This window comes from Pyrus communis, chromosome 14 (genome assembly GCF_041283825.1).
Source record: "Pyrus communis isolate YQ-2024b chromosome 14, ASM4128382v1, whole genome shotgun sequence".
Lineage (NCBI taxonomy): Eukaryota > Viridiplantae > Streptophyta > Magnoliopsida > Rosales > Rosaceae > Pyrus > Pyrus communis.
Window position 1 is genome coordinate 18,258,526 of NC_142578.1, and position 60,948 is coordinate 18,319,473.

The 60,948-nt window shown below is 35.6% G+C and overlaps 2 protein-coding genes and 1 non-coding gene across 4 annotated transcripts; 2 read left to right on the forward strand and 1 right to left on the reverse strand.

Moving 5' to 3' along the window:
• Window positions 1-25,082: 25,082 nt before the first annotated feature.
• On the forward strand, window positions 25,083-25,193 carry LOC148691320 (small nucleolar RNA R71). The gene has a single exon (XR_015956057.1). It is a non-coding gene; the product is annotated as a small nucleolar RNA R71 (small nucleolar RNA).
• Window positions 25,194-34,477: 9,284 nt separating this feature from the next.
• LOC137712050 (transcription factor ORG2-like) lies at window positions 34,478-38,766 on the reverse strand. The gene is made up of 3 exons (XM_068451200.2): window positions 38,304-38,766; window positions 35,001-35,369; window positions 34,478-34,890 (listed from the first exon to the last, which is right to left on the reverse strand). Exons 1-3 carry the CDS (start codon window positions 38,622-38,624, stop codon window positions 34,816-34,818), a joined length of 765 nt encoding a protein of 254 aa, XP_068307301.2. The 5' UTR covers window positions 38,625-38,766; the 3' UTR covers window positions 34,478-34,815.
• Window positions 38,767-45,660: 6,894 nt separating this feature from the next.
• Window positions 45,661-53,268, forward strand: LOC137713215 (binding protein). 2 transcript variants are annotated; one of them, XM_068452493.2, is made up of 16 exons: window positions 45,661-45,901; window positions 46,723-47,045; window positions 47,179-47,339; window positions 47,437-48,619; window positions 48,768-48,959; window positions 49,310-49,948; window positions 50,088-50,264; window positions 50,563-50,630; window positions 50,727-50,949; window positions 51,033-51,132; window positions 51,239-51,354; window positions 51,431-51,488; window positions 52,118-52,269; window positions 52,357-52,558; window positions 52,700-52,876; window positions 52,961-53,268. In XM_068452493.2, the coding sequence occupies exons 1-16, from the start codon at window positions 45,769-45,771 to the stop codon at window positions 53,062-53,064; spliced, it is 4,008 nt and encodes a 1,335-aa protein (XP_068308594.2). In that variant the 5' UTR covers window positions 45,661-45,768; the 3' UTR covers window positions 53,065-53,268. The 2 variants fall into 2 exon arrangements, with proteins under 2 accessions (XP_068308594.2, XP_088540302.1); XM_088684176.1 differs by having other exon boundaries at window positions 45,683-45,901; window positions 46,723-47,060.
• The last annotated feature ends 7,680 nt before the right edge of the window (window positions 53,269-60,948 follow it).

The following is a 60,948-nucleotide window of genomic DNA, read 5'->3' on the forward strand; positions in this document are numbered from 1 at the left end:
TCAACTATTCTCTCAATAATTCTCGGCATAATTCATTGCCATTCACAAAATGGTTTTACATTCTCCCACTTGAATGTCAATGAGAATAACTCAACGAGATAAATATATATAGTGATCACTTGAGTCCACTAAAGTATGCAATCATACCTTTCAAGTAACTTGTCGCTTTGAGACTAAGTGTAGAACCAAATAAAACAAGGCACACATTGGACAGTTCCTTGCACTCCATGATTACATGCACACTTAACTCAAAACACTATGTTACTAACAAAGTCATGATATCAAGAGCTAATAGTCAAAACATTAGCTCACAATAGTCGAACTAAAAATATGAAAATATATTTCGGTACAAAAGTAGTTACAAAAGAACTTAGCAAGGTTGGTAACAAAACCCAACTTTTCTGTCAATTTAGAATATAATAAGAGAACAAGTAAAATACGACATACTATTTACAAAACCAAGACCTCTTATTAAAAATTATGAACAAAATTTAAACAAAATTTACTCTTAAAGTATCAGTCACTAACACTAAAAAATTTTAACACAAAAGGTAATCGATTGCTCCCACTAATTAACATAGACAAAATTATATAGATAAATTGTTATTACTCCCACTGATTAAGAGAGTAAAAAAAAAACTTCGTAAATGTCTACAAAATGAAACATATACCTTTCAAATACTCCCATTAGCAAAACATTAGTCATGGGATCTTGAACATAAAATTTGTGAGCTCAACATCTTTATTCTAGATATCGTAGGGAAGTGACTCTCGTGACTGAAAAACTATACAAAATCATTTGATCAGTTTTGTTCATCTAACATTTGACAGAAATAGAAAACTTTAACTAAATGTTTTCTTATTGCATCAAAAGCATATAATTCCATAACCATCTTTGGATAGAAACTAATTACATTAAGTTTGCATGGGTAAAACATAAAATACAAGGGCAAACGTATATAGCTTCAACACTTTTGAGCAGATGAATATACAATCTTGTCAATTTCATGCTTCACTATACATTGATTTATAGTTGTACTGAATAAGAAAACACTTTTGAGCAGATTAACTATCCATCAATAACATATAAATCACAAGTCCAATTTCTTGAACAACAAACAAGAATTAATTAGCAAAACACTTTTAAGCAGAATATACTCATCAACCCTCCTTGAATTTCCTGCAAGATTAGTTGCATATATAACAAATAAAATATAAACAAGTATAATAATGTACATTTTATCTACCAAAACTATGACCATAAAAAGCATGCAAAATTGATGAGTGTGAAGCCCATAATACATTATTTCTTCCACTTGGGCAAACACTCAAAATTGCAAGTTTAAACACTAGAGAAATAGGTTTTCATATAACAAAATATAGGCTTGTGTTGATGTCAAATTAACAACCAAATGTAAGTTGAATCAATAGATCAAATACATAAACTTTACCTAAAAGTAGGTTAGAATTAAAAAGTTCCATAAAAAATAAAAATAAAAACTTATGCAATGACTACAATTTTTATTTTATTTTAGTTCAATAACATCAAATTATTTTTTTTAACAATAATTTTAATCTAATTTAGAACTCAAAGCAAATTAAGGCAAAAGATTGACAAATTTACCTACTCATTCTCGATTATGTAAGATTCATCATGGAAGTAGTCAAGGTGTGGAGGATCGAACCAACTGCAAATTGCATGATTGTTACACCTTTGGGTAGAAACAAATCATGCAAAGGAAATACCTGCATAACTAGCCAAAGCATAAAATACGAAAAATACATATAGCTTCAATAGTTTTGGCCAGATGAAAATATGTTAGAAGTACTTTATGATTTGCTATAATACTAATTTATAGTTGGCAAATGATTTCTTGAAATTCCCTTTAGGACAAAAGTATTCACCATATAAATTAGAATTCTGATTTTTCAAAATAATCATTTAGAACAATATTAAGAATCTGTTTTGTTGGATATTCAATTATTCTCAAAAGATTAAATCAGACATAAGAGTATGTCGTTATTGACATTGAACAATAAAGTTCTCGAAAGAGGAAACATAGTTATTCAGTTATTCGATAAGGACCAAAATGATCAATTAGTAAATTGATGCCACTTTCCCATTTTTGGCTCAAAAGACAATGATCATCATAATCAAAATTGATGACCAAACAAAACATTGGCTTGAGCAAAATAAACCGATACATCTTTAAATCAAAACTTAATCATTGTTGCCTAATAAAAGTCATTAGTATTGAGAATTTGTATAAAATAAGGACATATTGGAACTATAAACTTGTCTAATAATCGGTACCAATAGATGCTCACAAATCAGTAAAATAATATCCCAGAACACGACCAGTTGTTTGAAGTCCCAAAATTCAGCAGTACTAAATTATTTTGTAAATTCACCAAACACTCAATTCTTGTTAGGTTGTCATGAAAACTTTCAACTATGAACTAGACATATATGGCCACTATTTTGAAAATTTTCATGATTTTTAAAATTTTATAAGTGAGCCAAAAATGAATTCGAAAAGAGAGGTGCTGTAGAAACTGCAGAAAATGTTCAGTACAGACCTGAGATTACAAATTCTCCAAATATTCATTGTTCATCCAATATGCATTAAATATTTAGACATAAAGTAAACATACAATTCTGTTAATTCCCAAAATTTCATAATGTTTTAGACTTTACAAGTGTACTAAAAGAAAATTAGAAATGGGATGTGCTGCAGAAACGGCAAAAATTCTGCAGTACATACCGGAGACTAAATAATTCACAAAAAATTCAATTTTTCTCCAATATGCATGAAAATTTTCAGAAATGAAATAGACATATAAATTTACTGTCACCCAAAGTTCCATAAATTTTTATATCTTAAAAGTGGACTAAAAATAAAATCGAAATGGAATGTGCTGCAGAAGCTGCGTAAATTCTGCAGTGTAGTCCTGAGGTTAAAAATTCACCAATAAGTCATTTTCAAACCAATGCGCGTGAAAATTTTCCAGACCTGAAATAAACATCTCAATGTATATCATACTAAAAGTTCATGAATTTATGAGTTACATAGATATATCAAAATATTGTCACAAATAGACTATGGTACAGAATTCCAGCAACATAGTGTAACACTTAAAATTTTACCATAAATCCATTTCTTGTCCGAAAGATGTGAAAATTTTTCCATTTGCAGAATATAACATGACATATTTCATTAAAATTGGAGTTAGGAAAATTTATCAAATTATTGTTCTGGAGTGGTGAGTGAAATTTACAAAACCTTCTAATCAGATCATAATAAAATGAGATAAATATGCATTGATGAGAATTTGGCTAAACAATGACCATTCACTATATATTTGCTAAACAAAATGCAAATAGGTAACCAAACAATTTCATTCTTTTGGTGATTACAACAAGGAAGGCATCCCTTTTCACCATAAAAGAAAAGGATTTAGTCATTTAGACAACTTCGCTTAAAGTCTACATAATCAAATACTAAAATTTATTCACAATATCAATTTTCAATACAAGGGTCACACTACTATCCTTTTAATCTATTATTCAAAATTATGGATGGAATTGGAATAAAATGAAATTAAAAGTAGTCGAAAGATCCCAACACCTTTATCGTGGAATTGACATTTGAAGACTCAGAAAACTTGACAAGCGGAAGCATGCATAAGACAATAGTGTCATGATGTTTACAAATGCATCTCAATTTTTGATAAAGCAAGTGTAAACTTGCAGATATTGTATTGTATTCAAAACTAAATATAAACCATGAGAACATGAAACCAAAACTTGCAGCTCCTTTTATTTTCCCTCAATTATAAAAGGTTATTTCATATAAGTTTTCTTAATCATGTGCATATGCTGATATAATCAGAAAATTGCAACATGCCTAATGCAATTCTTCCATTCAATAAAATATCATTAGAATTTTCATATTGAGAATAAGAGTGAGCGGAAGCATGAAATCTGATAAAATCCTATATGATGGCTCACCCACGAAAGCAGTATCCATAAGGTTAATTTGTTCCATCAACTCAAAATAATATGAATATAAACAAACTTACCAAATTTAAAATATTTAAAGGCTAGTTTATATCGCAATAAGCGGAAGCAAGAAAAATCCCAGAATCATATCACTAGAGCACGATTAGTCGAACCAAAATATTTATTTATTTATTTTTAATTTTAGGGTTTATAGGAGACAAAGAAACCTAAGAAAACTCACTTCTTTATGCCATATCCATGAAAGAGCCAAAAAAATAAATAATAATAATAAATTAAATTTCATGAATACTACTTATGGCTAGTTTGGTATTGCTGTGCTTTGAAAAAAAAGCTGCTTCTGCTGTGCTGTGAGACTAAGCAGCTATGAAATAAAGCAACAGAGTGTTTGGTAAACTTTTTTGTAAAAGTGCTTTTGAAAAAAAAAAATAAAAAAGCAGTATTATAATGTTTGATAAACTTTTATGTAAAACAGATATGAAAAAAAACTGGTTTTTCAAAGCTGGGTTTTGCAGCTTTGTATTTTTGGCTTTTTACTGTGAAAAAAAGCTGAAGCTGAATGTTTACCAAACATAGAAAAGCTCCCAGCTTTTTTTAATAGCCACTTTTTTCAGAATCACCTCAGTACCAAACTAGGGCTTAGCGGCAACAGTATCCATAGTCACCAGACTCACCACCCAAAGCAGTCTGTATATTATAGTCAATAGGAATCATACCAAATAGAATTATATCACGACTCTCTTTCATCCGAATCTTAAGCTTGTTGTGTGGCTCTGATACCACATGTAAGACATGTTCTGAAATCACAACACAAAATATTATGATCACTAATAAATCAAATCAATATAAAATAGAGATCAACTAATTATATTAAACTTATTTGTAGAATACAAAAGACATGGTTATGAAGATGAAGCCATTGATCCTTGTAAACAAAGTGAACAAAGTAGAAGTAGTCTTCTACTTCCAGTACCTCTCAATGAACTCTACTATCGAAATAGGTTTGTAGTTTTCGTGAGTTTCAATTGGTATGGAAACAAGGTCTACTACTTGGTTTTACAGCTAGGGTTTTCAACCAATTCCTTCCTATTATCAGAAAGGATATCAACCCAAATCATGTCAAATCAATTAGAGTCTAATCATGACTCTCATTCCTTGTATTTACTTAATAAATGCCCTTAATTGATTGCATGTAATTAAGACTCCAATATGTTTATTTCCTTAAGGCACAGAGAGTTCTAGAGATTTCATTAACTTGTATGCCAAGTCAACTATTCTCTCAATAATTCTCGGCATAATTCATGGCAATTCATAAAATGGTTTTACACAATCAGATCGAAAAACGCACTAAACCCTTGACAAGCCCATAGTTTATCAAGAAACATATATATAGATCATGCATATTAGGTCTTTGGGTTTCCATTCTCTCGTTTATAAGTTTTACTAACTATGCACGTTGCAAAAAATATGTGGTGATTTGGTGTATACGTAACCAACAAATTCTGACACTAAATGTGTTTTATCTTTTAACTATACTGTTTTGTCACTAAACTACCATATGGTATGCATAAGATTTTATTCTTATTTTAACTTAGGTTTGTGAATACATATTTTGTACATGGTGATGTGATATAAACTAACACACAAATTAAACCCTCTTTTTGATAGTTGTAGTATGTGAAAGTAGGGATCGTTCTAGGCCGGGGATTAGGAGGGTTGCTAATCTACACAAATTAAACTCTAAATCACTAACCTAGACTCAAAAACAGAAAACTAAACTTAAACAACTCAAAACAAGCTAAACTAACTCAAATAACACAAAACTGACTCAAATAACCCAAAACAAGCACTAAGGAGTGATTTGGACGAAAATCTAACTTTGACTCAAAACATGAACCAAAGAGAAGTTTGGATGAAAATTAAACTAAAAAAAACCTCAGAATACTAAATGGGGGTTGTTGTGACGAATTTAACTAAAACTAAGTAAATTGCAGAAACAAATTAAGTTTGGTACGAAATTGAGTGAATTAAAGGGTGAAGGGCTAGCCAGAGGGTCCTTCTCCACACATGACACATATGCATACAAATCGATTTCCAATTATTATTCCAATAAACCATGAATGACAATGCCCCAAGTTAACCGTGAACTGCACAAACTAACCATCAGATTTTCCTAAATTCATTGAATTGGACTCAGCGACGCAACCAAATTATTCTTATCAAGTTCCCTATATGAACTGCATAATAGAGATACATATCAAAGATCATTAAGTTCTATGAAAATTATAAGCATTGACATGACATTCGTAACTATGAACTGCATGATACTCCTGCCATGGATTTACTTAACACAATCATGACTAGTGATTTCCACTACTTATAAATATAAGTTCATAAATATTAGGTGAAATTACCTTATATTTTAGCATCAAATTCATGCATGCAAACTAAGTGTTCACCCTTAATTAACATACAAGAATAAGTTATCAATCAAACAGATAAGTAAATCGCATTCATGTTTTATGAAACAATAACTGGATGTAATCAATTCATATTACATATATGTTCATGGCTTTGAATTCACCTCTAGCTAAAACGAAATTAGTTCCATATGTTCATCATAATTCAAAACCAAATTAAAACAAACATTGAACTAAAACTAAGGATAGAATACACCTAGAAACACTCCAGCAATCCAAAGGTCTTGGATGGCAGGCACGGCTCCAAACTTTTCTTCTCCCTCCTTCCTTGCAAAGTTACAGCACACTATGTATTTTTCTAATTTTCTCTCTAAATCTCTCTCTAAGGCTCTCTCCCTAAACCTGCGGCAAGGATTATATATATATATATATATATATATATATATATATATATATAGGTAAGGCACGACATTGTTTGTGGAGGAAAAGGATTGGTTGTTTGCATAGTTTTAGGACTCCTTAAATCAGATAAGAGGTGATTTAATATGATAAGGAATCCTTAACAATCATACAATTAAAAACGAAATCCTCATCATTGTGTTGGAAATTACCCTAAGACACAAACAAACATAAAAACAAAAACAATTCTAAAAACGACTCTTTTTGGGTTCTTCAAACACTTTTTTTTATTTTTATTTTTTTCAAATTTTCGGATTTTCTGTTTAAGACACATAAAAACACCTCAAAACATACTAAAAACACTTAAAAGCAGTGAGTAACAACTTTAGAAGTGATAGGTGATAAAATCCCACGAAAATCATGCAAAAACAGCTTGTTTACCCCCCCCCCCCCACCTTAAACCAAACATTGTACTCAATGTTTTAAACAAAGACCCACACGAAAACAATCAAACAAAACAACTAACAAACATGACCATCATGGCAAAGTAAAAGCAATAAAGAGTAGGGTTTAGGAACGCAAATCTGGTTGTGGAGTGTTGGAGATTCCTAGGTCTTCTTTATTTGCGTGGGTTGCCTCCCAATAAGCGCTTGCTTTAACGTCTTCTAGCCGGATGATACCTCCTTTTAAGCTTCATTGGAGCCCACAGCTTGGAGGGGTATATCCTCCACGACATGCTTCTCAAAGTGCTCATAGTATAGTTTCAAACGATGTCCATTCACTTTGAAATCGTTTCCGGTCTTTAAACTTTGAATTTGGATTGCACCATAAGGAAAGACAATAGTAATAACAAAAGGACCAATCCATTTAGAATGTAACTTACCTGGAAACAATCGAAGGCGAGAATTGAAAAGTAACACTTTCTGCCCTATAGAGAACGTCTTGCTACGAATCATCTTGTCATGGAAAGCCTTTGTTTTCTCTTTGTAAATAAGAGCATCCTCATAAGCCTCATTCCTTATCTCCTCAAGCTCATTCAATTGAAGCTTCCTATGAATTCTAGCGGCATCTATGTCCATATTGAATATTTGGACTGCCCAATGTGCTTTGTGCTCCAATTCAACGGGAAGATGACATGGTTTCCCATAGGTGAGCCAAAATGGGGACATTCCAATTGGTGTTTTGTAGGCCGTACGATACGCCCACAATGCATCATTCAAACGCAAGCTCTAATCTTTTCGGTTTGGCCCAACGGTCTTCTCCAAAATCTGTTTGATTTCCCAATTAGAAACTTTGGCTTATGCATGACGTTATACTTCTTGAGCAGCACCTCAATGGTTCGATTGCAAAAATGGGAACCCCCATCACTTATAAGAACCCTTGGCATTCCAAATCTTGCAAATATGTTAGTTTTCACAAAATCTGCAACTACTTTGGAATCATTAGTACGGGTGGCTTTTGCTTCCATCCATTTTGAAACATAATCAACCACAAGTAAAATATAAACAAAACCATGAGATGAATGAAAAATGACCCATAAAATTAATACCCCAAACATCAAAAATTTCGACAACAAAGATGGGGGCATGCGGCATTTGGTCTTTTGAACCAATGTTTCCGGTTCTTTGACAACAATCACATGTTATGCAAAACATTCTAGCATCCTTAAAGATAGTAGGCCAATAAAAGCCACATTCAAGAACTTTACGTGCAGTCCTTTGAGTGCCAAAGTAACCTCCACATGCATAAGTGTGACAAAAAGTTAAAATCGAATGAAATTCAGAATCATGCACACACCTACGAATGATTTGATCATCGCAATATTTCCACAAATAAGGATCATCCCATACATAAAAATGAGCATCTTTCTTAAGTTTATCTCATTGGTGCTTATTTAGAGTGCTTAGAACTTGTTTAGACACCAAATAATTCACTAAATCAGCATACCATGGCGCACTTACCTCGATGGACAGCAATTGCTCATCTGGGAATGTCTCTGGGATAAGCACGGCATCCTCTTCATGCACCATATGGCTCAAGTGGTCAGCCACCATGTTTTCACTTCCTTTTTTGTCCCGGATTTCGATATCAAATTCTTAGAGAAGAAGCATCCAACGAATAAGTCTTGGTTTGGCCTCCTTCTTCGTAAGTAAGTACTTCAACGTTGCATGATCAGAGTAGATTATAACTTTAGTACCAAGTAAATAAGAACGAAACTTGTCTAAAGTAAAAACAACAGCAAGAAGTTCTTTTTCTGTTGTGGAGTAGTTCAATTAAGCATCATTTAAGGTCTGGGATGCATAATATATGACGTGTGGTTGCTTGTTCTTCCTTTGGCCTAAAACAGCTCCTAATGCATAATCTGAGGCATCACACATAAGCTCAAAAGGAAGACTCCAATCTGGTGGAACTATGATAGGGGCCGAAGTGAGCATCTCCTTGAGGTGTTTGAAGGCCTTCTCACATGCACCATCAAACACAAATGGCACATCCTTTTGGAGAAGTTGACATAGGGGTTGGGAAATTTTAGAAAAATCTTTGATGAATCGTCTATAGAATCCTGCATGTCCAAGAAAAGAACGAACCTCTCTCACCGAAATAAGAGAGGGTAAGTAGCGTACAAGATCTATTTTCAATTTATCAACCTCAATACCCTTGGCCGAAACAATGTGACCTAAAACTATGCCTTGTTTTACCATGAAATGACATTTTTCCCAATTTAAAACAAGGTTAGTTTCAATGCATCGTTTCAAGATTAAAGTGAGATTATGTAAACAATCATCAAACGAATCACCAAAAACACTAAAATCATCCATGAAAACTTCAATAATCTTCTCCACAAAATCTGAAAAGATATTTACCATGCATCTTTGAAAGATGGCTGGTGCATTACATAAGTCAAATGGCATTCGACGATAAGCAAAAGTACCAAATGGACAAGTAAAAGTAGTCTTTTCTTGATCATCTGGAGCTATAACAATTTGATTATATCCCGAATAACCATCAAGAAAACAATAAAAAGAATGACAGGCTAACCTTTCAAGCATTTGATCAATGAATGGTAAAGGAAAGTGATATTTCCTTGTGGTGGCGTTGAGCTTCCTATAATCAATGCAAACTCTCCAACCTGTTTGGATATGGGTTGGTACAAGCTCATTTTCAACATTCTTCACCATTGTAACTCCCGATTTCTTTGGAACAACTTGAACTGGCGAAACTCAATGGCTATCCGAGATGGGATAAATCGCTCCACAATCAAGAAGCTTGATAATTTCCTTCTTCATAACTTCCATCATTGGAAGGTTGAGTCGACGTTGAGCCTCTCGAGTTGGTTTAGCCCCCTCCTCAAGAAGTATGCGATGCATGCAAGTTGTAGGGCTAATACCCCTAATGTCGGCCAAGGTCCATCCTATGGCTGTTTTGTGCTCTTTCAACACCCGAATCAATTTTTCTTCCTCTAATGCCGTGAGTGTTGAAGAGACTATGACCGGCAACGTTTCTTTGTCTCCCAAATAAACGTACTTCAAATAACTTGGCAATGGTTTAAGTTCAAGAATTGGGGCCTGAATCACTGAAGGTAACAACTTATTAGTAGAAACGGGAATTGAAATTGGGATTGGAGACTTACTAGGATGTTGTGGCAATGCCCCTAGGGCAGCCACCATCTCGCCAAGTTCGTCACTAGGCACGGCCAAATTGGGTTCTAGGCCTAATCCCTCGGCAATTGTTGTTTCAAGGGGATCTTTGTCCAACGAATCTAGATAATCATGCACCAACGAATCAAACACATCAATAGAAAAATAAGAATTATCATCTTTAGGATATTTAATAGCTTCATAAATATTAAAATGAATAATCTCGCCATTAAATTTCATCGTTAAAGTCCCTTTGAACACATCTATCTTGGTGCGGGCTGTTTTCATGAAAAGTCTCCCAAGGATGATCAGCAATGGGGTAGAATGGGATGTATCTTCCATGTCAAGCACATAAAAGTTCACTGGAAAGATCAAATTATTAACCTGCACCAAAACATCTTCCAAAACTCCTTTCGGATATGCATTAGAACGATCGACTAATTAAATAATCACACCATCTTCTTTAAGCTCTCCTAAGTTCATAGATCCATAAATTGAGTAAGGCATGACATTAATTGAAGCTCCTAAGTCTAACATAGCATATTCAAACTTAGTATTGCCAATAACACAAAGAATTGTAAAACTACCCGGATCTTTGCATTTAAGTGGTTGATTCCTTTGTAACACCGTAGAAACATTCTCACTTACCTAGACCACTTCCTTGTTCGAAATCCTCTTCCTTGTTGTGCAAAGTTCTTTCAAGAACTTGGCATACTTAGGAACTTGCTTGATTGCATCAAGAAGCGGGATATTGACTTAAACTTTCCTAAAGGTTTCAAGAATGTCTTTCTCATTCTCTTCTTTCTTTGATTACCTAAACCTGCTAGGAAATGGCACATTTAGTTGAATAGAACTAGAAAAATTCGAATTTGGACTTACCTTGGTGGTTTGGGACGGTTTTAGGGCCTTAAGGGGCTGCGACAAGGATTGGTCTTCCCTTGTCGTGGCCCTTGTTTCCTGTTCTTCTTCTTACAGTAGTTTTCCTCCTCGTTAAGGCCTTGTTTGAATGGTTTTGGATGATTTCCAAGCTCCTTAACACTTCTCAACGTAATGGCCTTAGCGGTTTCAAAGCCTCTATTTGGATTCACAACGGTTAAACTAAGAAGTTTGCCTTGTTCTCAAAACTGCCCAAGGAACTCTGAATCTACCCCATTTGCTTATCTAATTCATCCACCTTTTTGGCTGATTTTGCATTGCTTGGGTTTGATTTTGGACTCTATGCTCCAAAATGGTTAATAATTGAACAATTTGATCATTATCCATGGACGAACCTGTTTTTGGTTGGGCAGATTGTGGTTGGTTTTGAATTGGTGCGTATCGGCTTGGAAACATCCCTGGGGGTGGTGGACGAAATCCTCCTTGTTGTTAAGTTTGTTGAGGCTCCCTCCACTTCGTATTTGGATGATCTCTCCATCCCGGATTGTAAGTGTTGCCATATGGATCATGCCTAGGTTGATTTTGGCCTTGATAACCCACGACATTAGCAGACTCCCATCCTCCATTCTCAATCAATTGAGGGCATTGCTCAAAGGGGTGTCCTTGCATGGTGCACACGCCACATACACTAGCTTTTTGCACTTTGGATCCATCAACAACCTGTGACACAAGAACAGTGAGATTAGATAATTGAGATTGTATTTACCTCATTCACTTGTTGTTGCCGTGCGGGGTCTCTTTGTCCAACTCCCTCGTATTGTTGTACATTTAAGGCTCAATTTGCAATTAAGATCTTAGCAGCCACCGGTGTTTTGTCAACCAAAGCACCCCCTACCGAGGCATCTAGCATTTTTCTCTCAATTGGAAAGAGTCTTTCGTAGAAATATTGAATTAAAAGCTCTTCCTTCATTTGATGTTAAGGGCATGATGCAACGACAGTCTTGAAACGCTCATAATACGCTGGAAAAGATTCTCCTTGGCTTTGTTGAGTGCCACTAATTCTCTTCCTCAAGAGAATGACTCTCGAAGTTGGGAAAAACTTCTCTAAGAATGCTCGCTTCATGCTTTCCCAAGAAATGATGATTCTGGGTGCCAATTCATAGAGCCAATCCTTAGCCTTTTCCAAAAGAAAGAATGGAAAGGCTTTCATCTTCAAAATGTTTCCATTGACATTGATGGGTGTCATGCTTGAACATACCACTTCAAACTCCTTAAGATGCTTGTTTGGATCTTCCATGGACAGCCCATAGTATTTGGGAATGTGATGTAACAAGCTAGACTTCAATTCGAACTCATCGGACTTACCTTGAGCTGCCCTAGCATATTGAATGCATAAAGGCACGGCATTGTCTAATCCCGAGGCTGAAAGTTCCTTGATTGTTTGATTATCCGCAGTTATGGCTTGTTCATCCTCTTCCACTTCTTCTTCTTCAGATTCAGCTTCAGAACTGGGTGGATTAAGTTCTGGATGCCTCATCTTTCTTCTCAACGTTGGTTCAAAATCATTGTTAAACTCCAATATATGCTCATGAACAGGTTGAGAACTACGAGTCATTAACTAGTACCTAAAACAAATCAAACAAAACAAAATAAAATCAGAAAACAAAACCAAAGCACACGGACAGAAACAAAGAGGGATTAGCAATTTTGCTAATCCCGGGCAACGGCGCCAAAATTTGATTTGAAAATTAACTTGACACACAAATTAAACCCTAATGTTGACAATTGTAGTATATATGTAAGTAAGCATCGTTCTAGACCGAGGATTAACTAGGGATGCTAATCAACACAAATAAGACTTAAAAACACTAAATTAGACTCTATAGACTCAAAACTGACTCAAAACACTCAAAACAACAACAGACAATCGAAAAGACTCAATTCTAGACCTAACAAGTGATTTTGACGAAAATAAGACTTAACTTGACTCAAAAGACTAAAAGAAAACAGATTTTGACTCAAATAACAAGACTCAATGAAAGGGGATTGTTTTGGACGAAATTAAAATTTAAAACAGAAACTTTGCATAAAACACTTTATAAAAACGAATTTGGTGAATTGAAAAGGGTGAAAGGCTAATTAGAGGGTCCTTCTCCACACATGACATATGCATCCAAACCAATTTCTAGCTATTATTCCTTTAGACTATGAATGACAATGCCCCAAATTAACCATGAAAAGCACAAATTAACTTTTAGATTTTCCTTAACTCATTGAATTGGATGGAATACGCGTCGTAACCAAATTATCCTTATCAAGTTCCCTAACTATGAAAAGCACGATAGAAAGACATATCAAAGGTCGTTAAGTTCTTTGAAAACCATAAGCATTGACGAGGCATTCGTAACTATGAAAAGCATGATACTCATACCAAGAATTTACTTAACACGATTGTGACTAGCAACCTCCACTACTTGTGAATATAAGTTCATAACGATTAGGTGAAACTCCCTTATACTCTAGCATCAAATTCGTGCATGCAAATTAAGTGTCGACCCTCAATCAACATACATAAACAAGTTTTGATAACTCAGATAAGCAAATCACATTCAAGACTCAAGAAACAATAACTGGATGTAATCAATTCATATAAAACATATAGTCATGGCTTCGAATTCATCTCTAACTAAAAAGAAATTAATTCCTCATGTTCATCATAATTGAAAACCAAATTAAAATAAACATTGAACTAAAACTAAGGATAGAAATAACCCAGAAGCACTTCACACTCTAATGGCAGGCACAGTACTACCTTGGATGGTGGCAAGCACGGCACAAGTCCTCTTAACCTTCCTTTCTTGTTGCGGCAGTAGGGTGATTTAGGTGTTTGTGGTGTGAATTATGGTGTTTGATGGCTGAATGAATGAATGAATGAGTGAATGGATGATGGTGATATATGCGGCAAAGACATGTATTTATAAGCTAGGGTTTTGCACAATTTCTGAAGGGAAAAAGATTACATAATCCTAAGGGAAAATGACTAGGGTTACACGGCAGAGACCAAGGAGGAAAGGGAAAAGGATTGCAGGTTTTAAAGCTTCTAGAAGAGGGAGAGTAATTGAGGTTTTCCTTCTTCGTGCTAGAATATGTTTAGTATAATGGCACAAGTAAGGGTGTCGAATCCACAGGGACTAATTGGACCTATATAATCACTTGTTTTGCAAGAACTTTTTACTAGAGAAATAAAACTAATCAATGTAGGCAGATTTGTTGTTGTAACTTGAAAGCATAAGGAAATGAAGTAAACACAAATAAATGAATCAACAACTAATAAAATGAGATAGTACCAATGGAGATGAAGCTAGGGATTCGATTTTACCATTGCTAACCCAAGGCCATGTTTGTTAAATCAGTTTATACTCAGTCATCTACCTATTTCTTGAGTTTGTTTCACTTAGATATGATCAACCATATGATGTGTGGATTTGATCAAATGTCTCTAATCATGAGCCTAATTGTGATGTGCAACTTTGGTTCCTAATCAAGAATATGTAGTGCACAAGAAACTTTCACAAAACCAAAGGGAACACTCAGCAGGATGTTTGCAAAACATTCCCTTCATTCATTCACATATCCACCAAGATTATGCATGATGTGTGCTTTAATCTTGGCTAAACAACCTGTGGTTAATTCAAATGATGATCAAGCATTAAAATCAACACACTAAGTCACAATTAAATCGGAGAATGAAACAAGAAATAGATAAATTAAATGAGAATTCTGAATTAACTACATGGCAATCTTGCAAGGCTACATCGAATCCCTAGAGAGAGATTAGTTACACTTCATGTTTACAAAAGGTTTGACATAAAAATATATAACATGAGTGAACATAGGATTAAGAAGAAAGAACCCTTGAAGCAAAACTGATGTTGAAATCCCTTAAGAGTTGCCTTCGGTGTTGGTTCTCCAAGTGTGTTGTAAATGAAGGTGGAGCGGCTAAGGTTGAATGGTTTCTGCAAATGGGAGAGTGTATGGAATGGAATGAAGCCGAGAAGAGATTGTGTAGAAATGGAATGGGAGCTTGCGGCAAAGGGGAAGATTGGATGTGTTTGTGGTGTCTTGTGTATGAAAATGAGATGTGATTTTTGTGTATGAATGCATGGGTTTTTATAGGGGGAATGGGAGAATATGTGGGTGATTGTTTAAGAGTGAATGTGGTTATTATGATTGAGAGTGCATTTGGATGAAATAATGATGGAAAAAGAGCTAGGTTGTTGGTGTGTGAATGCATGTGTTGAATTTGTGATGCAATGATGAAAGAGTAAGTGCATGTGTGTGTGAATGGTGGTGCATTGATGAAAGAGTAAGTGCATGTGTGTGTGAATGGTGGTGCAATGATGAAACGATGAAGTAGGAAGGTGGAAATGCATGTGTTGAATTGGTGGTGCAATGATGAAAGAGTAAGTGCATGTGTGTGTGAATGGTGGTGCAATGATGAAAGAGTAAGTGCATGTGTGTGTGAATGGTGATGCAATGATGAAATGATGAAGTAGGAAGGTGGAAATGCATGTGGCTAAGGGTTGTTGATTGGGCTAGAGGTTTTTCATGGCTCAAAGGATTGTTTGATTGGGCTAGGCCCTTTGTTTTATGTCCAAAGTGCATACAAGGCTTTCAAATTCGTCCAACACTTTGGCTCCAAGCATATGCTATCCATTCCAAGCCCAATTTTGCTCCAAAATGCTCCAAAATGCATCTTTTTGCTTCCTTAGCCATATGAACCTAAAAACACACGAAAATGGCTTAAACTACTAAAACAACTATGAATTAACAACATAGATGCACTAAAACAAGCTAAGTAAGTCGCCTAAATATGCTCCTATCAAATTCCCCCATACTTAGCTTTTGCTAGTCCTCGAGCAAAACAAAATAATAACAAATAAACAAAATGACACTAAACAAGTAAAACACAACCTAAACCTTCCAACAACCGTCTTAGGGATTTCCAATGCACATGACAAGTTAAAAATCATTATTCTCACAGATTTTAGCCATCTTTACACTTAAGTACATTCTTAATCATAGTCACCACATACTAGTTCACATTTAAGCAATTAAAACACATTTCAAATGTAGTAACATGCTTTAGAGAATTTACTCAATTCCTTACTAGAATGCACTCTATTTTCACACAGATTTTCTGACTACACACCCTACACTAGTTATATGTGAGAGATTGACGTAAACATGAAAGACTAGTATCTCACATATGTTATAACAAAGAAAGCATTTTCTGGATTTACAATAATGACATGAATATGATCTCATGAATGGAATGCTACTACTTAGAATGAGAACCAGTGATTCCATAAGCTCATATCAAATCCAAACTCCACATTATTGAACACATAACGATCAAGATAGAAGTCAAAGGGGTGTAACGGGGCTAGGGTATTGGTTAACAATGAAAGGTGAAGGATAAACAAACATTCTTAAAGCAATAGTGAGCAAAGTATTGAATTAGGCACTTAGAATTCCCTTTAGAGCGCGGAAAACAACTTTTAGACTAATAGGGGAAATTCAAACAACTCTTATTTTTCTTTTCTTTTTCATTTTTTTTTTTCAATTTTTTTTTTTTTTTTTTTTTTAAGCCGTGCCTATGGCACAACAACTCTCATCAATAATCCTTCCCCCACACTTATTTTCTGCAACATATTAATCAAAAAGGAATTCATTTTCCGTCATGCTTACTATGCTTTAAGAACAAAGGCATGGATGGTCCTATTCTAGGCTAGGTAAGGATAACATGGGTTAACAAAGAACATAGGCTAAACAAGGCTCAAAGGGGTTAAAACTTACAACAAATACGAAATATGGGAAGTAAGGCTATTTGGCTATGGTGGCAACTACACAACTTTATCTTGATATATGTTATGCAATTCAATGCTTTGAATGAAATGGATATAAGTTCTAGCATGATACAATTGCATTCTAAGTAGCAACTAAGCAAGGAATAATGAGATCATGCAACAACTTTAGAAAACAAAGAATCACAGAAAATAACTCTCCAAAGAATGTTTAGGCTCAAGTCTCACAAGGTTGTAGCGTTTGTTTGAGTTCCTTCCTTCAAGCATGTTACAAAAACGAATTTTTCTTTTATGATTGCATGTGAAGTCATACATTATAACCATAACCAAGCATATACCAAGAGTAAATCAAACTTTCATCCATGTTTATAACTCTTTTTAACCGTCATGCAATTACAAACCAAATCCTTATCATTGTGTTGGAAGGTACCCTAAGACACAAACACACAAAAACGACTCAAAACACTCTTTTTAGGCTTTTCAAAACATTTTTTTCAAATTTTTATGTGATTTTCGGAGTTATAAAACAAAACACACTAAAACACTCTAAAACAATTTAAAAACACCTTAAAACAGCAAGGAACAACATTTGAAGTTATGGGTGATAAAATCCCACGAATTTGCATTAACAACATTAGTTACCCCCCCCCCCCCCACACTTAAATCAAACATTGTCCTCAATGTTTTAAGCATAGATTCACACAAAACATAAGTAAACACACAAAAAGCACTTAAACATACTAAACATGGCAAAATGTAATTAACAAAGAGAAGAGTTTAGGGACGCAAATCTGGTTATGGATTGTAAATTCCCTCTTCTCCTTGGTGATTGCATTGAGGCATTGATCTTGGTGATTCCACAGGCTTTCTCTTGAACTGGGTTCCGCCCATCGTTGATTTTCCTTTGTGCTACATAATCTTGAACTGGGCAGCAGGATTCTTTTGGTCTTCCCCGAAGGTCTGAGCTTACCCCTTTTATCTGTTTCTTTGTTCAATCTTTGCAGGAGTGGTCCCTTCTCTGGAAGTGTATCAACCGTTGAAGATGACTACTCGAGAGCAATGCTAGGTAAGCAATCAGGAATAGATTCCAGGCAGTTGGCTCCAGAACAGAAGACTGACTCCAAGTGCTGGCTGATTGCTTCTTTCACTTTGCCATGCGAGTAAGAACAAGGACAAAGAAAAAGACAGGGAAAGAGCATGATATGAGATACTTTTGCTTTTGACCTTGATGATATGAGATACCTTTGCTTTTGAAGAAGCGGTGAATGCATCAGCACACTTCAATCCGCCGTTTCCTCCTGGGTCATCTGTACTCCAGGCATCCGGTATCATCTTTGGGGAAGAAGAAAGAATTGAGTATTTCGAAAGGCTTTTCTGGGAGTGCGCCCTCAGAGGTGAGGGAGAGTTGGGCATTTTCTTCAGGTTTTCCTTGCCATAAAAGATGAAGGTCGACATATATAGAGATAATAACAAGTGGTGGTACCATTCTTTTACCCTTGTCGACAGACGTTTTGATCCCGCAAATCCAGCTTTTTGAAATATTGGCGCCTCTTCGATTTCTGAGCAGGCGCCCCTTCGATTTCTGAACGACGCCCCTTCGCTTTCTGAATGACACGTGGTAGTGCAGATGCGGCTCCTTTTGACAAAGTTGCACGCGTCTTCAGAAAAGCAGAGAAAACGTCGCCGGACTTTGCGCCTGTCGGCTAAAGATGTGTAGTTGTGATGATGGCCTCCACGTGTTTTCTGAAAAGAAGAAATCTTTTGACAAAGTTGAACACGTCTTCTGAAAAGCCGAGAAAACGTCGCCAAAATTACGCCGGAAATTCCGGCTTTTTGAATCAGTGGACGCGTCGCCTTGGCTTTTTATAGAGGTATCGATCACCGCCAACAAACACACACTGAAGATTTCCCATTCTTGAAAATCGACTCCGGCCCTTTGAAATTTAACTCCATCCCTTCTCTTTGAACACTTTTGAAAAATGGCAAACCCATCAAACCTTAGCTTGGAATTGAGCCTTAGCAGTGATACGGGCGCGCCGCGTCAAGGTAACGTATGACGCCCTTCTTTCTTATCTTCTAACGGTCTTCTTACAGGTGAAGACTCCGTGATGCAGGACGCCACAACAGCTACAATAGTAGCTAGGAACCTCCTCACTCCAAAAGATAGTAGGCTGCTGTCAGGACAGTCCGATGAGTTGGCCGTTCAAGAGTCCCTCACACTTAGTGTTCAGTGTGCGAGTTCTGTGTCCAACATGGGCCAACGCCTGCTTGCCCGCTCCCGTCAGGTGGAATCATTGATGGCAGAGGTGGAAAGTCTTAAACAAGAGATCCAGCAGCTTAAGTACGAGAATAGAAGTTTGCATGTGCTTGCAAATAACTATTCGTCGGGCATGAAGAGGAAGCTTGATGAGCTGCAAGAATCTGAGGGTCGAATTCACAGTGACCGTCAAAGGCTTGCGGCTTATCTCCAGAGGCACCTTTTTCCTGGGTCATCCAGCGCTTGGCCAAGTATTGAGGCCTGGAATGCTCTAGCTCCGATGCCTTCCGCTCCGATGGCTTCCGCTCCGATGCCTCCCGCTTCTATGCCTCCCGCTTCTATGCCTTCCGCTCCGACGCCTCGTAGTGGGGCTTCACGTAAACAACCTTTGTGAAGCTCCATCTTTCTCCATGTTTATTTTTATTCTTTTTTTTTTTTTTTTTTTTTTTTTTTTAATCAAATCAAACGGCATGGAATTGATCTTTGAATGGAGGGTGATACTTGAAATGATCCAGTAATGGTTTAAATTCTAGAGTGGATGCCTGAATCATTAACAACATATTAGTATAAAAGAAAATTGAAATTCAGGGAGGCGGCTTACCTTTGTGCTCCGACATGAACTTACAAATAAACACCCCCTCGAAAGTTATGACATGTCCCGTGTTATAAAACCCTTTTTCAAAGCAACCCAATAGTTTGTCTACAAACATAGCCCTCATATACATTCGTGTAAGCAAAAACACACTTAACCACAACTAACACAAGGCAAGTAGGCAAAGAATATGGAATGGTGACAACATAAACACAAAACGAGGAAAGAACACAAACCACACTAGGTTGCCTCCTAGTAAGCGCTTTATTTAATGTCTAGGCAAGACATGGTAGCTTGTTCACGGTGTTGTAAACTCAAGAAAATCTACAACTTGATAAACTTGCTCTTCCTCCACTTTCTCCAAATATGGTTTCAATCGCTGCCCATTGACTTTAAAAGAGGTGCCATTCTTCATGTTCTCTATCTCCACAGCTCCGTGGGGAAATGTTTGCAGCACCTTAAATGGTCCCACCCACCTAGACTTCAATTTACCTGGAAAAAGTCTCAAACGTGAGTCATACAACAGTACTTTCATACCTTGGTGAAACTCCTTCCGTAGGATGGCCTTGTCATGATAGAGCTTAGTCCGTTCCTTGTAGATTTTGGCATTCTCATATGCTTCATTTCTGAGTTCTTCCAACTCATTAAGTTGGAGCTTCCTTGCTATTCCAGCATCCTTGTAATCAAAGTTGAACTTCTTGATGGCCCAATATGCACGGTGTTCAAGCTCCATTGGCAAATGACAAGCTTTCCCAAACACAAGGCGATAAGGACTCATGCCAATGGGGGTCTTATATGCTGTTCTATATGCCCATAGTGCATCATTCAACCTCAGTGACCAATCCTTCCTTGTAGGGCTTACGGTCTTCATCAAAATGTTCTTGATCTCCCTATTGCTAATCTCCACTTGTCCTGAGGTTTGAGGATGGTACGGGGTTGCCACTTTGTGGTTGATGTTGTACTTCTTCATCAAGGATTCAAAGGGTTTGTTGCAGAAATGGCTGCCACCATCACTAATAATAGCTCTTGGGGTTCCAAACCTACAAAAAATCACATCTTTAAGAAAATTCAAAACAACCTTATGATCATTAGTTATTGTAGCAATGGCTTCAACCCATTTGGATACATAATCTACTGCCACTAATATGTATAAGTAACCAAAAGAGGATGGAAATGGTCCCATGAAATCGATTCCCCAAACATCAAAGAGCTCCACCACCAAAATGTTGTTCAATGGCATCTCATTTCTTCGGCTAATGTTCCTCATTTTCTGGCACCTATCACACTTAGAACAAAAATCAAAAGCATCTTTGAATAAAGTAGGCCAAAAGAAACCAGATTGTAAAACCTTTAGAGATGTCTTTTTGGCACCAAAATGTCCTCCACATGCCAATGTATGGCTGAACGTTAGAATGCTTTGTTGCTCACTCTCTGGGACACACCTCCTAATGATTTGGTCAGGGCAATATTTAAACAAATATGGTTCGTCCCAAACGTAGTGCTTTACCATGGCAAGGAACTTCTTTCTTTCCTGAAAAGAAAGGTCACTTCTAATTATACCACAAACAAGATAATTAACAAAATCAGCATACCATGGTTCTTTTTCTTGAATAACAAGGAGTTGTTCATCAGGAAATGATTCATTTAGAGGCAAAGGTTGTCCAACTCCATGGTTTTCATTGAGCCGTGACAAATGGTCAGCCACAACATTATCACTTCCCTTCTTATCTCGAATTTCCAAGTCAAACTCTTGTAGTAAGAGTATCCATCTAATTAAGCGTGGCTTAGCATCCTTTTTTGTCATCAAGTACCTAAGGGCTGCATGATCAGAAAACACAATAACTTTAGATCCAACAAGATATGACCGAAACTTCTCTAAGGCAAAAACAATAGCAAGCAACTCCTTTTCAGTTGTGGAATAGTTAAGTTGAGCATCATTTAGAGTCCGTCTTGCATAGTAGATCACGTGTGGGAGCTTGTTCACCCTTTGCCCTAAAACTGCACCAATAGCATAGTCAGAGGCATCACACATTAATTCAAAAGGTAAAGACCAATCTGGTGCCATAATAATAGGGGTTGAGGTTAATTCATGTTTCAAAGTATTGAATGCATCCATACAAGCTTTATCAAAATGAAATACAACATCTTTAGCTAACAGATTGCATAATGGACGAGTGATCATTGAAAAGTTCTTAATGAAACGACGATAAAAACCCGCATGTCCCAAAAAACTTCTTACTTCCTTCACGGTTGTGGGAGCTGCCATATTGGTGATGATGTCAATTTTGGCTTTGTCCACCTCCATTCCTTGGCTAGAGATTACATGCCCCAACACAATTCCTTGTTTCACCATAAATTGGCACTTTTCCCAATTGAGAACCAAATTTGTTTCCTGACATCTTTGAAGTACTAAAGAGAGATGGTTAAGACATTCATCAAAAGAGGAACCAAACACTGAAAAGTCATCCATAAATACCTCAATGAATCTTTCTACCATGTCAGAAAAGATTGCCAACATGCATCTTTGGAATGTTGCTGGAGCATTGCAAAGTCCAAAAGGCATTCTTCTATATGCAAATGTGCCAAACGGGCAAGTAAAGGTAGTTTTCTCTTGATCCTCCGGAGCAATTGCAATTTGATTGTAACCTGAGTAACCATCAAGAAAACAATAGTGTGAGTAACCTGCCAATCTCTCAAGCATTTGATCTATGAAAGGCATAGGAAAGTAATCTTTTCTAGTGCTAGAATTCAACTTCCTGTAATCGGTGCAAACACGCCAACTAGCCGTGGGTTTTGTGGGCACAAGCTCTTTGTTTTCATTCTTCATCACCGTGATTCCCACCTTCTTAGGTACCACCTGAATAGCACTCACCCATTTGCTATCAGAAATGGGATATATGATCCCCACATCTAACAACTTCAACACTTCATTCCTCACAACTTCCTTCATGTGTGGATTGAGCCTCCTTTGTGGTTCACGGGTTGACTTTGCTCCTTCTTCCAAAAGAATCCTATGCATGCACATGGTAGGGCTTATTCCCTTGATATCTGCAATAGACCAACCAATAACTGATTTGAACTCTTTTAACACCCTAATTAGTTTATCTTCTTCATTTGGGGTGAGGCCAGAAGTTATGATAACTGGAAGAGTTTCAAATTCAGCTAGATATGCATACTTTAGATGTGGTGGAAGTGGTTTAAGTTCAAGTTTTGGTGCCTTAACAGTGGAAGGGGTTAAATGTGACCTCGATGGTTCTAAAGGCTCTAAAAGAGGTAAAATATTCAAAGGATACGGTGTCAATGCTTCCAAGGCAGCTACCTCTTCCATGAGTGCATCTTCTTCATCAAACTCATCTTGAGATTGACTCAAAACAGTTTGTAATGGTTCATTAGATTGTGCCTGCAAGAACTTAGAGAAAACAAGCGAATCAAGCACATCAATGGCATAACAATCAAGAGATGAAGAAGGATGTGAAAGAGACTCAAACACTTTGAATTGAACGGTCTCTCCTAGCACTGTCATAGTGAGGAGTCCATTTTGCACATCAATGATGGTCTTGGCCGTGGCCATAAACGGTCTCCCAAGCAAAATAGGCAATTCTCGGTCATGTATAAGAGCTTCTTCCATGTCCAACACTACAAAATCCGCAGGCAAGATTAGTTTATCAATTTGAACTAGAATATCCTCTACTATACCTCTTGGATATTTCACGGATCTGTTCGCAAGTTGTAATGAGATGGTGGTGGCTTTCAATTCCCCCAAACCTAGTTGAAGGTATACGGAATAAGGCATTAAGTTGATGCTAGCACCTAAGTCAAGCATCGCCTTCTCTACCTTCTTGTCTCCTATGGTGATGTTGATAGAAAAACTTCCTGGATCCTTGAGCTTTGGTGGAAGTTTTCTTTGCAACACGGCACTTACATTCTCGGACACCACTACCTTCTCATGTGGTCTATACTTCCTTTTGTAGTTGTTTAACTCTTTGAAGAACTTCCCATAAGCTGGCATGTTCCTAATGACATCAAGCAAAGGTAAGTTAACATTCACCTTACTTAGAATATCAAAAATCTCTTTAAATGACTTATCTTGCTTGCTCTTGGCAAGTCTTCCAGGGAATGGTATTGGTGGAGTGTAAGGTTTCTCGGCCTTGTGAAGATTTGGTGCTTCAAACGAGGGAGTAGCATGGCTTGGTTCCTCATTTGGTTTCTCATTTTCTCCTTGAGTAACCCCTGCATTCACATGATCAGATTCATTAGTAACTTCATTGCCAACTCTATTATTGATAACCTTACCACTTTTAAGTGTAGTGATTGCTTTGGCTTGCTCTTGGTTCCTTTGGAGTATCACAGGTTGGCTTGGAAACTTTCCAACCTCTCTTTGGCTCAAGGCATCTGCAATCTGCCCCAATTGTGTCTCCATTTTGGTTAGAGCCGCCGAATGTTGTTGGAGAGTGCTATTGGTGGTTTGTTGGAATTGCAAGGTATTTTGGGCTAACAATTTAACCGTATCCTCAAGAGTAGGTTTTGGTTGGAAGTTTTGGAATTGATTGTTGTTCTTCCACGAAAGATTGGGATGATCTCTCCAACTTGGGTTATATGTATTGGAATACACATCATTCCTTGGCCTTTGATTGTAAGAATTCATGAGGTTCACTTGTTCTTGGACATACTCGGGGTAAGCCTCCCTAGATGGACATTGATGAGTAAGGTGGCTTGGTATGTTGCAAATGGCACACACTTCACTTGCTTTTGGCACCATGTTGAGCACGGATTCAAGCTTCTTTTCTAGGTTAGCTACCTGCAAAGAAAGATCATGATTAGAGCTTGTTTCATATACTCCAACTCTCTTACCCCTTACATCTTTGTGTTGAGCATTAGATCCCAACATCTCATAAATGTTATATGACTCTTGAGCATTCTTTTTCTTCAAAGCTCCACCTGCTGCATTATCAACAGTTGATTGACATGTTTGGGTTAGTCCATCGTAGAAAATTTGCATTTGTAAGTGAAGAGGTAACCCATGGTGTGGACATTGCAACAAAAGGCCTTTAAAGCGCTCCCAACACTCATTGAAAGGTTCTCCATCATCTTGTTTGAAGTTGAAGATTTGTCCCCTTAATGTGGCTGTCTTTTGAGTGGAAAAGAACTTTTCCAAAAACTTCTTAGCCACGGCATCCCATGTGGTGAGTGAACCAGGTACTAGAGTCATTAACCAACCCTTGGCCCTATCTTTCAAGGTGTAAGGGAACACTCTCATCCTCATATTTGCTTCACTTACTCCCTGTAAAGGTAAACCACTCACAACATTGTAAAATTCTTTAATATGAGCTAAAGGATCTTCATTAGGTAAGCCATAAAAAGAAGGAAACATATGGAAATGTGAAGATTTAAGATCATAGTTTCTAGCTTCTGTGGGCAGCAAGATGCATGAAGGTGAATTTGGTATGATTGGTTGAGCAAAATCCTCCAAAGCTCGAAGATCATCTTGGTCGCCCGCCATCTCTTCTTCTCTTTCCCAATTAAAGTGCTCCGATCCTTCACTTGTTGGACTAGACGGTTTCCCTTCCTCTTCTTCACGGACAATGGAGGAACTTGTTGGCACAAAGCTTTCCAAAGTGTTGCCCTTTAACCGTTCAATTATTTGGCCTAATTCAACAAGTCTATTTGACATATACTACCTGAAACAAGATAAAACAAGTTTGAATAAAAATCAGAAATCTACTTAAAATAAAAAAAACAAGGTTTAATATCAAAACAAGCAATTATAAGGGACTGAAATCAGTCCCCGGCAACGGCGCCATTTTAATTGAGGTTTTCCTTCTTCATGCTAGAATATGTTTAGTATAATGGCACAAGTAAGGGTGTCGAATCCACAGGGACTAATTGGACCTATATAATCACTTGTTTTGCAAGAACTTTTTACTAAAGAAATAAAACTAATCAATGTAGGCAGATTTGTTGTTGTAACTTGAAAGCATAAGGAAATGAAGTAAACACAAATAAATGAATCAACAACTAATAAAATGAGATAGTACCAATGGAGATGAAGCTAGGGATTCGATTTTACCATTGCTAACCCAAGGCCATGTTTGTTAAATCAGTTTATACTCAGTCATCTACCTATTTCTTGAGTTTGTTTCACTTAGATATGATCAGAGAGGCGCCACCTTTCTAGGGATTCTAGAAACAATGTGTTTTGTGGCAGAAATTAGGACTTCTAGAAGGGATAAAGGGGAAGGGTGCGGCACCCTTTTAGGAGCAGATAAGACTTCTAGAAATCAGGTATTTAGGTCCCCTTGCAGCTAGAAATAAGGTAGAATAAGATTAGGTTAGGATAAGGTTTGGATAAGATAAGGTTGTTTGGATAATGTTCCATGTTTCTTGCTCTTTCCTTATCTTTTTTGTCTTGAACTTGTTTCTCCAGATTTGTAGCATGTGCCTAGCCTCTTTTGACTTCAATTTCGTCCATCCACCTTGCTCCATATGCAAGCTATCCATTCCATGCCCAAAACTGCTCCAAAAGGCTCCAAAATGCACTTTCTTGCCAACTTTGCCATTAAGACCTACAAACACACGAAAATAGCTTAAAACACTATAATAAATGAAAACTAACTATGTAAATGCAAGAAAACAAGCTAACTAAGTCGCATAAATATGCTACTATCAACCTACCAGGGAAAGGCACGTTTGGTGGAATAACGTCAGAAGGAATTGAATTTGGACCTACCTTAGTTGAGTTGGACGACATAGGGTGCTTAGGGGGCTGCGGCAAGGGGTGTTCTTCCCTTGCCGTGGTTATTTCTTCTTGTTGCAGCAACTTTTTGTCCTCCTCTTGTGTTGGTTTTGACGTTTTAGAACTTGTTCCAATCTCCTTGCCACTTCTCAAAGTGATGGTGTTGGCTGTTTCAAAACCTCCATTTGGATTGACAATGGTTGAACTAGGCAGTTTGCCTTGTTCTCTAAACTGTCCCATGAATTCCGCCATCTGCCCAATTTGCTTCTTCACTTCGCCCATCTCTTTGGCTTGATTTTTTAAACCCTTAGTCAAAGAAGTTAGTATTGGAAGAATTTTATCATAATCCAATGACGAACCTAAATTTGGTTGGGATTGTTGTGGGGGAGGTTGTAGTGGCTGCATAGGTCTCCAATAGAACTCCTCAGATGGCTGCCAATATCCTTCTTGTTGAACTTGTTGAGGTTCCCTCCACAAAAAATTTGAATGATCACTCCTACATGGATTGTAAGTGTTGGAAAACAAGTTGTTCCTTGATTGATTATGGCCAAGATAACCCCAAGCATTGACATTATCCCAACCTCCATTCTCAATTAATTGAGGATGTTGATTAGTTTGATATCCTTGCCTATAGGACACACCAAATGTACCAACTCTTTGCATTCGAGACCTTTTAATAAACTGTGACAAAAGAGAAGTAAGATTCGCCATTTGAGCTTGAAAACTAGCAATTGCCATGTCTTGCTTCTCTAGTGCCTCAAATAAAAGAAAGAAAACTAAATCAAATATCAAAAGTAAAATAAACAAAAAACAGAGGGATTAGCAATTTTACTAATCCCTGGCAACGGCACCAAAATTTGATGTGATATAAACTAACACACAAATTAAACCCTCTTTTTGATAGTTGTAGTATGTGAAAGTAGGAATCGTTCTAGGCCGGGGATTAGGAAGGCTGCTAATCTACACAAATTAAACTCTAAATCACTAAATTAGACTCAAAAATAGAAAACTAAACTTAAACAACTCAAAACAAGCTAAACTAACTCAAATAACACAAAACTGACTCAAATAACCCAAAACAAGCACTAAGGAGTGATTTGGACGAAAATCTAACTAAATTGACTCAAAACATGAACTAAAGAGAAGTTTGGACGAAAATTAAACTAAAAAAACCTCAGAATACTAAATGGGGGTTGTTTTGACGAATTTAACTAAAACTAAGTAAATTGCAAAAACAAATTAAGTTTGGCATGAAATTGAGTGAATTAAAGGGTGAAAGGCTAGCCAGAGGGTCCTTCTCCACACATGACACATATGCATACAAATCGATTTCCAATTATTATTCCAATAAACCATGAATGACAATGCCCCAAGTTAAGCCGTGAACTACACAAATTAAGCATCAGATTTTCCTAAATTCATTGAATTGGACTCAACGACGCAACCAAATTATTCTTATCAAGTTCCCTATATGAACTACATAATAGAGATACATATCAAAGATCATTAAGTTCTATGAAAATCATAAGCATTGACATGACATTCGTAACTATGAACTGCATGATACTCCTGCCATGGATTTACTTAACACAATCATGACAAGTGATTTCCACTACTTATAAATATAAGTTCATAACTATTAGGTAAAATTCCCTTATATTTTAGCATCAAATTCATGCATGCAAACTAAGTGTGCACCCTTAATTAACATACAAGAATAAGTTATCAATCAAACAGGTAAATAAATCGCATTCATGTTTTACGAAACAATAACTGGATGTAATCCATTCATGTCACATATATGTTCATGGCTTTGAATTCATCTCTAGCTAAAACGAAATTAGTTCCACTTGTTCATCATAATTGAAAACCAAATTAAAACAAACATTGAACTAAAACTAAGGATAGAATACACCCAGAAACACTCCAGTAATCCAAAGGTCTTGGATGGTAAGCACGGCTCCAAGCTTGTCTTCTCCCTCCTTCCTTGCAAAGCTGCAGCACACTATGTATTTTTCTGATTTTCTCTCTAAAGCTCTCTCTAAGGCTCTCTCCCCAAACCTGCGGCAATGATTGAATATATATATATATATAGGTAGGGCACAGCATTGTTTGTGGAGGAAAATGATTAGTTGTTTGCATAGTTTTAAGACTCCTTAAATCAGATAAGAGGTGATTTAATATGATAAGGAATCCTAAATTTCGATGGGAATGATTTAGAATAGGATAAAGACTCCTATTGCAGCTGGAAATGAGTTTAGATAACGTTGGGTTAAATAGGATAATGTTTGGATAATATGAGATAAGATAAGATAAGGTTGGATAAGATCTCCTTGTTTTCAGCTGATTCCTTGTCTTCCAAGCCTTAATCTAATTCTTCCAGATGTTAAGCACATTCCTAGCCTCTTTTGATCTTCAAAAATGTCCTTCCACTTTGCTCCATCCATGTGTTATCCATTCCAAGCCCAAAACTGCTCTAAAATGCTCCAAATTGCCTTTTCTTGCCACTTTTGCCATTTAAACCTACAAACACACGAAAATGGCTTAAAACACTCTAACAAAACTAATTGAGTAAATGCTAGGAAATAGGCTAACAAAGTCACATAAATATGCTCCTATCACATGACTGAATTAACAAAATTTCAACTACAAGAAAACAAATGTCGTTAGCCTAATTGACGAACACCCTGAAAAGGGAGAGGGTATCCACCAAAGGGCCTCTAATGCCTAAATCAGAAAAGCAATAGAGAGAAAATAGAGCTTGAGAGAGTTTTAAGTAGTAAGTGGTGTTACCGTTTCCTTTGATTGACTTGGCTATTTATAGGGAAGAATTCCTAGCAGAGAGTTGGGAAGGGAGGCTACAAAGCATACTATAAGGATTTCTTGATGATACAAGCCAGTCTCTGCAATTTTTCCTGCTAGCATTCAGAAAGATTTAGTCCCTGTTGGTAAGAGCGCAAGTGCTCTGAACATCTAAAGGGAGACTCCAGAGAGTCGGTACCCTACTACCATTGGACTGAGGATGGCCAAATAGCGTGACGTATTATGGACAACCCAGAGAGCCCATAATATGTGTGATGGGCAACTCAGACAACACATGGTGCATTAGTGGGATAAAAGCCCATTTATTCACCCTAAAAAGAGAAAAGGGTGTCCACCAAAGGGCATCCAATGCCTATATCAGAAAAACAATATAAAGAAAAAGAGAACTTGAGAGAGTTTTAAGTAGTAAGTGGCGTTACCATTTTCTCTAATTGACTTGACTATTTATATGGAAGAAACCTAGCAAACAGTTGGGAGAGGAAGCTGCAGAGCATACTATACAGAATTCTTAATGATACAAACCAATCTCTACATTTTTTTTCCTACTAGCATTCTTAAAGGTCCAAGTTGGTAAGAGCGCAACACTACTACAATATTAGCTTTAGGTGGTGGATATTAGAAAAATCATGTTAGTTATATCCGACACAAATTCCTGACGAATATTTAGTGGTGGATATCAAAAAAATCTTGTCGGTTATAACCGACAGTATTTTTGAATCTTTTTTTTTAAATATTTTTGACAAATTCTGGCGGTTTTTAAGTTAATGGTGGCGGTTATAACCGACAGAATTGATTATTTTATTATTTTACTTTCTGGCAGTTATTATTTTAGTATTCTGACAGTTATTATGACATCCCACATCGCCCAGGGGAGTGATCCTTATATGTATATTCCCATCCCTACCTTGCACAAGGACTTTTGGGAGCTCACTGGCTTCAGGTTCCATGAGAACTCCAAAGTTAAGCGAGTAGCGCACGAGAGCATTCCCAGGATGGGTGACCCATTGGGAAGTTCTCGTGTGAGTTCCTAGAAACAAAACCATGAGGGCGTGGTGGGGGCCCAAAGCGGACAATATCGTGCTACAGTGGTGGAGCGGCCCCGGGAAATGATCCGCCCCGAGCTAGAATGTGATAGTTATAACCTACAAAAATGAAAATTTTATTATTTTAAAATGTTATATTGATTAAAAATAAATAAATAAATAAACACATACTTGTAAATATATTTTTTTTTCACTCATGACCCTAAAGTCTAAGGAACCCAATTCCCACGAGCCATAAATTTTATGAGAGAATAATAACAACAAACTACAATCTGAAGCTCTATCATTTTTGTAATAAAGATTATGCTCCCTCACAGGCAAGCAACAAGATACAAAGAAATTCAAACAATTTTTTTCAATGCGTCACAAAGCACATTGTCTGCACATAAACACACATCAACATCTAGTGTACTCTATCATGTCTGCTTTTATTATTTTAAAATGTTATAATGATTAAAAATAAATAAATAAACACATGTTTAAAATATTTTTTTTTCACTCATGGCACATGTTTAAAATAAACACATGTCGAATATAACCGTCGAATATACAAACATATTTGACGGTTGGATCGTTGAAACTAGTTTCGTAGAATGCATATCCTATCAAATTGATAGATTTAACAAACACTTAAGAGTTAATGTTATACTTCTATTGAGTATAAAATAAGATTTATCCACTAGTGTAAATATTTTAAATTGAAGATAAAATTCATTCATTGCATTCTTATAGGATCAAGGAGTGTAGCTGCAAAAAATCATCAAAATCGGAGCTAAAATAACCGTTAAATTGTGATTTTTCATTTATAACTGTTGAAACCTTTTGTTCTATCATGTAATATCTGAATGTTTGTTTTTAACGATTTTTTACGTATGCATCTCAGAGTGTGTACAAATAAGTTTGAGGTTGGATCGTTGAAAAAAGTTTCGTAGAATGTGTATCGCATCAAAATGGTAGATTAAATAAACACTTCAGAGTTAATGTTATACTTCCATTAAGTATAAAATAAGATTTTGTGGTATCCACTAGTGTAAATATTTTAAATTGAAGATCAAATTTATTCATTCCATTCTTATAGGGTCGAGGAGTGTAGTCGTAAAAAATCATTAAAATCGGAGCTAAAATGATCGTTAAATTGTGATTTTTCGTTTATAACTGTTGAAAACTTTTGCTCCGTTATGTAATATCTAAATGTTTTTTTTTATGATTTTTTACGTATGCAATCTTGCAGTGTGTACAAATAAGTTTGACGGTTGGATCGTTGAAAAAGTTTCGTAGAATGCATATCGCATCAAAACGGTAGATTAAACAAACACTTAGAGTTAATATTATACTTCCATTAAGTATAAAATAAGATTTTGTGGTATCCACTAGTGTAAATATTTTAAATTGAAGATCAAATTTGTTCATTGCATTCTTATAGGGTCGAGGAGTGTAGCTGTAAAAAAAAATCATCAAAACCGGAGCTAAAATAACCGTTAAATTGTGTTTTTTTGTTTATAACCATCAAAAGCTTTTGTTCCCTTACGTAATCTGTGAATGTTTGTTTTTTACGATTTTTTACGTATGCAATCTCGGAGTGTGTACAAATAAGTTTGATAGTTGGATTGTTGAAAAAAGTTTTGTAGAATGCATATCGCGTTAAAACGGTAGATTAAACAATGACATTTTCATTGTACAATTATCTTTTTGTTTCTTTATTGCATATTTTACATGGGTTATTATCTATTAAACCAAACAATTATTTATTTCGACAAAAAAAAACAATTATTTATTTAACTTTTAAAAACTTATTCTATTTAAATACATATTATTTATTTATTTATTAAACCAAACAATTATTATTTTATTTTTTTAAAACATAACAAATTTTTTTTTGGGGGGGGGGGGGTATATTTAAAATTTTGGGAGGGAATTTTGGAATTTTTCTGTCATTTGTTTTTCTGTTGGTTTATATTTTAAAAAATGTTTTTGTCGGTTTTAACCGACAGTAATGAAAATTTTCTGGGTGGGGTTATATCCACATCTGGCCCCCACTCATCTCATTCATTTTTCTGAAACCCAACTCTTAACTCTCGACACTATCCCTCCCTCTAAGCTCCAAGAAGGAACCCCCACCATTCCTCTCAATTCTGACCAAATCAACCCTAAAAAATCTGAACCTCAAATCCTTGGGACATGGGGAATCAACCTGCAGCGTTGCATGTATCATTGGTGCATCACCGTGTGCTCTGCCATCAACGCTGAGAGCTTCAGCTCTCTCGAGCTCCATCTTAGGTATGAATTATTTTCCCCTCTTAGTTGTGTGGGTTCTAATCCATCTATGATGAGTATTATGTCGAAAATCTCTGGGGTTTAATCTCTGTTTTGAATATGTGCATGCATGTCATCACAAAGGCGAATTCCGGCAAATGTCGTTAAATTCAAAGCGTCTTCTTGGTATTTAGCTCGATTTAGACTTTTAATGTATTGTTGGGCTACCGTAAGCTTGAATTCGTGGGTTTAACCAACAGTCTTTGGAGTTGGAGGCTTTTGATGTATTGTGACGACTCTTGCTTCATTTCTTCTGATATTTTCTCTCTCTCTCTTGCTCTCTTCAAAATCCCACAACAGTCTTTAAAGTTGGAGGCTTTTGCTCTATTGGGTTTTTTACCAATAACTTAAAGGATTGAAAGGTATTCCCTTTTCATATCTTCTCTCCCAATTTCTTTAGGGTTAATTTCGATTTTCTTATGCTATTTGTAGTGGTGCTTTTTAGGGTTTAACTATTTGATTTCACAACAATGGTAGAGCATGGTGGAGAACTTGCAGCTAGCGCACCAGGAGCTCACCATTATCATAGATCTCATCAACACTGTAAGTATTTCGATTTTCATTCGATTTCGGGGAGAGATTCAATTGAATGAGAAATGCTTGCTGTGATTGAGTAATTCTAATGGAATGTGAATGTGTGCAGGTAAAAACAAATGATGATGTGAATATTGAAAATGCAGTGAATGGAAGGGATATGGAAAATGCAGAAAGTGGTTGTTTATATTTTTTCTAATTATTAATATATTTTATGTCGGTTTTATCCGACAAGAATGCTTTTATTTATTCTTATTAATAAATTTTCTGTTGATTATATCTGGCAGAAGTTCTGTCAGTTTTAGCCGACAAAAATGCTCTTATTTATTCATTATTAATATATTCTCTGTCGGTTATATCCGACACAATTTCTGTCGGTTTTAGAGTTTTTTCTGTTGGAAAATTCATTTCCTGACGCTGGCAATTCTGGCGCTTATTATATCCGCCACTGCATCCATTTTTTGTCGGATTTTGCTTAAAGTCCAACAATAATATACATTTGTTGTCAATTTTTGGACCGCCAGTTATAGATAATTTTGTAGTAGTGCAAGTGCACCAAACACCTAAAGGGAGACTCCATAAAGTCAGTGCCCTACTACCACTGGACTGAGTATAGCCTGATAGCGGGACATATTATGGACAGTCCAGATAGCCCATAATAGGTGTCATAGGCGGCTCAGATAGCCCATAGGGTGTTAGTGGGATAAAAGCCCAATTATCATAGGACACACTACGTCTTATTCCCTTAGGGCAAATTTATGATCTACTCATGACGTCAATAGTAAAACTGTCATATCATATTGTCCATGTATCCTTCTTCTATTAGACATGGTTAACTTATGTTTCGACAAGATCATTTATCATATACTACTAATCATAGTGGTGATTTCTACCTCTTGCAAATTTATATACACTTATAAAATTACCTACATTTGACCTTGGGGTTATCCCGAATGAGAGGAGGGAAGGTCAAATTTCTCACATGTCAGAATTAATTTCAACATAATCTTATACATAGAAAATCTATATTAATTAAAACTCCCGAAGAGTACAGTCCATGTATTCACATAATACTATCACTTCTACTTTTCTACTACAGGAGATTCCAATTTTTGGAGTCACATTAACCCTCAAACCACCACAGCAAAGAGAACAATCTTTCAGGCAACATTGTCACCACGCCTTCCCAAACTTTGCCTTTTCAGATGGATATCTCCTGCCGCAGTAAGTTAACCCAACTGAGCCAGCCACTAATCGTTGCATCTCTACGGCAAAAAGTTCTTATGGAAATAACTCTTTTGCTTAATATTCTTGTCCAGAGAAGGACATGAGCTTGTCACTTAAACTCTCACATTCTAGTCTGTAAGTTCTTTCCACCTGTATAATTATCAAATGATACATAAAATATATCGGAACAGAAGTCATTAATTATATAGTATGAACATCAAAATAGTAAAAGATCCTCAATTTTACATAAATGTAAATACCTGAAATTGTAAATTATAGAAAACCCTTCCTCCAGACGACTCGAAGGAAGAAGCATTTAGTATTTGAAGCCCCTCCTCCTCCTCTAAATTTAGCAAGATATCAGATAATAAATAGTTTTTGGTCTTCAAGGAGGAAATTTGAATTGCTACTTCTTTGTCATTAAGCTGATATGCTGAAACAGCAGATAAGGAGCTCCGAGCTGCACTTTTTATTTGGTTCTTCTCCTCATGCAATGCACTTTCTTGCTTAGTTATTCTTGACAAAAGCTCCTCCCTCTTTCGAATTAATCCCTCCACTTGCTTTTGGAGCTCCGGGATGTATTTCACCACACGCGAAACTGTATTCGGAATGCTTAACTTTTTCTGTAACTATGACATGGAACAAATTTTGGAACTGTGAGTTGGTTCGCTGTTTTCCAGTGTTTAAGAAGAGAATTTTTATTTTTTACAAGGAGAGCGTGATGACTTTTTAGGTGTGCGAATAGCAGCAGTCTCTTTAATAATATCGATGAAAACTAATTTACTATTATCTGCAGGCGGTAAACTGTGGATTTCCCATCTGAACTATCACTTAGTTTTTTATTTCTTTCCTAAACTTTTTAATTGAAAAATCAAGGACTTAAACCTTTTTTTTTTTGGCCAATTTCCCCCCTATCGTTAGTTTTCCATAGATTCCAAATTAACATTAACTCTTATTATGTGCACACCACGTGACTCTCCTTTGAGGATGAAGTCGTCACTTCGTTAGACCTTCAAACAAAAAAGCTATAAAATCCAAGGTTCTAAAAAACTCTAGACACCAGTCAGGCGGCTAGGTGGGCGCCTAGACAGATTAGACGGATTTAAATAAATCTATTATATTTCGTATAAGTAAGTGTCTGCTTATACTTGAATTTATAACTTCATCATAAACTATAAAATAGAATGACATATATATTATGAAGTATTGAAATATAATGAAAACATGGGAAACAAACATATAATATGTATTCATTTAAGTATTCTACAAGTCTCTTACAATTTATTGAAAAAAATAAAATGCAAAATTAAATTTATCTATTTTTTATCAAAATGAGTCGCGACTTGGGCGGGTGCCTAGGCGAGTCAAGGCAGGCTAGGCGGGTGACTTGGTGGTTTAGGTGGGCACCAGCAGGTCTAGCCGTCTTTCTTAATTTTCAAACGCCTAGGCATTAATCGGGGCAGTGATCAGCCATCTAGCGCCTAGGCAGTGCTAGGCAGGGATTTTTAGAACAATGATAAAATCACAGATTTCCATAAGCCGACATTTTAGAAATCTAAGGTTTTCAATTATTTTAAAGAACAAAGTGACCGAACTACCCTCACATGTTGTGCACATACTTCAATTTAATGCAAATTTGGATGGAATGAATGAAAAGCTAACAGCAAGGGAAATCGGCAAAAAAAAAAAAAAAATTTAATTTGATTCCTTAATTTTCCAATTGAAAAGTTTAGGTGGAAAATCGAAAGCTAAGTAAAAGCTCAGGGGGGAAATCGATAGTTACTCTATCTGCAAATTTACTAGTTTCTCTTGTCAGACTATTGATTTGGACTATTCTTGATAAGGTAAACTAACGTTTTAATTTGGGTAACGCTAGGAAGACTAAATTTGTAAACTAAATGACATGAAAGTTAATGATTAGATTATTACTTAAGTGTTGATTGACATGTTTATTTCTAATTGGTGATATATCATTTAGTTTGTAAATTTATTCTACCTAGCATTGCTATTTTAATTTATAATTTAAGGGACAAAATTTTGTAAACTAACCACAAAGAAGTTGATGATTGGATTATCACTTAAGTGTTGATAAACATGTTTGTTCCTATTGGTGACACACCATTTAGTTTGTAAATTTTGTCTACAAATTTAATCTCCTTACCATTACCCTTACGTAAGGGGAGTGCGATCAATTGAATGAGACTTGCACTCATTCCAAGTTATTCAAGTGTTTACCAACACTTGAGAATAAAAATAGGGATTCAAACTCCCAATTTCCCCAGAATGAAAGGGGAATCAAACTCCCAATTTTCCCAAAATTAGACCCTCAAATAATAGGTAGGATTTGAATTTCAAGAAAAAGTCTCCATCTGCAAGTGGTCCTATACCATAGTGGTGAAGATGAGTGTTGCCCTTGTACCATGACGTGGATTCGAACCATGTCGATTTCCTAATCTAACATCTAATCTAACAAATCTATCGTCTAACTCAAAAAATAAAAAAATAAAAAAAATAAAAATAAAATAAAAAAGTCACCATCTAGAATCATCTTTTTCATCCCAAAATACTCTTAGCTCCTTATCCCTTCCACCTTTTTGTCTGTTTCTCTCCGTCCCTATGGGCAGCGACACAAGAAAAAAAAGAATTGGGGGATGGTGATGAAGGGCATCACATAGTAAGACCTACTCCAACCCCTGGGTTAGTGAGGTTGACCCATGATATATTTATATATTTTTTAGTTTTATATTTATAAATTCATTGAATCCAACAGTTAAGATCTAATTTGATGAAATCTAACAGTAAGAAAAAATATTTAACGGTCTAAATTTAAATCCAATGGCTAAAGTAATTAAAAAAAAACTTTTATGTGTTTCATATTCTTTCATAGTGTTTTACGAGTTTTATGGTGTTAGTTAGTGATTTTTCAATATTTGTCGGAATCTAAATATTTTTAGGTTAAAATGTTTATAAAATTAAATTAGGATAGTCTACATAATTTTTTTTTCTTTTAAAAAAGTTACTATAAGAAAAGAAAAAAAAAAGCCTAAATTCATTCTTTAATAATCTAGGGCTAAAATTTTAACTCATAAGGGTTGAAGTAAAAAAAGTTGTTTCTAGGTTAAAACCTAAATTTTCTAGGCTAAAAATTTTAGGTTTTAACCCAAAAGTTAGAGATGGTCTAAGGAGGGGCTCTCGTTTGATGATTTTTTTTTTTTTGATATATATTAACTACATAAATATCTTTTCAGCATTTCCCAAAAAAAAAAATTGTATTTCTTACAAAGTTTTTAAAATAAAAAAGAATTAAATTTTTACTAAAAATATAAAATAAAATTTTACTTGGAATATGGGCATTTTAATAATTACATTGGTTTTCATTCCGATTCCAAACAAAATTAGTAAACAATTTCAACATGAATCTGATTCTGACTATAGCCTATTCTAATTCCTCCTCAATTCAATTCCACTCATTCTGATTATAGATTAGTAAACTAGCAATAAATTTATTCATAGTAGTTTCTCGTGTATCATATGTTAATGAACGAATTCATTTTGCTACGTACCGTTTGATCCGCAGGAAGCAATGAACGCAATGAGGAATACAAGCTGTTGATCTTCTTGCGACGATCACGCTCACTAGCATTATGGTTAAGCTTCTTAGCCACCGGGGAAACGCTGGAGTACTCGCCGCTTATGGTTGTGGATGGTGTGGAACGATCAAGCTCAGACTTTGGGTGACCAGATGGAAGTATATGAAGGGAGGATGACTCTGCAGTTTGATCATTAGTAGTGGTAATATGGTCCTTGTAGTAATCGTGGCTTGTAGGATCTTGATCTATGGGCCATCCAATGGTTGAAAACATAGGAGGAGACAAGGCTAACATCTTCTACTGATTACTTTGGGGTTGCGCTACCTGATGCCAATTTTGCTTAGAAAGTGAGATGACCATTTCTGATATATATACACACACACACACAAACAGACGTCATATTAAAATGTAGGATCGATTATGCGAGTGCACTTAATTATGCAATTGTTTAAAGAACTGGCTCGTCTGTAAAGAATCAAATTAAACATGCATTATAATAAGATGGCTGAGGAAAGTGAATTGTCAACTTCCACAGCATGGCGTGTGTGGACATGTGTTTTCTGTGTGTAGAGAGATCTAGGTGGCTTAACCAAATTAAGTAATAATTAATCATACAATTCTCGAAGTGTATATTACAGAGTTTACTTTAAGATATATATAGGCCCTTTAAGAGAAGAGATCTTCATTTTTAAAAATAAATGAGGGTTAGTTGTGTGGCCCTATTTCATATCAAACTTCAACAATCTGAACTATCTGTTTGTAAGTCTCAATTCATTTAATATCTTTGCAAAAATTCAATTCAATCCGAAACCATTTGCCTATTTATCATGATGAAATTTTAATGTTTCTTAAAGAACAAAGTGTTCATCCATTTCTTTGAACTCAGTTAGCTACGTCAAATATTTTCGATTTGGTTAATATTTTATAAGGATGATCTATGAGGTGCAATTTGAAAAATAAACGATTCAAATCGTTAAAGTTCAATGTGGTGTGGGCCCCACAACTAATCCCCATTTTAAAAAGATGGGGATCCTTCCCTTCTTAAAGGCCTCCTATACATATCATGGTAACAAAATCAACATTACTACTAGCTGTAACAAAGTATTAGTCACTAGCCACCACACTAGTGAACTTGAGGGCGAGACATGTTTGAAAACAAGCTAATGAACGTATTCAAGTCTTGAAATCATACACACTTAAAAGACTTAGATGACACTCCAAAGCCAAAGCCAAAAGATCTCCATTGTTGATGGAAAAGTCAAACACTTGGCGATTTGGTACATTTCTACGCACAAAAATTGTAGGATAATGAACAAGGGGATGCTCTTTGACAGCTACCAAAACCGACTCCGAAGAGTAACCAACTAGTGTCCATACTACCATGGATTTTGTGTTCAACTATCTGAATCAACGAAGCTACCAATTAGTGTCCATACCACCATAAATCTTGTGCTCAACACACTATTTTCGTCCACTTTATATTAATGCTTTATAAAGTTAACTTCATACCTATTTTTTGAAGAAAAAACAAGTCCTTAAATTTTTAGAAACTTTTATTCTACCCTCTAAAGTGTATTACATGCAATGCAAGTCATGTAACTTAAATTAACGAGAAATTGAAAAGATCAATAGCTTTGAATCAAATAATAAGGGGGAGATTGACTATTTATAATGAATTTAGACATATTTTTGAATAATTTAGGCACTTAATTTTTACTTGAGAAGAATATTTAAGAATCAAATTGGCACATTACTCTTCATGTTTATATAAAGCAGACGACAATAATAAGAGATTGTGTACATCAATAATAAAAGTTTGAGTCCATTATCTACCGAAAATAATTGTTTCAAAACTCTTTTGAACAAAGAAATTGGGCAAGCTTTTATTTAATACTCAACAACCCATATACTAAGAGTGCATTTATTTCACCAGATTATTTCAGATTAAACTAATTTTAAAGATTAAGCTAAATTGACTTCGAATAGACTCAAACTTGTAAAAAGAACTCATCAGACCATTTCCAAAAGAGATATCAAATTTTAAACATAAAATTTAAATTTGAAGGCTTATGTGGCACATTGATCTTTTTTTAAATTTTGTTCTCCAATCGATATATCAATTTTTTGTTACATTATTTACTTTTTATAGTTGTTTAGTATTTTAAAACAAAAGATAAGTATAAAAATTATGAAAAGCATTTATTAATTACTAAAAATAGATTTGAAGATGTTGTTAAATTTGACAGCAACTTTCTTTGCCTTTTCATGTCATGTCACATAAGAATTAACATTTAGGTTGGAAAACACTAATAATGTCTTTTTTTTTTTTTTTTACCGTTATTACTGATATAGAGTTTTTAACATCTTCTTTGAAGATGCTTTTGGATCACAAATTTGGAGGCAGCAGATTTTGATTTCCTTCTTCACGGCCTCACCAATTATTTGTGAAACTAGGGCTTCGCCGTAGAAGGCTTTGAGCCTTAAGCGGAACCAGGGCGGATCGGCGGCGGAGGCATCGTAAAGAGCTGTTACTTTCAGTCCCACAAGGTTTGCTTCGCCGCCTTGTTCGACTTGATGAGCGACGCCTTCTCCACCTTCAGCGATTCGATGTCATTTTGCTGCTTAATCGATCTTATGCTTAGCGCAGCGAGCACACCCATCAAGGCCATGTTTATCACCGTATTGTTGCACACCGGGTTGTGGAGGGGGTTTGGGGAGGGGCTTTATGAGCTTTTGCCTGTGAAGCGAAGTAGATTTTGGTGAAGCGAAGCAGCGATGGTCTTAGCAACTCTTTGTTTTTTGGGGGTGGGTTTCGTTAAGACTGTTTAGCGAGTTGTTTAGTCAAAGCAAGTTTCTTCTAATGCCATTAAAGCTAGTTCATGCAAATAATAAACAAGAAATTACATTAACACTTAGTCCAATCTATTAAATTAAGGTTAGTTATTGCAAAGAAGCACACCCTTAAAACACTTTGTTTATCTTAACAAACAATATAAACGAGCCCTTTTGATTACCCGGATAGATTTGGAACAATTATCGGGAGCAATTTGTATTTTTTATTTTTAGGGACACTTTCAACTGATAATTTGAAGAATTAATTAATACAGAGAGGAAAACTTAAAATAATAAAAATAGTTGGAAGTGCAGCCAGCGCGTGTCAAATATAAGCATACACGAGCCTAGCAGCGAGTTTACTGCATATTCCACGTGCATATGCAGCTGCGTCGCATGGACGGAGACCTTATTTTTCTTCTTATTCATAGTTTACGGATTTGGATTATGTTTGGATTTAAATTGTGGGGATTTTAGAGATCTTTACATTCTAATCATTCGTCGTATATCGTGTAATTAAAAATTATTTGACTTTTTTATTTAAAATTCAACACAAATATTGTTGGAAAAAAACTGCTATATATTGTTGGAATTTAGTAGAGAGGTGTGTTTTTTCTGAGTGATGAATGCAATGCAAATGCATGTATATATAGTATGCATATGCATGTTCACAACAGCTATAAGATTGGGAGGTGACAGTTCGTTCAATAGGGATGTAGGACTTCATCTTTTTCTCAGTGTTTTACAACATTCTCAGACTTTACCCGAAATGAGTCTTTTAAACGTAAAAAGGTTAATTAAATCCAAAATAATAATAATAATAATAAATTAAAAAATTAATTATTGAATTTCATTATTAGAGCCTGAGCCCCAAGGTCCATCTTTTGATAACTAAATAAATATTAAAAGCAAAAGCCCAAACTCAAGACTCAAGCCTAATTTTCTTCTTAATAGTTCATCTTTCAAATCACTTATTGGACTCGATGTTATAAGATGTGTGAAACTTCACAACTTAACCAATGTGGGACAAATGAGATGAAAGGAAATTTCCACTAAAAAACTCCAACAATACAGCGGATTTGAGGTGAAATTCCATTCAAACACTAACAAGTCGTTCTCGCACAACATAGTGCAATATATATACCTAAGTCCTTCATATCAAACTTGTTGTGAAGAAATGACTTTGCAAAACATAAAAACTCTTTTATTATTTTAAGGATTAAGTATCAAAAACCTCTAAACTTTTTAATATTATCTAAATCGGTCTCAACCTTTTGAAACAATCCAAATAAATGCTTAACCTATTGAAAATATCACATCTGTTAAGCCCCGGTTAAATTTTTGTTAGATTAACTTGAGCTCACTTTGTCTCCAAAATCAATAGAACGTCATGGAAGCATAATAGCTTCCATCAACTAACAGTCACCACCAATCCTATCAAGCCATCACCTCCAAACGCAACACACTACCATCAACTACATGTTACTAACATTGAGAAGAAAGTCATGGAGGTTACTGAAATGGTATGGACTGCCATGATGCTGCCACTACCATCTTCACTACCCACAAAGAAGAACTGGAAGCTTTACCGGCCAAGAATTGTCAAATGAAGAACTTACATGAATAGAAACAAGCTGCTTGAAACCCTATCTGAATTCTTAACCCTTTTCTCTGTTAGGAGATTGCCCTTGTTGTATAATCTATGTTTGAAATTTAAATTAATTTTGCAGCAATTAATATTAATGTTGAGCATGACATACCCAGTTGGTGGATTTTGAATATAAAAATTGGGATGGGGTTTCAGTGGTCGTAAATTGAGTTTGGACATGGCGGGGGCTTGATATTTCCCGATTTCATTTCATTTTTGTTTTCTATTTTATTTGTGAATTTATGTATTTATTCTTATTTTTTATCTTCATGTCTTTTTTGAAGTTAATTTAGTGTTCAACTAAGCTAAAAAGTGGGATCCATTGTTGTCACATGTATATTAATTGCCAAAAATAACCTATTTTCTTAATCTTAGGGCTGAAATAGGACAAACCGGGCATGCACAACATGCACAAGCCATGCACACCATTCGCAAAAGTGAAATGACAAAAATACCCACATATAAAATGTACAAACTCACAGGTGATGATGCCATTTTTCTTACTTCGAAGAGAAAGCCATGAACTCTGGATTTTTGGGTTAGCTCATATCTGTAAGCATATCATGTTGAATATTTCAATATATATATATATATATATATATATATATATATGCGTGCGTTTTGCATTGGCAAAGAATCGAGTTGGGTTATTGCCCAGCAATCATATCTCTTCAAATTTAAACATTGTATCTTTTTCATGTTTCCCGAAAAGACATGATTTATGGTCAACAAGTGTATTCCTTCTCCTAGCAAATATGACCATTAGGTAATTGGTGCTCTCCATTAGGTATACCCATTGAAATGCCTTATGGATAATGCTTTGTATATATTCAAATAGACATGACCTATTTGAACCAATATGACTTCAAAAGTTACGTACTTTCAATTAACTTGAATAGGTGCAATTCTCTCTATATATTAATAACATTGGTAGAAGAGAAGATTCATTTAGAAATTTGTTATCTACACAATTTCCTTGCTCTCTTTACTCTCCATCACATTCATACAATTTCTTTCTAATTATTTCTAAGAGAATATAATTCGGTTTTGTTAATCGAATATTCCATACTTTGTTGTATCCTGGAACCGATTTGCCAAGAACCCTTTAGCAAATTCGTTCGAGTGGGAGCAAGTAACACTTTAAGGAAATGATTCAAGTCGTACCTCAAAGTCATCCTTCAGTTTATGTTGGAAGGACCATTGCTATAATTGAGATCCCTCAACTCATCAAAACATGTAGCTATGATCCTTTTCGTTAATTTTGTTAGTTTTGTCAAAATGAGTTATGTTAGAAGGACTATTACTACAATTGAGTTAAAGTTGAGGGACCATTGCTCCAATTGGGTTAAAGTTGAGGGACCATTTCTTCAGTTGGATTAAAGTTGAGAGACTATAGTTGCACATTTTGATGAGTTGAGGGACTGATGGTAATGAATTTTTAGTTGACGGAACATTGCTCCAATTGAGTTAAAGTTAAGGGACCATTGCTACAATTTACTATAATCTCAACTGGGTCTCCATTATTTTCAAGTTTCTAATTGGAGGTGAAGAAACCAAAGAGAACCCATGAATCTTCTTCTGTTAGAGCTCGGTTTGCTGCCATTTCTGGAACTAGGTTCTTCATCTCATTGAAGATTAGCAACTGGGTTGGTGTGTTTTTGTCAGTGATGTTTCTCTCCCTCTCTCTCTCTCCCCTCTATGTTTCTCTTTCTACAAAATGAGAAATGAGGGTTGGAATTTCTGGTAACCATTTATATGGGAGGACAATTTGGTAATTGTAAGTTTTAGAAAAATCCTTTTTTTGTCCTATTGTTGCATATGGCGTGTGCATAGCCGGTTTGTCCTATTTCAGTCCTAAGATTATGAAAATGGATCATTTTTGGGAATTTTTCCAAAATTAATTGGGGCTTAATGGATGTGACATTTTCAATAAGTTGGGTACTTGTTTGGAATGTTCAAAAAAGGTTATGACCATTTTTGAATGCACTAAAAGGTTGGGGAATTTTTAGGTACTTAATCCTTACTTAAATGTCAAAACGGTCCATGTGTATGGCATTTGGCCAATTTAGTCCCCATGTTTTCAATTTGGCCAATTTAGTTCTCATGTTTATCTCTGTTAACCAATTAAGGACATTTCATTCGACCTTAGTTAAAAATAACCAATTAAGGACATTTCATCCGTCCTTAGTTAAAATTTATAAAAAATTTTGTAACCTATTACAAAAAAATATTTTCAATTAAAATATAAAGAAATATAATTTCAAAATGAAAAAAAATAAAAAAATAAAAAAACCCAACCCACCTTGGCTTCTGTTTTGTCCTTGAAATTGAGAAACAAACTATGATTGAGAGCCATACATTACCCTTTTTCTTCAAATTTACAGAAAAATGCAAATCAATGAGAAATAACACATAAAACTTTCAATCTGAAAATTTATTAAGGTGTGATATAGGAAAGAAAGGAGGAATTAGGAGAGGATAGAGCGTTAGGAAGGAGATTAATTTATCTTTTAATTTTTAATTTTATTTCATTTTTAAATCAAATAGATAAAATTGTACATAAGTTTATAATAATTTATAATTTTTTTAATAGAGATTAGATGAAATGTCCTTAATTGACCAACAAAGATAAATACGAGAATCAAATAGTCCATATTAAAAAGAAGAGGACCAAATTAACCCAAAGATTAAAACATAGGGACCATTGTGACATATAAGTCTTTAATTAATTATTGGACCAGTTGGTTTGGGCTGGGTCTCTCTCTTTGTGGGCTCGGATCAAAACTCTGCATCCATCCGTTGTGGCCCGGCAAATCGAAAGGTCATAGTTCCCGCTCGTTCAAAAATTTCAAGTTTCACATTTCAAATCTGTACGGGGAGAAAAGGAAATAGTAAGAAAGCGGACAACCTCTCTCTCTCTCTCTCACTGTGAATCTGTGAACCAGTGAATGTGGTGAAATGGCTTCCGTCTTTGTGTTCCCCCCGAGCCTGAGAGCCTTGGAAGAAGAACAGGAAGACAACCGTATCCGCGCCCAGAACCCGATAGACATCGCCGCTCTTCGTCCCTCCGAACTCGAAGAGTTCGTCAAAGGTACCTCCCTTCCTCCCCCTCCCTCACGAAATTCAACTAAATCCATAGCATTTTCCAATTCCAACGCTCTCTTTTTGGTTCCCGAGAAAATTCACTAAATCTACAGTAAAAGAAAAATTCCGAGTTCCAAATTATACTATTTCACTGTTGAATACATCTAAGTACTGTAGCCAAATCCTAAAGTGAAATGCACAAGAAGGTGATTCCTCCCCTACACTTCTCTGGTTCAGTTAAGTTCGAATATTTAGCATTTGTTTGCCTCATTGGCGTAGAGGTTGACTTTACTGTTATGGAAACCCTAGAAAAACTAAAAATTTAGCTTTGGTGGCGATTGGTATTATTGAAATGGCAGAAATTGTAAAAATCTAAACTGTGTTTAAGAATGTTGAGCCAACGGTAATGGATTTTAGCATCTAAACTAACAAATTTACCGTTTGACAAAAAAAAAAAGGGGCAATGGATTTTAGCTGAATTCTGTGTTCATGAGCTGATTTATTTTTCGAGCACATATATTTTCTCTTGATTTTTAAGAAAAAAAAAATCATTCTGTGTACCGTCTTACGGGATTTGAATTTTGTTTCTATTAGCTTTTTTTTCTTCTTTCTTTTATTTATTGTTCTAAACTTTAAGTGCAATAGGGAAGTAGGACTGAAAATGTGCATATTTTGATCCCAACAAGTAATTTCATCTTATATGAAATGAATACTGTAATTACAAGAACAATTGAATACGAAAATATTAAACTTCTGGCATCCTCGGCTTTTGAAATTCATCTGTTAGTCGCAATTTTTTAATTTGTCTTTTGTTTTTGGTACCAACAGGCACATCTTTTGATCTCTCTGATAAAGAGCTATTTTGTATTGAAGAGCAAGATGTGTTCGACCGTGTGTACTCACTGATTCGGGGTTACAATATTCTACCCCCATCTTGTAAAGTTAATCTTCTAGAGAGTCTTCGGTCCAATCTCAGTGTTCTCCTCCCAAATGTTGATTCACTCTCGCGGGTTTCTCAAGGCCAGGATGATGTCACTCAAATGCTAGATCGGGTTGCATCACATCGCAATGCTTTTAAAATCTACACATTCTTTCTCCTTACTGTTGTTCTCAGTGAGGAGTCCAACATCACTTCCAACAACAATGTGAAGGTGTTACATTTCTCTGTATGTTATGCATACATAAAATTAAAATGTTATAGATATGTATCTTTGTAATTACAGTGGGTGTGATAGTACCAGTTTTTCGCCCAACAATATTCTGAAACCTTGTGCTCGGATTTAGGTGACAGCTAGTACCAGGAAGAAGCATCCTAAAAACACATGGAATTGGGAGCCACAAAGAGGTCGCATACTTAATTTGATTGCTAATTCATTAGAGATCAAGCTTTCCTTGCTCTTTGGCTCATCAGGCCTGGAAGAAAATTACATTTCTTTCATTGCCAAGTAAGTTGGATTACTACTACAATTCAATCAGGTTCAGTTTATCTCTTTTCTTTAGTGTTAACTATAAACTGATCTTTTCTGATTTGTGGTCTTGTAGAAATGCATTTTTGCTGTTTGAGAACGGCACACTTTTAAAAGACTCTGACACAAAAGATGCTCTGTGCCGTATAATTGGGGCTTGTGCAACCAAATACCAGTACATGGCACAATCATGTGCATCAATCATGCATCTACTTCACAAATATGATTTTGCTGCTACCCACATTGCCGATGCAGTGGCTAGGGCTGAGAAGAAGTATGCTGACGGAAGTCTAGCCAGCTCTCTTATAAGAGAGATAGGGAGGACAAATCCAAAAGACTACATCAAGGATACTGTTGGGGCTGAAAATGTTGGTCGGTTTTTGGTGGAACTTTCTGATCGGCTGCCTAAACTGATGTCTACCAACATTGGCCTTCTTGTCCCACATTTTGGTGGGGAATCTTATAAGATAAGGAATGCTCTTGCTGGTGTCTTGGGAAAGCTGGTTGCAAAGGCTTTTAAGGATGTTGAAGGTGAAGTAAGTTCTAAATGTGTTCGTCTTAGAACCAAGCAAGCCATGTTGGATATTTTGCTTGAGCGGTGTCGAGATGTTTCAGCATATACAAGGAGTCGTGTTCTTCAGGTTTGGGCTGAACTATGCGAGGAACATTCTGTTTCAATTGGCTTGTGGAATGAGCTTGCAGAAGTTGCTGCTGGGAGGTTGGAGGATAAGAGTGCAATGGTTAGAAAATCTGCTCTAAATCTACTTATCATGATGTTGCAACATAACCCATTCGGCCCACAACTTCGAATAGCTTCCTTTGAAGCAACCTTACATCAGTACAAGAAAAAGCTGAAAGAGCTCGATCCAGATACCTCTTCAGAAGGTGATAAGAATAGGGTGCCATCTGATGATAATACCTCTGCGGATAGTGAGGTTGATGATGCAAATGCAGGTGTGAATAAGGTGCAGCAGGAGAGTTTATCTGATAGTTGCTTGCCTCATATGGAAGAAAATATAGTTCAAAAGGATGGCTCTGTGCCGGATGTAGGTAACTTAGAGCAGACCAGGGCCTTGGTAGCATCACTTGAGGCTGGGTTAAGATTTTCAAAGGGTATATCTGCCACAATCCCAACACTTGTTCAATTGATGGCATCATCTTCTGTCACTGATGTTGAGAATACAATACATTTGCTGATGAGGTGCAAACAGTTTCAAATTGATGCCTCAGAGGCATGTCTTCAGAAGATGTTGCCACTGGTATGTTTTTCTTTTCCTTCATGCTCTAAAACTAACGATGCAATGTTTCATTTGGGTCAAAACTTTTCCTATCTGTTCAATCTTGAGTAATAACTCTGGATTTCATTGTTGACTAGTATATGAGCTAAATGTGTCTCGGCTCTTGTAGGTATTTTCTCAGGACAAATCCATCTATGAAGCTGTCGAAAATGCCTTCATCACAATTTACATAAAGAAAAACCCAGTAGAAACAGCCAAGAATCTTATGAATCTTGCGGTAGAATCAAATATTGGAGATCTAGCTGCTCTTGAGTTTATAGTTTCTGCCTTGGTGTCCAAAGGTGATATATCCACTGGTGTGGTACGTCCATCTTTCGACTCTCATTGTAGTCTTTTGTTTAAGTTTGTTGAAAGCTCCTAATTTTGTGAGTCAATGGAACATATTTCATATTTTGCATGCAAAGATCAGGTTGCCAAAATGGACTCTACTATGGATCTTAATTTATCGGTTTAAAGTTGAGAGTTGAGAGATGAGGTTTCCTTTCCCCCTCACCATGTGGGTTTCTATAAACAGTTTGTAGTATGCTTGATATCATGATTGGTTCAGCTACATTTTCCCTGCCCGTATAAGTCTAAAAAAGCAAGCATATAAAGTTGAATCTGATTGTGATTACCACAGTTACCACAGTTACAAGGTGTTTGTTTTTGCAGATATCAGCCTTATGGGATTTCTTTTGCTTCAACATAAGTGGAACTACTGCAGAGCAAAGCCGTGGTGCGTTGTCCGTCGTTTGCATGGCTGCAAAATCATCCACCGCAGTTCTTGGCTCTCATTTACAGGATATTATTGATATTGGGTTTGGTCGTTGGGCTAAAATGGAACCTCTGCTTGCTAGGACAGCGTGTATTGCTCTTCAGAGATTGTCCGTGGAAGATAGGAAAAAATTGTTGTCTAATAATGGACGGCGGGTTTTTGGTATTTTAGAGAGTTTGGTTACTGGGTTTGGGCTTCCAGCAAACATATGGTATGCTGCTGCTGATAAAGCCATAGCTGCTATATATGCAATTCATCCAACCCCGGAAACTTTAGCTTCCAATCTAGTGAAAAAATCCCTGAGTTCTGTTTTTGATTTTAGTGGATGTGAGGAGTTGCAGGATCAAATCACTAGTGTTAGTACTGGCATGCTTACCACTGTTCAGGTCGGAAAACTTAGTAGATATCTCTTTGTCGTAAGCCATGTTGCCATGAACCAACTGTTATATATTGAATCCTGCCTTAAGAAGGTTCAGAAACAAAAAATTTGGAAAGAGAAGATGGATTCTGACCAGAATGCTAACAATACCCCAAAGGTGAGATTGGATATTAGATAAGTAACTGTCAATGACATTGGGTAGTTTATTATAAATCTTTCCGTTTGTTTACTAATTGATCTGTGTTTAAAACTTTAAATATATTGTAATATTTTTCTTCTGTAATGCTATGATGCAGGAAAATGGTATCAATGCTGAGCTTGGCCTTGCAGCCTCTGAAGATGCAGTACTTGATACACTCTCTGAAAAGGCAGAAAAAGAAATAGTTGGTGGCGGTTCCACTGAAAAGAACTTGATAGGACACTGTGCACCATTCTTGTCAAAACTTTGTAGAAATTTTAGTTTGATGCAGAAGGTAATTCCCCTAATTTGAGTGATGAAATCCTTTATAATTCGGTCAACAGCCTTCCCACCCAAAAAGAGAAAAATAAAAAGGTGGAATTAGCTTCTAGACTTTTCTTGAGGTGATTGAAAATATTAAATCATATATACATATATATATATATATATTATGTTATATTTGAATTCCAAAAACTTAGGAGTGATGTCATGCATAAAGTTACAATAGTAATGTATGTGTGTACCCTGATATATCAACAGAAAAATTATTAAAAACTAATTCAGTAGATTGACTGACTACCATATCCTTTCAGTACCCGGAGCTACAAGTGTCTGCAATGCTTGCTTTATGTCGGTTTATGATTATTGATGCAAGTTTCTGGTGAGATCTGTCTCTCTGTCTCTATCTCTCCGTATGTGTGCAAGCATGTATTTAGAACATTTGAACATGGTCACTGACTTTCTGTGTAACTTGCAGTGATGCCAATCTCCAGCTTCTCTTTACAGTTGTGGAGAGTGCACCATCAGAAATCGTTCGTTCTAATTGTACTATTAGTCTTGGAGACTTGGCAGTTCGGTTCCCCAATCTGCTAGAACCATGGACAGAGAATATGTATTCCAGGTTAAAGGACGCTTCAGCTTCGGTTAGGAAGAATGCTGTTCTGGTGCTCTCACACCTTATACTAAATGACATGATGAAGGTTTGAGAGGCTGGGAAATGCTGCTTGTTCCCTTTTATTTTGTTATGATACGGGGCCTCTAATTATGTTTATTGTGTGTTCAGGTTAAAGGTTACATAAATGAAATGGCTATACGACTAGAAGATGAGGATGAGAGGATTTCAAATCTGGCTAAACTTTTTTTTAATGAGTTATCTAAGAAAGGTAAACTTTGGTATCCATCCGGTTACTTTGTTTTGGTACTATCATTTTTCTTCTAGTCTTCCTTCTTAATGAAATTAAACTTTTTTCTTCCCAAATATGCCTACAGGGAGCAATCCGATATATAATTTGCTTCCAGATATACTTGGAAAGTTATCCAACCAGAATTTGAAGAGAGAGTCTTTTTGCAACATCATGCAGTTTTTAATTGGTTCCATCAAGAAGGTACAATATATTTCAATTTGGTTCCTTTAGCAATTATTCATTTCCTATTAAGCTCTTATGTTATTTGCATACTCAGGACAAACAAATGGAAGCCCTTGTTGAAAAGCTTTGCAATAGGTTTAGTGGAGATACAGGTAACAATTCCTTTAATTTTCTCCTGTTGTCGCTGAAAAATATTATGGTTTGATAGATGTTTTATTTTGTCAATTCTGAATTTATGGCAGTCATGCAATTCATAGAGTCCCAATGACGTTTATTTGGGTTAAGCATTTACCATAGAGTAAAGTGTTACCTGATCATTACAAGTTTTCAGATTGACCTCATTGAGTGTTTTTGGTGAGACGGTTGTTTTCTGTTTATTGCTATAGTGATTTGTGAACCTGCTTTTGGTGTTTCTCCTTTGAGTGGTTTGCTTTGTTTAACAGAGCCATTGTTACTTACATATTGGTTCATCATCTATTGTGAGTTAATGGGAGAACACTGTTATAAGTTCATGTCTATTTGAGTCTTATTTCCACATGTTAAAAGTGATCCACGAAGGCTATTATCATTTATTTCCTAGTTTAGCTGATGCAGTTTGTTAAATGCAACATCATGCCTGGGATACAGAAGCTTTTTATCTGCCTTAAATCATGTTTGTGAATTTTCAGAGTCAATTTGTTCCTAATGTTGTCTTAAGAAAACAAGATTGGTTAATGCTGATGTTTTCCATCTCTTAAATTATTCAAGTTAGAATCGGTCTTGAGCTAGTCTATTTCTGCAGATATCAGACAATGGGAATATATTTCTTATTGCCTCTCTCAGCTGGCATTCACTGAAAAGGGAATGAAAAAGCTTATAGAGTTATTCAAGACGTATAAACAAGTCCTCTCGGAGGATTCTGTGATGGACCACTTTAGAAACATAATAAACAAGGTATCCGTTTATCCCCTCTTGTAGAATTTTTCAAATTTATATAGGCCAAAATGTGTATTCTGTTTTCTTACAGCTAATCTGAAACAGGCAAAGAAGTTTGCAAAACCAGAACTTAAATCGTGCATTGAGGAATTTGAGGATAAGCTGAATAAGTTACACTTGGAAAAGAAGGAACAAGAAGTGACAGCAAGAAATGCCGAAATTCATAAGCAGAAGATCAGCAGCATGGAAGGTTTTGGGGATACTGGGAAAGCTGGTGACGCTAGTTCAGAATCTGATATTACCGAAGGTTAGTGTAATCAACTTATGCTGAAGCCAGTTGTTAAAACCAATCAAATGTGGAAACATTACATGAGCTTGTGTTTACTAAAGAATTTTGTTTCACGCATGTGTTATGCTTCTGAGTTACTGTTAACCTTTTGGGTATTAGGTGTAGAAACTGACGGCGAAGTCATTGATTCATGTGTCGAAGGGATGACTGAGCATGTGAATGACGTCTCAAAATCTGTATCGTCTGAGTCAGAAGAACATTCTGGTGCTTCGAGTGAGTTGACAGAATCAGAACCAGGTGACGTTGAAGTTCAATCAGCAAAAACTAACATAAGAGGTAGTTTAAGGCTTTAGGCACCACAGCTTTTTGTAACGTTAATTGTGTACTGTGCATTTGCGCTAAACTGCTGATATATCACAGGAGCGTCGAAATCGAAAGCCAAGAAAAGCAACATGAAAGAGAAGGATGAACAAAGTAAGATTTCTGCATCCACAAGAAAAAGTATGAGGTCAAAGCATAGGTAAGAGTTGTAAGGAGTGGGTTGGGGTTAATCACTTTTAGCGAGTAGAAGCAAGAATCTGTTTTGCGGCTGAGTTGCTTCAAGTGTTTGTAATGTTTAAGGGTAATATTTTGACTGCTTTTTACCACAATCAAGAAGAAAAACTGAAACCAAATATTGTATTGGTTTAAGGAGAAGAGTTATCCAAGTGGAGACTTGATTTTTGTTACGACCCAAGCTTACATTTGTTTTGCTTGTAAAGCTTTTGTTTAGTTATATAGTCCTGTCTCAATTAACACTGCTAGTTCTACGCTTATTTAGATGATTTAATTGTAATGTGGCATTTGAGAACAGGAGGTGATTTTCACGCTCTGTTTTAACTTCTCTAGAGCTTAAATAGAAGTGTATGAAGGCTAAAAAGGGTGTATATTTATCATTCTCTAGAGAAATTAAACAAAATGGATGACAGAATTATTATTATTTTTTTTTTGGGTGTGGGATACTCAATCTGATTGCAAAACTTCACTTGATTTAACAAGCGCTGTTTAATAATCATTTTGTTTTCTTGTGTTTGTACGAGTGGAAACTTGTTTAGTAATTATTTTCATTATTTTAGAAAATTTTGGCTTTGGAAAGTTCGATTTGAATTAAAAGTTTTGAAATATAAATTTGAAACCTCGTTTTGATTTGATTTGTCGGAACATCATCATAATTCCACCACTAAATTGTAGTATTTTTTTCTTTTCTCAAACTACTAAATTGTACCATTAAGTGACAAATTGTTAGGATTTGTTGTTGATTTTACGATATTTTAATACTAAAAGTGTGAATTGATCATAGTACCCCAAGAGGCAAAGATGTTGACTTACGTTGACCATCATTTTGTAACACGTATGAGCTACTATTTTACCTTATTCGTGTAGTACTTGTTTTTACAAACATGTAGACGCAAACGGAATCGAATTCAGAATGAGGATGAAGATTTATGGCATACGAATTTGGAAGATACTTTTGTAAAGTTACTATTTCCTATATTTTATTACTTATTATTTATATTATAATTATCATATATATTTTTTAATATTTTTGGAGGTTTTTGTGGCTCATCAGGTCCACACCCCACTTAACTCTGCTCTCCCTCTCTCTTAGTCTCACTTTCATCTCTCTCTCTTTCTCCCTTTGTCACTGTGCACACACGATGCACAAATTTTCCAACCACCATTGCCCAAACCAAGAGCACCACGAGCTGTCTTGTCCTCACATGCTTAGAACACCTAACCTCGCCTCGAAATTCTTTTCGGATCGAAACTCAAATGGGCCGTAACTTTTCTAGCTATTTTCTAGCCAAACCACGACGAGTTAGCTGTCGAGAAAGGTACCATTCTTTTCATCTCATCGAGAGGCATGATTTTCACTTTTGAATCACCCAATTTTGTTGAGTATTGGAGAAGTTATAACTATTAGAACTTTCTCCATTTTTTGGCGACCTCCGACATTTTGCAGGCTTTTTCCAGCCATCGTAGGCCACAATTTGGCTTCTAAATAGGTATAATCTTGTTCTATTCTTCTCTAGCTTCGTTTTGATATATTATGGGTTGAATTTGGATGAAAAATGACAAAGATATGACCATTTGAAAATTTCCCAAAAAATTCGACAAGTTTATCCAGTTTCTGATGAGTTTTCTGGCAAATCGGGTTGACCAGAACCGATAACAAAAAATCCAAATCCAAATCCGGATCGACACCAACCCGTTGATCCGTTGACCCGACCCAGATTCAATTGAAATATTCTCTGGAATATTTTCCTAAAATATTCTCTAGAATTTTGTCAGCGTTGACATTCTTTCGGGAATTCTCCTAAACTAATTTCGACGTCCTGAATCCATTTTTAGCATTTTTTTAGCGAAATTTTGAAGTTTTAACGTTGTTACTGGCTTGGTGTCTCGGTTGACTTTTTTGGGTTGACCGTTGATTTTTTTACAAAATTTGTCCGAGACCATTCTTAGCATATTTCGACACGCTGATTCCGTATCCACCATCCGTTTTTTCAAATTCGAACATTTTATTTGTGTTTTACTAATGGGTTCTAATATTATGCTTAGGTGCGATTACGAACGGAGACTCTGACTTTCCTAGCTCGAATGGATGTGATATCGCAAGTAACTATGAGTGAATCCTTTCTTTTAAATATTATATATATTATACTTAGTTTCCATGTAGATTTAATAATGCATTTTCCACGTGATGCCATAATGAAATTAAAGTTATAAGAACTGTTGTAATGATGAGAATTTTGAGATCATTATAAATCTTACAAGATGCACATGTATGCATATTATTGCGGGATACCTTAATTATATTTATAGTCAAGAACAATATTATATGGACTATCGATTTATGGTGGCATGATCATACTTACTGCTCATCATACTTGCTTACACTGGTGTTTGTACTCACCCCGGGGCCAAGGCTAGCCTTCACGTGTATGTTCACATCGCATCGATACGCTCACTTTGGATCCATGGTAGGTGACAGTCTTGTCCTAGATTGCTATAGGCAATTAGTATTCGTATGTGATGCGCATAGCACCAATCTTCACGTGATCGTAGTACTAGAGAGTAGATCATTATTGCACCCAATCATGTTCATGTTAGAATACCTCTGCATGCACTCGTGTGTCAGCATATGTTGATGAGCACCGGATGTTATATGTTTATTTACGAAATATTGTAAAGTATTGCATTCTTAAGATATTACTATAGTAAGTATTATCATACTCTACATAGTATGCTATTTTTGGAAACTATACTTGTTTTACGGTAATGGGTTATTACATTTTCGAAAAGGTTTTATAAAGCTTTATTTTTAGGCCTACTCACCCTTGTTCTTCACCCCTCCAAGTTTTAGTGGCAAAGCTTTCGTGTCAACGAGGATTCTTGGTAATTATTGATATAGGAGAATGCTTCCAATGATATAATTCTTATTGTACTTTTACTGTACTTTACTTATGCTCTGACATCACGTGTGAAATGAGTTCAATCCGGTTCACATACGCACTCTTGCATTAGGCACTTTTAGGTTTAAATTTGCTCATATTTTTCACCTCACTACACTTTATGACTTCATCACCTTTCTGGTGTCGGCCAACACAGCTCTATTCAGAGTCCAGGTAGACATTCCGAGTCAGAGTGTGTCACAAATATTACATATTCTTACAGAAACCCTTAAATGCTTAATAGTTAGTAATTTGAATCGGTGTTAACCACTCATTTCGACCCACTCCATAAAGTAATTTTATAATTCGAACCATTTATTTTTTAATTTTTCATTCATAGATTATCGTTGTAAAAATTTACTCATATCAAAAAATCTTTTAGCCGTTTAATCATTATTGTGAACATTTCATTATTTACTGACAATGCAGTGTTTGTCTATTTCTAAACTCCCAATTAGAGAAATAAACATCTACCGATTCTAATGAAGCTTTACAGGGATAAAATAATCGGTTTGGATTATAATGTTGCGAAACAGGTCTAAATGAGTGATTAGCGCCATGTTAAATTACTAATTAATTAGCGTTTGAGTGTTCTTGACTATTCTTATATATATGTATTAAATTACTAACCATTATTTTTATTGTTTTTATTTTTGTTTAAAATATTGTTTTCATTTTCATTTTTATTGTTTTCAATTATTAACTACATTTTTTCTTGATATTCCGGACCATTGATAGAGTTCGAGGTTAAACAATTTTGAGACTCAGTTGGTCATTTTTCTGGAGTCTGCAGATTTTTTTCAGACTCAATCTCTGCCTCTTGATCCGAACCAATTATTATTGTTTGCTGAGTCCAGCTTTTCACTTTTGGTTTTAGAATCAGAAGCATAATCAGTTTTATCATGATGAAGAGGTTCCTCAGATTCATTTTTCTTTTCAGGATCAACATCATTGATAAAGGAGGCAGATTCTCTGACCTCTCATTTCCCGTGTCCTCCTGTTTTGTATGGTCACGGTTAAGCTACATCAACATTTTTTATTATTTTTTATAGAGATAATAAGACAAAAAAGAATAGTAATAAATATTGACATGACTTAATCGTGACCACACAAACAGGAGGGCACAGAAAGTGGGAGGGTAGAGAATCTGCCTCCATTGATAAAACCCATGTCTTGTTTAGCTCACAAATTTCTTATTCTTACTTCTTCACCATGTCATTCAGAGACATTTATCTTTTACCTTTAGAGTATTTCCAATGGGAGTCCCTACCACTATTTTTGAGTACTCATTTAAAGACTTAAATGGAATCTTCATCTCCCTAAGAAATTTTTTATTTTATTTTATAGTTTTATATGATAATTTGATTAGGTGCTAAACTTTTTTTTTATTAATTTAACATTATGTTGTCATAAAATATTTTGACCAAAAAAAAAAAAAAATTTCATATTTTGATGCCAAATTTTTTCTTAAAAAAACGTAATTAGAATGGCTTCATTATTGGATTACGTCATGCCTATGCCATGGCCTCGTTATTAGATTATGTCATGCTTGTGTCATGATCAATTATTTCTGATCTAGATAAGATTTCAACTTTTTGGAATCATTGGATTAGATTTTCTTATCTCAATCTCATCTGTTGGATTGTTATCTATTTTATTATCCTCTCACTATACAAGTGAGGTCTCTCTCTTTCACATTTATGCTATTTTCTACATACATCTTTTAAACACTCAAATTACTCTTCCCAATCACCAAACTACAATGGCACAACAAGGGTATGATAGCTCATCCTCCAACGATGACAACCAAGCTATGGTGATGATGACGGCTATGCACGAGGAATGACAAAGATTTTAGAGGAAGACAGTGACAAATGCTAAACATAGAGGTACATCATCAAGCCGAAGAAGCTGGTCATGAACTTCTTATACGTGATTATTTCGATAACCCTCCTATGTATCCACCTGTTCATTTTTGAAGACGATTTCGCATGAGGCCATCACTGTTTTTCTTTGTTCAAAAACCTGATGCGGTGGGGAAACTTGGGTTCTCACCACAAGTAAAGTCGACAGCTGCTCTCCACCAGCTTTGGGGACGGGACACCCGCCGATCTGAACTACGAATATTTAAATATTGCAGAAAGCACAGGTCCAGAGGCATTGGAACGGGCCTAAATACCTCCGCACACTAACGCCTGCTGACCTTTATAGGCTATTGGGGAAAGGACAACGACGAGGTTTCCTGACATGCTTAGAAGCTTAGATTGCATGTATTGGGAGTGGAAAATTTGTCTTGTGGCCCACCACGGTGCATACACTGGCGGCCACCATGGTTGCGCAACGATCATTCTCGAGGCTATGGTATCATTCGATACTTGGATATGGCATGCTAACTTTGGAATGCCAAGTTTACATAATGATATCAACGTACTTTACTCTTCACCTTTATTTAATAATATACTAGAGGGACGTGCTCCAAGGGTTCTATTTTATGTTAACGGAAAAGAATATAGTCAGGGATGCTTCTATTTTATGTTAATGCAAAAGAATATTATCAGGAATACTATCTTCCAGATGGTATTTATCTGAAGTGGACCACCATCATCCAATCAATCACAGCCTATTGAGGAAAAGAAAAAATATGTTTCCATGAAACAAGAGACTAATTTATTATCGTTCATACGCCTAGGGCTCATTCATTCACTAAAAGAGCAGAAGAAGAATACACTTATTTCCATGCCTTGCCGCTTGTTGTGGCATTCATAAATGTTATTTTTGACAGAAAATGAAAAAATTTACTAAAAAAAAGTTTCTCCGAAAGGATGTTGAGCGAGCATTCGACATCATTCAGACTCGTTTTGCAATTGTTAAGGGCCCTGGATGAAAATGCCATTTGAATATGATATTTGAAATTATGCAAGCTTGTATTATTCCTCATAGTATGATCGTGGAGGAAGAGCGTGACGAAGATGGCCTTGATGATGAATATATTGTGAATGGTGCCCTAATTGAAATTGAACAAGATCGTTTAACTATTTATGAATATCTGTGTCGTCACAACGCTATCACAAATCCAGTTTGCCACATTGCTCTTTTAAATGATCTAGTTGAACACTTGAACGGATGAGGAGTGGAGAATTAAATAATTTGCAAATCAGTTTTTTATGCTTTCAATAAGTTACTAGAAATATCATTGTAATGTTATTAGTTAACTCTTGTTGATTAAGTAAATAGTTGGTGTGTTTGTAATTTAAAATGAATAAAATAATTAGTAAATGCATCTGAATTGAGTTTGGTTGTTTGTTTGTTTCCCGAGAAAAAGAGGGAGGATAACGATGTGTGAGAAATGAAACAAGTAATTTACCTATGCATGATTTTATTTTTTATTTTTATTTAGAAAAATGGACAGTTGTGGACGTTCACATAGTAAAGCGTTTGGTTTCTTGCTTTGTTTTTTGGTTTCTCAATTTGATTAACATATTGGAAGATAAGAATGTGGGTTAATCAGAATCATATCCTTTTCTTTTATTGGAATTTGAAAATCATATATAAATATAAGGAAAATGAAAGATAACATGACATTAGCGTACTATTATTTAAAAGAAATACATTGATTTAATACCTAACTAATAAAACATTAAATTCATACTTAGCTTAAAAGAAATACATCATTACATAATTTAAGATGGCGGTGGTGCAGGGTGGTAGTCATCATCAAGTTTATAGTACGAGCTGCCCATTTTTCTTTTATTTCTGTTTTTGGGTATGCAATCCACACCTTTGAATCTAGACTCATATGAGAAGTATCAGCCAACATCGTCTTCAAGTCAACCTTTTTCTCAAAACATTTTCTGAATTCTCTCATTTATTTAGCTACTTCGCTACCCTCATCCAGCTCATTTGCTTTTCTTTTTTGTTCTTTAGCCTTTTTGTGAGGTTTTGGATTTCGAGAGTAGTCTCTGATTCATCGTCATCCCCGACAATATATGGAAACGCTTGAGATGGGGAGAATTGGGAACCATTTTGTTCGGCCACTTTTGCTAAAGTTTCTGTAATCTCCCAACAATAATCCATGCGAAAATGATGGCCTACCTTCTCATGATACTTTTTTTTTCATCATTTATCTATGCATGATTAAAAAAAAAAGTTTAAGTTAGTTCACAAAAACTGAAACAAGTAATTTGTGCAAGTAACTACTAAAAATATAATTTAATAAAAATATCATCTTATCGAAATCACTTATCCCACTTCTAGGTCTTTGATATATATTCGTGACATACTCATTGAATTTGGTACACATTGGATTGATTGTATTATACCATCGAGATCTAAGACTTTTACCACTTCGTTTTCCTCCTTTGCCAACCATGATCTCATTGAATACCTCGAAAATGCGTTCCCAAAAATTTATCAAGGCTTGGTCATTCCCAATAATAGGATCTTCACTAATGGCTATAAAAGCACGACATAAAGCAAATTTGAGCCTCACTTGAACCCGCCATTGATGAATAAAATAAATCAACAAACTAAGCAAAATAAATTATATAGAATTAGTGAATTGAACATAAAAGATGAAGTTGTGGTAAGTTTTGATTAAATGATTTGTTATTTATAGGGGTAAGAGAACAATATGAGAGTGATGGCTATTTAATTGGAGTGATCTTTCAACAGTAAAAACATTAATAAAAACTAGCCGTTGATCTTTCAACAGTAAAAAAATTTAGTCACAACTTGTTGTAGATCTTTGAACATGGAAAAGATGGTGTTTGAAATAGATGAGAGAGAGTGGCAACAATTATTTAAATGGAGTCATTGATCATTTAACGGTAAATTTTTTTTAAAAGAATCAATCTGAACCCTCTATTTTAAACGGTTAAAAATAAAAAATAAAGTAAAAGACAACTCATATGATTG

Bases quoted from the DNA above. Each gene is read 5' to 3' on its own strand.
- LOC137712050 (XM_068451200.2), bottom strand. From the start codon at position 38,624: ATGTTAGCCTTGTCTCCTCCTATGTTTTCAACCATTGGATGGCCCATA. The intron at 35,370-38,303 runs GTACGTAGCAAA...TCCATGTCATAG, and splicing joins TGCTTCCTGCGGATCAAACG to TTACAGAAAAAGTTAAGCAT. The intron at 34,891-35,000 runs GTATTTACATTT...ATAATTATACAG, and splicing joins TCTATAATTTACAATTTCAG to GTGGAAAGAACTTACAGACT.
- LOC137713215 (XM_088684176.1), top strand. From the start codon at position 45,769: ATGGCTTCCGTCTTTGTGTTCCCCCCGAGCCTGAGAGCCTTGGAAGAA. The intron at 48,620-48,767 runs GTATGTTTTTCT...CGGCTCTTGTAG, and splicing joins TTCAGAAGATGTTGCCACTG to GTATTTTCTCAGGACAAATC. The intron at 52,559-52,699 runs GTTAGTGTAATC...TTTGGGTATTAG, and splicing joins AGAATCTGATATTACCGAAG to GTGTAGAAACTGACGGCGAA.